This window comes from Brassica napus, chromosome A6, assembly GCF_020379485.1.
Source record: "Brassica napus cultivar Da-Ae chromosome A6, Da-Ae, whole genome shotgun sequence".
NCBI classification, from domain to species: Eukaryota; Viridiplantae; Streptophyta; class Magnoliopsida; order Brassicales; family Brassicaceae; genus Brassica; species Brassica napus.
In genome coordinates this window covers 21,175,559-21,229,046 of record NC_063439.1, presented here as the reverse complement: position 1 = coordinate 21,229,046, position 53,488 = coordinate 21,175,559, and the positions used below count along the sequence as shown (strand labels likewise).

The 53,488-nt window shown below is 35.6% G+C and overlaps 8 protein-coding genes and 1 pseudogene across 13 annotated transcripts; 4 read left to right on the top strand and 5 right to left on the bottom strand.

Annotated features, from left to right (window-relative positions):
- The first annotated feature begins 11,376 nt into the window (after nt 1–11,376).
- On the top strand, nt 11,377–14,739 carry LOC106348294 (BAHD acyltransferase DCR). The gene is made up of 2 exons (XM_048735064.1): nt 11,377–11,963; nt 13,570–14,739. Exons 1-2 carry the CDS (start codon nt 11,508–11,510, stop codon nt 14,500–14,502), a joined length of 1,389 nt encoding a protein of 462 aa, XP_048591021.1. The 5' UTR covers nt 11,377–11,507; the 3' UTR covers nt 14,503–14,739.
- A 3,912-nt stretch (nt 14,740–18,651) lies between these two features.
- On the top strand, nt 18,652–20,793 carry LOC125575883 (annotated as a pseudogene).
- Nucleotides 20,794–21,846: 1,053 nt separating this feature from the next.
- Nucleotides 21,847–23,445, top strand: LOC111198679. Its single transcript, XM_022687653.2, has one exon. It carries the CDS (start codon nt 21,953–21,955, stop codon nt 23,291–23,293), a length of 1,341 nt encoding a protein of 446 aa, XP_022543374.2. The 5' UTR covers nt 21,847–21,952; the 3' UTR covers nt 23,294–23,445.
- Nucleotides 23,446–23,574: 129 nt separating this feature from the next.
- On the bottom strand, nt 23,575–28,110 carry LOC111198680 (kinesin-like protein KIN-10C). 2 transcript variants are annotated; one of them, XM_022687654.2, is made up of 18 exons: nt 27,764–28,109; nt 27,152–27,317; nt 26,852–27,052; nt 26,586–26,763; nt 26,306–26,508; nt 25,951–26,207; nt 25,794–25,848; nt 25,687–25,719; nt 25,546–25,599; nt 25,412–25,465; nt 25,228–25,339; nt 25,089–25,154; nt 24,709–25,001; nt 24,544–24,590; nt 24,289–24,310; nt 24,131–24,199; nt 23,934–23,972; nt 23,575–23,649 (listed from the first exon to the last, which is right to left on the bottom strand). In XM_022687654.2, the coding sequence occupies exons 1-18, from the start codon at nt 27,958–27,960 to the stop codon at nt 23,605–23,607; spliced, it is 2,091 nt and encodes a 696-aa protein (XP_022543375.2). In that variant the 5' UTR covers nt 27,961–28,109; the 3' UTR covers nt 23,575–23,604. The 2 variants fall into 2 exon arrangements, with proteins under 2 accessions (XP_022543375.2, XP_048591020.1); XM_048735063.1 differs by lacking the exon at nt 25,687–25,719 and having other exon boundaries at nt 27,764–28,110.
- A 2,955-nt stretch (nt 28,111–31,065) lies between these two features.
- Nucleotides 31,066–31,920, bottom strand: LOC106350549 (glutathione S-transferase T3-like). Its single transcript, XM_013790422.1, has one exon. It carries the CDS (start codon nt 31,918–31,920, stop codon nt 31,066–31,068), a length of 855 nt encoding a protein of 284 aa, XP_013645876.1.
- Nucleotides 31,921–33,821: 1,901 nt separating this feature from the next.
- On the bottom strand, nt 33,822–35,490 carry LOC111197842. Its single transcript, XM_013791705.3, has 3 exons — nt 34,471–35,490; nt 34,113–34,388; nt 33,822–34,024 (listed from the first exon to the last, which is right to left on the bottom strand). The coding sequence occupies exons 1-3, from the start codon at nt 34,529–34,531 to the stop codon at nt 33,945–33,947; spliced, it is 417 nt and encodes a 138-aa protein (XP_013647159.1). The 5' UTR covers nt 34,532–35,490; the 3' UTR covers nt 33,822–33,944.
- Nucleotides 35,491–36,112: 622 nt separating this feature from the next.
- On the bottom strand, nt 36,113–40,493 carry LOC106348298. 2 transcript variants are annotated; one of them, XM_013788014.3, is made up of 10 exons: nt 40,005–40,493; nt 39,648–39,734; nt 38,614–39,548; nt 38,425–38,513; nt 38,216–38,319; nt 38,047–38,137; nt 37,681–37,756; nt 37,493–37,607; nt 36,883–37,414; nt 36,113–36,767 (listed from the first exon to the last, which is right to left on the bottom strand). In XM_013788014.3, the coding sequence occupies exons 1-10, from the start codon at nt 40,288–40,290 to the stop codon at nt 36,284–36,286; spliced, it is 2,799 nt and encodes a 932-aa protein (XP_013643468.2). In that variant the 5' UTR covers nt 40,291–40,493; the 3' UTR covers nt 36,113–36,283. The 2 variants fall into 2 exon arrangements, with proteins under 2 accessions (XP_013643468.2, XP_048591017.1); XM_048735060.1 differs by having other exon boundaries at nt 39,648–39,745; nt 40,005–40,238.
- Nucleotides 40,494–40,667: 174 nt separating this feature from the next.
- On the bottom strand, nt 40,668–45,767 carry LOC111198678 (cleavage and polyadenylation specificity factor subunit 2). Its single transcript, XM_022687652.2, has 17 exons — nt 45,510–45,767; nt 45,250–45,418; nt 45,078–45,174; nt 44,869–44,995; nt 44,643–44,761; nt 44,469–44,563; nt 44,228–44,379; nt 44,082–44,139; nt 43,833–43,940; nt 43,024–43,267; nt 42,494–42,678; nt 41,951–42,043; nt 41,711–41,809; nt 41,494–41,625; nt 41,363–41,407; nt 41,027–41,272; nt 40,668–40,925 (listed from the first exon to the last, which is right to left on the bottom strand). The coding sequence occupies exons 1-17, from the start codon at nt 45,656–45,658 to the stop codon at nt 40,824–40,826; spliced, it is 2,220 nt and encodes a 739-aa protein (XP_022543373.2). The 5' UTR covers nt 45,659–45,767; the 3' UTR covers nt 40,668–40,823.
- A 1,358-nt stretch (nt 45,768–47,125) lies between these two features.
- Nucleotides 47,126–52,785, top strand: LOC106348301 (pectin acetylesterase 9). Of its 4 annotated transcripts, none has more exons than XM_022687651.2 (14): nt 47,126–47,620; nt 47,977–48,059; nt 49,752–49,881; nt 50,534–50,613; nt 50,760–50,846; nt 50,930–51,054; nt 51,147–51,207; nt 51,306–51,365; nt 51,469–51,546; nt 51,680–51,785; nt 51,861–52,009; nt 52,093–52,218; nt 52,361–52,391; nt 52,496–52,785. In XM_022687651.2, exons 1-14 carry the CDS (start codon nt 47,479–47,481, stop codon nt 52,591–52,593), a joined length of 1,356 nt encoding a protein of 451 aa, XP_022543372.2. In that variant the 5' UTR covers nt 47,126–47,478; the 3' UTR covers nt 52,594–52,785. The 4 variants fall into 4 exon arrangements, with proteins under 4 accessions (XP_022543372.2, XP_048591019.1, XP_013643472.2 ...); XM_048735062.1 differs by having other exon boundaries at nt 47,128–47,620; nt 52,572–52,785; XM_013788018.3 differs by having other exon boundaries at nt 47,128–47,620; nt 52,566–52,785.
- Nucleotides 52,786–53,488: the final 703 nt, after the last annotated feature.

The window sequence follows — 53,488 nt, the reverse complement described above, 5'->3', positions numbered from 1 at the left end:
AAAAATGAATTTTCTATGTATTTGGCTAAATTAAGTGAAATAGAAAAAAAAATTAGTATAATAATTATACTGAGTGAAAAAATTGACAATAAATGTAATATATTTTTATTATTTTGATTTAAGTTGTTATTTGATTCACAAAAACATATCTTTGAATTATGTTTTTCGCTACGTAATTTTTCACCGACTGAAACTAAAATAAAATAAAAGTTTTAGTAAAATAAACTAAACCTAACATTTAACCATATGCAAAACCTAGTTATTTTACATTTTTTGTTTTATAATTGGCACAAAGTTAATGTTAAAAACTAATAAATAAAAATATGCACTTTTATTGTTATGGTAATGCAATTAATGATGTGATGTATTGTTAAGGTAATATAATTAATGAAATTGTCAAACTGATTAAAATAGGAAAAGCCAATTAATGTAATTATTTTAATGAAATTACTAAAAAGACTATACTTCTTTTTTATATTGCTATCTATATTTCCAAATAATTCTTATTTATATTCATGTTTCCAAAAAATTCCAAAAAATATTTCAACTTTAATAATATAGATTACTAGCGAGAGCGAGAAAATATACAATGTTTCTAAATTAAGAATACTTTTTGGTTACATTACATGTTTATAAATTAACACAGTTTTTGTGCATCAATTTATCAGATTAATGTTTGTTACTATGTTAGCGTGAAGAGTTTAGTAGTTCATAGGCCTGAGCGTTCGGGGGCCCATCGGTTTCAGTTCGATTGATTCAGATTTTTGAATTTTCGGTATTATGCTCATAAGTCTCATTCAAATTTTACTAACTACTGGGTCGTGTTCGGTTTGCTTCCTTCTGGGTTCGGATCGGATTATAACCAATGTCTTAAATCGCCAAAATGTGTTTTTTAATTTAAAAAATTGACTCAAAAAAATTCAAAATATATTAATTATTCACAAATCTAATTAAAAATTATTTAAACTATCTAAACTAACTAAAAATTATTCAAAACAACAAATAAAACAAACTACCAAAATCTTTAGAATATAATAAAAATATCTAAATTACCTTAATATATATAAAAACATTAACATATTTAACTAATTTGTGATATCTACGGATCCTAATTTGGATTTCGGTTCGGGTTATATCCAAACCCCAAAGTACTAAGCTCATAAGTCTCGTTTAGATATTTTTATACAACGCTTTGGATCCAAATTTGGTTTTTTCGGTTCGGGTTTAGGTAGGTACTTCGACTTGGGGTAAAAACGCTCGAGCCTAGTAGTTCATGTAATATTCGATTTGCTAAAAAAATCTGTGTATTTTTCTGGAAGTTATTATTTAGTTCAAGCAAATAGTATTTTCCAAAATTTTCTTGGTCACATATTTTTTAAAAAACTTCACATTCTGTTATTCAGCTTTTTTTTTGAAAATACTATTTGCTATTCAGCTTAACATTCATTTTAAACTCTTCGAAGAAAGGCCATAGAACACGAAAAGAATAATCAAAACACGGAGCCAACACGTCTATTTACTTGGCCCAAGTCACCTATCGTCTTAAGCGTTATATGGCCGGTCAATTACTATTCAAGAATCAGGCCATAAATTTTATAAGTTTTTTTAAAAGATCTTGAACCACGACTCTCTTGGAACTTTTTGATACACATGTACTGATAGAAGCAAAGAGCTTATTAAACATCATTTCAGAAATCAGAAGCATGTATTCAGCCAAACTATTGACTGTTCCAAGGTTTAACTACTTTAAACTACTCCTATTTACTGTTCAAAACGGTGACATAATTACTTTATTTAAAACCTTAGGCCATCTTTATTGGTGTCCTTAGACAGAGTCCTAAGCTATATTGGACTGAGAAATAAATGAAAAATGCAGAAATTACAAAGAAACGGAAGTCATTTATCCTTAATTAAGAAGTTTTTTGAGATGGTCCTTAGTGACAGCTGGCGAGCTTTTTTCTTCCTCCTCCTCTGATGATTGAACAATGGCGTTCTATCTACCCATTTCTCGAAACCCTTAAACTCTTCTAAAACCATTTAGTGAAACAGAAGTAAGAGAGAATCATCTCATTCCACGAAAAGATTCGATTCAGGTATTAAACTCTCTTACGGAACCAAGCCATAGGGTTGATGAATTGCATTCTGCTTTGCTTAAGAACAGTAGCTCACAGCTTCTAGTCAATGATTCATACGATGTTGGTGTTTGGAGTGCTCCAAAGGTTGAACAAGCATACATTTTAGATATGGATTCGGTGGAGAAGTTGGCTCAAAAGTCAGTGGGGGCTATTGATTTAGTTGCACACCAGCTGTTTGATCAAATGTGTTTAAGAGGAAGAAGATAGAATCAGCAGAAGATCGTGAGTAAAATGCTAAAGACATTAAGTTCAAAAGAAAGGAGTTGACTGCAACCAGGCCACAACTTGACCATAATAATCAAGGGTCACATGCGAACATTGGAGAATGCAAAAGGTGTTGATGGGAAAGGGACTCTCGGGTTTATCTCTTTGTGTTAGAGTGTGGGAACCGGGTGGTGTCTTCGTTAAGCTAGCTAAGTGCAATAGATTGGAGACTTGTCATGTATATGGTTGGCTGATGAGAGTGATAGGTGTTGGTGATGTCAAGTTTGTCAAGAACCAGAATGCAAGTTTGCTATCTGTTGTGGGTGTGATGAACCTTGCTGGCCACGAAGTGCTAGAAATGCAGGAATGTTTTTCTAAAACATGGAAAGATAAGTACAAGAAGATAGAGCACAAGGAATGTTCCAAGAGTTGGTTCGTTTTATTTTCAGAATCAAACGTAATACAAGTTCTGCTTCTTCACAAATTCCACCTTCTTCAACAAATGAATTTCACCTTCTTCAACAAATAAATTTACCCTAAAGACCAACATTAAGTCCCACCAATAATCCTAATTTTCATTAAAAGTCCTTAACATTGTCCTAAGCTAGAAATAATAATAAAAAACACTAAGGACCAAAAAAATAGGGACATGGATAATCATGCTCTTAGTTTTCAAACATCATTGATTCTCGTCCCAACATCAGCCAACCTGTAAAAGTTTTGAAACTAAAATTAACACGTAGGATTGATGTTGGAACGAGAGGAAATGATGTTTGAGAACCAGTGTGTTAACTTTGAAATTGTGTTTTGTTTAATTCATTAGTTCTCTAACACTGGTGCAATGAAAAAGCCTCTAAAACCATAACAAAAAAAAATTCATATTGGCTAAAAGCAAGCATTTAGATCAATGTGAATTGATCAAAAACCATTTCTCTCTCATTTCAATTTTTTTTTTCAATTAGGTGTGGCTTCTGTGATCTCCTACGAGCAGCGCTCGGCTCTTTTAGTGCCATCGCCGGTTCAGATCTCCTTATATCTTTTTCTATTGTACTTTGTGTAGTTAGTCTCGGAGGTCGCAGATCTGAACAAACAAAAAGTGTGAGAGCTCACTTGACGTCGTTCTCATAGCGATGGTCCTGAAGGTTTTAGTGGGGTCGGTCTCCATCACAACGTGGTGGATACTACTGGACCCGAGATTTCGGTACATTCTAGTTTGGGATGGTTTGGAAAATTTAGGGCCAGGTTCAGGTGTGGGATTTTTGATGGTCTAGAACTATTTGGTCGAGGTCAGTTACCAGTGATGAACGTGGTTCATGATCTCCTCGAGCGATCATGTTTGCGACCTTTTCCGAGTGGATTAATTAAAGTTGCTCCGGTGGAAGTCTATTTCTAGATCTCTATATTTGAGCTCGGTGTGGTGGTGGTTGTCGGTGTCAACTAGTTCAGAGTCTCTCCTGTAACTATTTTTAATTTCCTTTTCAAGCTCTGTCTTCTTCTCTTACGGTCTTAGCGTCTGCTTGTGTGGTTGTTTGCCTCTTGCGGTGGATTTTTCGTTTTCTGTAGGTTGTGCTTATCCTTATTATTTGTTGCGAAGGCTGAATTCAGTTTGGTTTGGTGAATTTTCCGGCTCTTGATTCAAGGATTTGAGGATACGTTCTTTTGGTGGAGGTTTGTAAGAGCATGTACATTGAAGGTTTATAAGCGGGTCGTGGGCTCAGTTTCATAGGGCTGGATTTCGAAAAGAAAAAGAAAAATTGGTAATTAACGTTGAACCGGGCCGCTGGAGTGATCCTGTATGAAACGGGTTCAAGCCACGTGGCGAGCAGGGAGTGGCTTCTTCGACTCGCGTTGACGACGCCGAAAGAAGGGCTTTCACGTTATTCTCCTCATTTCCTCTTCTCTCCAAAAAAGCTAGGGTTCCGCGTCGAGAGGCGATTTTTCGTGCGACGCCGATCCAGAGCTCTTTTCTCCATCAAATCGACGGCAGAGTGTCTTCTCATCGAGCACAGGTCCGTTTCCGAGTAGAGTCACGGTTCAATAGAGTTGTTTTTAGGGATTTAGGGTTTCGAGTCTGGGATCTGAAATCTATTTGGGAGTTTCTTTGTTAGGGGTCTAAATCGATAAGGGGGTTTCGATTTAGGGTTGTTTATCGTCATGGTGGTTTGATTTAGGGTTCGTTTATATGTGATTTCACATCGAGTTAATCGTTTTGGGTGTTTCGATATAGGGTACTAAATCGTCAATCTGGTTGGATTTAGGGTTCGTTTGTATGTGAATTGAATTAGACTTACTTGTTTCTCTTAGTTAGCTGTTTCTCTTAGTGGTTCGTTTAATCATATTGTTTAGTTAGTATGTTCTAATCATTTCCTTTTCTGGTGCAGATGGATCCCGCAGAAGAGAGAAGACATTCAAAGAAGCAAAAGGATTACTGCGACATGTTAGGGTTCGTCGCCGATTCACAATCATTAATTCCCAGAAGGTGTGCTTGCGGTGGAAGAATCATTGACGAGGTTCGGGGGAAGGAAGACTATGACACTCTTCCTGGAAAGTGCTTCTTCACCTGCGTAAACTATGAGTTAAGTCTCAAACGGTAATTATGTTCTTATAATTAATGTTACTCCAAGTCTTATAATTAATGTTTCTGTTGTCAACAAGGATGACGGGTTGCATTATCATCATCCTTGGGTGGTTGGTGTCCAGGAGGAGATCAAAAGTCTGATTAAGCGTGTGGAGGAGGCTGAGCAGGTGATCAAGGGGGTGTGGGATCTCAATAAACGGATTGAGACACTGGAGGTTAGTGTATTTCCTTGCTCTTTCATTGCTTTTACATTATACTTATGCACTTATTAAGTCACTAACACTGTATTATTGTTGTTTCATGTCCAGGAACAGGTTAGACACCTCTCTGGGTAGGTAGATTACCTCACTGTCGAGGTAGCTGACCTGGAGAAGGTCTGCTACGACTGAAAATCAGAGGTAAGTCTAAACTAAATTGTATCTGTGTAAAACTAGAACTAGTTCATTTTTTATATAAAAATAATTCGATTTTTTAAACTAAACTAAAGTAGTAGTAGTTCAGTTTGTTGGTTGGTTGCTCTGATTGTATTAATTAGCTAAACTAGACCTAGAACGAAAAGTACACTGGAATTAATTCTGTGTTGGTTGGTTGGTTGCTCTGATTGTATTAACTAGTTGATTGTATTAAGTAGTTGATTTGATGTGTAATGACTGCCCTCTGTTAAGTAGTTGTTCTGTAATGGCTTCTATAATGAATGTTTGGTAGGTAGAGTTTAATTGTTCTCTCTTATCAAAGCTAAAACTAGTTTAAAAACATACCAACCCCGCCTGTAAAACCCCATTAACTTAAAACATCAACCTAAATCAAAACGAAAACGGATCCTTTTTCAATACACTCTCCCGGGTTTATTGACATATTAGCTTCGCAGGTAACTCTCCCGGGTTAGTTAAACCGTTGCAAAAGAGAAAGTGGTCAACCAAAGAAGACCTTGTGCTCATCAGTGGTTGGTTGAACACCAGCAAGGATTCTATTGTTAGTAACGAGCAGAAGGGAGGATGCTTTTGGAAGAGAATAGAGGAGTACTTCAATTCAAGCCCTCAGCTCACTGGCTGCGTCCCTAGAGAGTGGAGTCAGTGTAAGCAGAGGTGGGGAAGGGTGAACGAGCAGGTGTGCAAGTTTGTGGGAAGCTATGAGGCGGCTTTGAAGGAGCAAGCTAGTAGCCAAAATGAGAATGATGTCATGAAGGCTGCCCATGACATCTTCTTCAATGATTACCAGGTCAAGTTCACCATGGAACACTGTTGGAGGGAACTGAGATATGATCAGAAATGGAAGTCAATTTCGAAGTCCAGAGATGGTGCGAAGGAGAAAAGGAAGGAAGCTCAAGAGGTGATGCATGAGGAGGAGGTTAGGCCGTCTGGTGTTAAGGCTTGCAAAGCAGCCAAACGCAAGAGGCATAGGAATGAAGCAGCTTTCGATCAAATAGAGAGCATTCTCGCTGCGAAACAGAAAATATCCCAACAGAAACTCCTTGATCGTCTTCTTGCCAAAAACGACAATGATCTATCTCCTAACGAAATCACTCTGAAAAACAAACTCATTTGTGAAATGCTTGATTGAATTGGTTAACTTGCTTGGCTGAATCTCTCTTCTTTTAATTATTTAGTTGCCTGAATCTGTTTAGTTATTTATTTTCTTGTCTGGTTTTTGTTTTGCAGGTCACGGGTTTGTCATGAAGGCTGGATCACGGGTTGCTATATGTCTGCTTCTTCACAGGTTGTTTTACGTCTGTTGTGCTTAGCTTTATATCTGTTGTTTCACGGATGCAGTGTAGTATTTTGTTAGTTTCTACACTGCTACTATGTACTTTGTTTCACGGGTAGTACTGAACTTTGTATCACGGGTTATGTAACAAGCATATATAAATATGCTCTCTTCATGTATGTTTTTAAATCAAAACTCAACTTCTTCTCTTTGTATCTCTGTTTTTATATTTCTCTTTATGTATGAATCTCATCTTATCTCATAATATTTCTCTTTAAACACAACTACAACCCAACAAGCCGAACACTACTACAAGCCAACAAGCCAAGTTTTGTTAAACACTTGATTAAATTTAGAAAAAAAAAGGTGAAGAATCGCAAAGGTCTTGAAGAATCACGTGAGCCATTGCCAAGGTTTTAAAAAAAAAATTTGAAAAATGTCAAGTTCCTCAAATGATGAAGTATATGAAGTTTTTGAAGAAATAGTCGACCAACAAAATGATGATTTCATCGACTCTGTTGTTGATGCTCAAGCCAACGAGCCGAAGAGACGAGTCTATATCGAAAGAGATCGGGAACAAAGACACAGTCAACTACGGCACGACTATTTCAGTGAAAATCCTACATACCCACCCGAAATGTTTAGGCGGTGTTTTCGAATGAACAAGCCTTTGTTCCTTCGCATTGTCGATCGCCTAAGTTATGAAGTTCCATACTTTCAGCAACGAAGAAATGGTCACGGAAGGTACGGGCTATCTGCACTTCAAAAATGTACTTCAGCTATACGAATGTTGGCATATGGTCAAGCGGGAGATTCGTATGATGAATATCTCCGACTTGCGGCAAGTACTGCACTTTTATGTTTTGATAATTTCACGGAAGCGATAATACAATTATTTGGAGATGAGTATCTAAGAAGACCTACACCGGATGATCTTCGACGATTACTCGACACTGGAGAGGCACGCGGGTTTCCGGGGATGATAGGCAGCATCGACTGTATGCATTGGGAGTGGAAAAACTGCTCAACCGCTTGGAGAGGGCAGTACACACGTGGTTCAGCAAAGCCGACAATTGTCTTAGAGGCTGTGGCATCACAAGATCTTTGGATATGGCACTCATTTTTCGGATTACCAGATACCCTCAATGATATTAATGTTCTTCATCGGTCACCAGTTTTTGATGACATTTTACAAGGTCGAGCTCCTAGAATTCATTTCAAGGTCAACAACCACAAATATCGTATGGCGTACTACCTTACCGACGGAATTTATCCGAATTGGTCAACATTTATCCAATCCATCCCACTTCCTCAAGGTCCTAAAGCAGAGTTATTTGCTCAACGTCAAGAATCGGTTAGAAAAGATGTCGAACGTGCTTTTGGAGTATTGCAATCGAGGTTTGCAATAGTTAAAAACCCAGCTCTATTATGGGATAAGGAAAAGATAGGAAGGATTATGAAAACTTGTGTCATACTCCATAATATGATATTAGAGAACGAACGCGACGGATACACTCAGTATGATACATCTGACTTCGAAGCAGGAGAGTCCAGCCGAAGTTCCAAGGTGAAAAGGAGAAAAAGTGTGAATGTCCCTATGCTTAACATTCGCAACCAAATTCGGGATCCACAGATACATAAGCGTTTGAAGACTGATTTAGTTGAAAATGTATGGAAAAAATATGGTAATCATGATGAATAATCTTTGTATGTTCATGATTCTCAATGTATTGAATAAAAATTTTTAAAAAATATTTTAAAAGTTGTTGTAAGTTTATGAATTCTCAATGTATTGAATAAAAACTTTTTTAAAACATATTACAAAATATTTTCTATCTTCATGAATTCTCAATTTATTGAATAATATTTAAAACAAAAATTTTATTCGAAAATTCTCATTATATTGAATAATAAGTTTTCAAAAAAATTAAAAATTACTTTCTTTTTCAAAAAAAAAATATTATTTTATTCCTATGAACTCCGACTTCAGATTCATTGATGGAGGACTACAATTGATCCGGATTCATCACTATTCATGGCCCCACCATAAAATTAATAAACAATACATATGAATCCCAAGAGGGGGTTCATTGATGTACATGCTCTAAGGTAAAATGTTTTTTTTTACCTTCCGGATTTGTTTTTTTTTTTGTTTTGTTACTCTTGGCTCGTCAGGGTGTGTGCGAGAGCAGTATATTGAGTTTTAGAGTTTTTCTTTATCAAGTTCATCTCAAAGTGTGCGCTTAGCTTCTTCCTCCTTATGCGATGGATCTGTTTGCTTTGGTTTTTGTTTGATATATGTAGGTTTTATCTGGTTATTCTCTTAAATCCTTGTTGTCTAAGGTTAATTTTTGTTCCAAAAAATTCATGTAATGCTGCTGGCTTCTTGTCTCTAGGGGAACTTATGTTCATGCTGGCTCTGGTATCAAACATGTGTACTTTTCTGAAGAATGCATTTCCAGTATTCAAAAAAGATCAATGTGAATTTAAACCATATATCTAGCTAGTGTTTATACGAGAGAAAAATGTGAATATTTACAAAATAAGAGCAAAAGTATCAAAAAGAGTAAAATGTACAATAGAGCTTGCAAATACGAGAGAACAATTTTAAAAATGTAAAATCCTTGTAAAAGGATAAAACGATGCAAATCTTCTTTTAATTTAGTAAATGGTCACTTTGTTAGAATGTGAAATACGTTTGTACAACCGGCCAGGTACATCTCTAACAATACATACTAGATTTTGACCCGCACGCCCGTGCGGGTGTATTTTTTTTTAAAATATGATATTATTTACTTTTTATGTTACTATTTAGGGTTGGGCAAAAAACTCGAATTCGAAGAATCGAACTGATCCTAATCCGAATAAGTAGTACTAAATCCGAACCAGAATTGATTAAATATCTGAATTATTCAAAAATTTTGTATTTGAAGAATTGAAACCTAATCCGATCCGAACCGAATTATTTTGGGTATCCAACATATATTTATATACTTATATATATTAATTATTTTTATATTTAATATATATAAAAAACATCCAGAATATATATGATACTTTTAAGTTCGCATAAATGCTTGAAAATATATACAAATAATTAAACGTAAATATCTTAAATAGTTAAAAAATACTCAAAACTCCAAAAATACTCAAATAATTATTAATTCTCTATCCAAATATTTAAACCAAACCTATTTAAATTGGTTATCCAAATCAGAACCAAATCCTCAAAGATCTGAACTCAACACAAAATCCCAAAAAGAACCGAAAACGAACCCGAACGCCCACCCATAATCACTATTATATATATATATATATATATATATCCATATATGTGTTATCATAGGTTACAAAATATGTGTGAACATATAATTAATCGTATTTTATACGTACCATCAAATAAGTTTTCTTATAATTAATAATATTTTATACGTACAATCATATAAATAATCACATATATTATATTTTAAAATTTAATATGAAATATAAAAACCATAATTTAAGTTGTTGTTTGAAATTGAGCTTTGTATTGTATTTTTATTATATATATTGAAAATATTTTTATAATAGTTATTGGAAAATATGTTAGTAAAAATCAAATTTTGAATATATGTATATTTTTGAATGAATTTTTGATATAAATCAAGTTTAAATTATTATTTTGATTTGAATATATATATCAAGTAAAATAGACTCATTACTTTTTAATATAATGTAATGGACTTTTAATTTTTTTTATTAGCATAAACCCATTATTTATTTTTCTAACTTACTACTATCCATGTTTCCAAACAATACTATTTTTTTAACTACTATTCATATTGCCAAACAATCTCATTTTGTACTTGAGTTTTAATAAGATAGATTCTTAACCAAACACATTCGGCTTCTAGATTCCTTAGTCCTTACACTAAACACAACACACCTAGTTCTAACAATACATATATGTTCATGCTTGTTTAAATTGCCAAACACAACACATCACACAATCAAGACCAGAACATATGGTTAGTGCATTATGCTAACGTTGTCATTCTGTCACCATCCAAATTTTAAATCATATATTAAAGTTGACTGAAAAAAAATTAAAACATCACGTTGCACCCTTTTTTGTTAAGCCTATCACTTTTTATTTATTAATCTTCTTTGTTTTATATTTTGTCGACTGTTTGTCTTCTTTAAAACTTTTTGTTTGGGTGTAAGTCTTCTTTAAAACTTGCATCCTTGATGTGGGTAATTTTTCTACAATAATGTCAAAACATAAGATTTTATTAGCCGGAGAAGTCGCCCTCCAACTTCCACAGTTCCACATACCTACTATTTCAATATGGGCAGTAGAGTCCTTTAAATCCAATAAAGTGATTGACATGTGTAATGTTTAGAGAAGGTAATTTATCCCATAATAAAGTTTAGAGGATAAAAGTAACTCAAACTATTAAAAGGCCATGCACCAATTTTGACAGCTTAGGATCTTTGTAAATCCAGGTACGACCCATAATAATACCGTTTGCATTGGTCCACTGCTTTTAAGCTTCTTTACCATCTTTCTCGGCGATAAAACACATCGCATCATTACACTAATTTAATTTGTGTATCTACTCTCTAACCTAAACCCTAACTCACCTTAACAATTCATGCAAATATATTTATCGAGAGCGAGTTTAATTGAGTCATTAGTTGAATCTCAACTACTTTCATGGAACCTTAAATGCCTACCCAACTACACACTGTACGTCTCTATAAATAACAGTCTTTAGTTCTTACTTCACCACCCCACACTACACTACAATCTCACACCAAAAAGAAAAGATTGATATATATATTCTTGTGATCATCACAGGTATATTACATTGATCCAAAAGGATATATAAAATCTCTTTTTCACCATGAAGATAAAGATAACAAGCAAAACACATGTGAAACCAAACAAGCCAATACTAGGGAAGCAACAATTCCAGCTCACCACATTTGATCTTCCTTACCTAGCTTTCTACTACAACCAGAAGTTTCTGCTCTACAAGTTCCAGAACCCTCTAGATCTCGAGGAACCCACTTTCCAAAACAATGTCGTGGAGAAGCTCAAGGACGGTTTGAGTTCGGTTCTTGAAGACTTTTATCAGCTTGCTGGTAAGCTGGCCAAGGACGACGAAGGGGTCTTCCGAGTTGAGTACGATGCTGACGACGAAGAGATCAACGGCGTGGAGTTCTCGGTTGCTGAAGCTCCTGACGTCAGCGTCGGTGATCTCACGGTTGAGGATGGGACAGCTAAGCTCGAGGAGTTGGTTCCGTACAGCAGGATCTCGAATTTGGAAGGACTTAGCAGGCCTCTCCTTGTTATCCAGGTAATTACTTAATACAGTACATACATATTATTCCATATAGAGAAAAAGACTAGGATAGCACCAAACCAAGTTTTTGTTCTCAAAGTAGCACTCAAGGCTCAAAGTCACAAAAATAGGTTTCATTAAAGAGGTAAATATACATTTATATCCTTTGGGTTAATTAATCCAAACCTTAAGGTTTAGAGTTAAGGGGTGGGGTTTTGGAATTAGGGTTTAAAATTTTATAAAAAATAAATATTAAAATAAAAAAAATAAAAATTTTAAAAACAGTTTCAAAAAGTATTTTTAAATTATAAAAAAAAAATTTGAAAAAAAAAAATCGAAAAAAAAAATTTCAAAAAAAAACAAATTATAAAAATTTCGAATCTGAAAACATATAATCTGAAACTATAAAAAAAATTCTTTTTTTTTCATTTTTTTATTTTTATTTTATTTATTTTTGCTTGTTTATTTAATTTTAAATCAAGGGTATTAGAGATATTTTACCCTTTAATAAATGTCATTTTTGTGACTTTCTCCTTCAAGTGTCATTTTTTAGACATAAACTTCAAAAGGTGGTATTATGGACAATTGCCCTTCCATATATGCTAGTATATTTGTCGTGTATATTGTCTATTCTCACTCGAAACAGAAAGGAATTATATATAAAAACCTTGGTGGCAGAAAAAATGCTAGTATTGATTTTAAGCGCGTTTGAATAATATGATTATGATATACCCACTTATTTGACATATCTGTGGCGATGTTTTATCTATGTCTATTGCTGACGAGGTTAAGTTGGTATATGTTCATCTCAATGAAGCTCTTACAAAAATGAGTCAAAATTTAGTCATGAATTAACATATTCAGCTTTCAAATGCTTTTGCAATTGGTTGAATATGCAGTTTTATGTAAAAGAAACATAAATTTAGCTAACACACTCATTAAGTACAACATTCAATGACTGACCAATAACATTTTTATGGATGGTAACTACGAATCGGTAAGTACCGGGACAACGTCATGTAGACATGCATATTTACTCTACCATGTACGACAAAACAAGTACTCAGAATTTAATTATAGGTTTTGCGAATCAAATCCTAAGTATCTTTAAATACAATTAGCACACAGAATCTGGTTGACGTTATCAATCAAAACCTACATTGATATGGGTGTCAGCTTTAGAATAAATAGAATTTGACCCAATGCATGTTAGTGACTTAACGCACTTAATTTATCTTAGGACTATATTGTTCGACTTGCAACGAATTATATCGTCGACCTTAAGGCAAACATATAAAATACAAACATGCATTGTATTCATACGTAGAAACTTACTTATGAAAAAAAAAAAAAAAAACTTGCTTATATATTAGTGTATAGGTAACGTACAATGCATACAATACTTTAAATCAGTGTCAGATGCTCATTTAAATTCTTTACGGCATTTAAAGTGAAATTAATATATAGGCTTTTGAAAACAGGTGTGGTAGTTGGAGTGGTCATTGTTTCTGTTGCTTTTCTGGTCTCATTGAGTACTAACTCCAAAGAAACGTCGATTGTATTATTGGATTCTTAGAAAAATATGTACTCAATCAAACCATTAACTTGTTTCTCAAAACAGGTGACCAAACTTAAAGATGGGCTTGCAATGGGCCTAGCTTTCAATCACGCAGTGCTAGACGGAACTGCCACATGGCACTTCATGAGCTCATGGGCCGAGATTTGCCGTGGGGCCAAAACCATCTCGACCCAGCCTTTCCTGGACCGAGCTAAGGCGCGTGACACACGTGTGAAGCTGGACCTAACTGCCCCAAAGGACCCCAACGCCGGGGATGGTGCGGCGGAACCGCCGCAGCTGGTAGAGAAAGTCTTCAGGTTCTCAGACTCCGCCATCCACACGATCAAGTCAAGAGCCAACTCAGTCATCCCATCCGACGGCTCAAAACCTTTCTCCACTTTCCAGTCCCTCACATCGCACATCTGGCGCCACGTCACCCTCGCGCGTGGGCTCAAACCCGAAGACATAACTGTCTTCACTGTCTTCGCCGACTGTCGCCGCCGCGTCGATCCTCCGATGCCGGAGGAGTATTTCGGGAACATGATCCAGGCGATCTTCACGGGGACCGCGGCGGGGCTTCTGGCGGCGCACGGGCCGGAGTTCGGAGCTTCGGTGGTGCAGAAAGCGATCGTGGCTCACGAGGCGCGTGTGGTGGACGCGCGGAACGAGGAGTGGGAGAAGTCGCCGAAGATATTCCAGTTCAAAGACGCGGGAGTGAACTGCGTGGCGGTGGGGAGCTCGCCGAGGTTCAAGGTGTACGAGGTTGATTTCGGGTGGGGAAAACCGGAAACGGTTAGGAGCGGGTCGAACAACCGGTTTAATGGGATGATGTACCTGTACCAAGGGAAAGCTGGAGGTATAAGTATAGATGTGGAGATCTCTCTGGAAGCTCATGTCATGGAGAAGTTAGAGAAGAGTAAAGAGTTTTTACTTGTCGAAGAGGAAGATGGAAAGAATCTCAGCAATGGCAATGCTAATGGTAACGGTTTGGTTTGAAGTTTATCAAAGCGAGTTAATTAATCAAAACTTCAAATCTGGTTTTCGGGTTAATGAGCTGATTATATGTCAGTGGTCGTATTAAAGTTTGCTCTTTGTGTTGATAATAATCAGCAGAGTGCTGGCGTGTGAGTTGTAAGTGTGTTGGTTTGTGACTTTGGTGTGTGTTCGGACAATGTTTTAATGTGGCTTATGTTGTTGTTTAGGGATTAAATAAAATGCACTTTGCTATCTAAATCTCGGAAAGTTGTCATTAGAATTTTTTGTTGTCGACCAAACAACTTTAGATTACGCATAAAAAGGCAAAAACATTATGTGGTCTTTGATGGATTTTTTTTTTTTTCTTTTTCTTTGATGGATATTAAGTTTTAAGCAGCTTTAGATCATGTTCCCATGTTTTATTACTGGTTAACTACATTTTCAAAACTCATTTCATACCTTATTGGTTTATATATTTTGATTGATTTAGAAATCCATATAGTATTTATAAATTCAAGTAAAATATATAAATGTGGAGGCTTTCCCTCGGATTTGAGTCTTTGTATTTTTAACAGAAAAATCCAAACAAATCCATTCAAATCTATACTAATAAAAGGGACCTTTTGAGGCTCCATAGAGCGTCCACATCAGCAAAAAAACTTCTCCCGAAAGATGACACGTGGCATAAAATATAGTTTTACATTTTAATATTACTAATTTTCGAAAATTATAAATAATATGTAAACATACAGCATAAAAAATGGAAAAACTACATTAAAGATATGTAAGATTACCATTTTTCACTTAAAAAAAAATGATTTATCTCCATAATGTAACATTACCGTTTTATAAAAAAGATACTAATAAAATTGACCTTTTAAGGCTCCATAGAGCGTCCACATCAGCAAAAAAAACTTCTCCCGAAAGATGACAAGTTGCATAAAATATAGTTTTACATTTTAATTTTACTAATTTTCAAAAATTATAAATAATATGTAAACATACAGCACAAAAAATGGAAAAACTACATTAAAAATATGTAAGATTATCATTTTTCACTTAAAAAAAAGACGGCTTATCTTCATAAAATATAGTTTTACATTTTAATTTTACTAATTTTCGAAAATTATAAATAATATGTAAACATGCAGCACAAAAAATGGAAAAACTACATTAAAAATATGTAAGATTATCATTTTTCACTTAAAAAAAAGACGGCTCCATAGAGCGTCCACAATCAGCAAAAAAAACTTCTCCCGAAAGATGACAAGTTGCATAAAATATAGTTTTACATTTTAATTTTACTAATTTTCGAAAATTATAAATAATATGTAAACAAACAGCACAAAAAATGGAAAAACTACATTAAAAATATGTAAGATTATCATTTTTTACTTAAAAAAAAAGATGGCTTATCTTCATAATGTAACATTACCGTTTTATAAAAAAAACAAAAAAACATTCTATATAATTTTGAAAATAATAAATATATGTAAAAATACAACATAAAAAATGGAAATACTACATTAAACATATGTAAGATTATCATTTTACATTTTTATTTTAAAAAAATAAAATGTAAACATACAACATAAAAATGGAAAAACTACATTAAACATATGTAAAATTACCATTTTTCACTAAAAAAAAGACGGTTTATCTCCATATATAATTTAGAAAATAATAAATAATATGTAAACATACAACATAAAAAATGAAAATAATACATTAAGCATATGTAAGATTACCATTTTACATTTAAAAATAACAATAATATGTAAACATACAACATAAAAAAAATAGAAAAACTACATTAAACATATCTAAGATTATCATTTTCACTAAAAAAAATGGTTTATCTTCATAATGTAACATTACCATTTTATATAAAAAAGAAAAAAAAACATAAATATAACTATTTGACTATTTGTCCAAGTTCTTGTATTAAACAATGCCGTTTTACATTAAAAATGGAAAAATACATTAAGATTTAAACATCTATCTTAAAATATAAAATATCGATATTAACTAAATATAAAGTATAAGAAAGAGAAATACTCAATATATATAAAAATAAATAATAAGTAAATATTATAAATATATAAATATACGAATAATATATACAATAATAAATAAATGCATAATTTTTAAAAAATGGAAAGAGTACATTAAATATTAAACATGTATCTTAAAATGTAAAATATGGATATTAAGTAAATATAAACTATAAGAAAAAGAAATACACAACTTAAAAACAATGGAAAAAGTATATTAAGATTTAAACATCTATCTTAAAATGTAAAATATAGATATTACCCAAATAGAAAGTGTAAGAAAAGGAAATACACAATTTAAAAAAATGGAAGAAGTACATTAGTATTTAAATATCTATCTTAAAATGTAAATCTATCTTAAAATATAAAATTATTAGTAAATAGAAAGTATAAGAAATAGAAATACACAATATAAAGAAAAATAAATCATAAGTAAATATATAATATAAGTAAATACCCAATTTAAAAAATGGAAAATTACATTAAGATTTAAAAATATATCTTAAAATTTAAAATATAGATATTACGTAAATAGAAAGTATAACAAATGGAAATATACAATTTAAAAAAAAAAGGAAAACGTACATTAAGATTTAAACATCTATCTTAAAATGTAAAATAGAGATATTAAGTAAATAAAAAGTCATGAAGTGGAAATAAACATTAAGCATTAAATATATAATATATGAATTATCAATAAATAATAAGTAAATAATGTAAATATATAATATATAATTATCTATATAATAATAAGTAAATACACAACTTTTTTAAAAAAATGGAAAAAGTTCATTAAGCATTAAACATCTATCTTAAAATGTAAAATATATAATATAAGTAAATACACAATTTGAAAAAATGGAAAAAGTAAATTAAGATTTAAATATCTATTTTAAAATATAAAATATAGATATTACGTAAAAAAAATAAAAGAAATGGAAATAAACATTTTAAAAAATATAAAAAGAACATTAAGATTTAAGCATCTATCTTAAAATGTACATCTATCTTAAAAAGGTAGTAAATTATATTAAAATGGAAATACCATATTAAACAAAAAAAATAAAAATGTATAGTTTTACATCAAGAAAGTCCCTATAAAACTCATTATAACATCAACATCAACCTCACACTATGATGGATTGGTGAGTCTAACGTGAAGACAAAAATATAAATATTTGATTTTCAAGATAAGAAATTCAGCTTTTATTTAGTTACTCAATATATAATATCTTAAATTATTTTTTAAAAAATATACATAATTTATATATATAGATTAATCTTCCAAACTTAAACTATTATATTATATATGAATAATGTTTTTAAATAAAAATAATTTCTGATTTTAAAAAAAATAAAAACAACAAATGGTTATTTTCAAATAATGGATGTAATTTACATTATACTATCATTTAACAAGTATTAGATACGTTTTGATATATCATTATTTTCTATTTCCAGAAAACAATAAATTGTTAAACATCAATATCATCTAGGTTAAGTATACGAACATCACAAATTCAAACATTACAAAAAATATTTACATAAACAATATTCAAAAGAATAGTTATATACTTAATATTTGAAAATCAAAGATATTTTTGCTAAAATTGTACTTACCTGGCCAAGGAGATCGACCATCTTTTTACGGATCAATCGATTATTGAGCATGTGGTCGATCCAAAAATATTCTACAGTTTAATTAAATATCTAAAACATTTATTCCAACACTCAACATATAGTTTTGCTAAATATGATAAATAGATAGCCAACAAAATTACAAAAACATATTTAAATAGTAAAAAATATGTTAATTTAACGTGTTAAAGTTTAAAAACAAATTTTAATTATGACATGTATCTTAACATTTATATAAATATATATCATAACCTAAATATAAATGATTTAACAATTTAAATTAGAAAGAAATAAAAAATCCCGGGCGTAGCCCGGGCTAATCCCTAGTCTAATACTATAAAGTAGAGCTACACTCTTTTTTGGTGTTGCCACGTCACTAAATAGTTTCACCAGAGGCTGACATCTGTCCTCCCTTTCAAAACTTCGCGTTTCATTAATATGACTTATTGTGGGCTTCTCTGTTTTTATTTACCGTAGAGGCCCATATCTTCTTCTTGAACTGGACGCTGATTCTAGGGTTTGGCATCATCGTCCGTCTCCGACACTGAACTCGTGTCTCTGCAAAAACACAGTCTCTTTCTCAACTCTTTACCTCCCAAATCTGTTCATATCCATCTATTTGTTTGGCTTCATCCAACGTATTCTTCTTTAAGTTGACAATAAATTATTTTTTTCATTAAAACGAGTAACAATATCTGAGCTCTTCGTCTCCTTTCACAGACAATCAAAACCGTAACATCGCCTCAAATTCTATAAATTGGAGATTGTCGAGAGTAGGATGAATCTTCATAGACCCTCTCAGTTAATCTTTTATCTTAAACATAGAAACCTGCCTCGAATTTGTCTTTGTCTGATGCTGTTGTTGTTGTTGTCGAAGCACCCATCTGCCACTCAATATTTGAGGTTCTCCTACTAGATAGATCTTCCCAATTCATTGTTTCTAGGCTAAGAAGCATCATATATTCAATCTCTATTTCATTTTACTTCTCATTGATTAGAAGGTATTATCTGTCATCTTACGCTAAGAAGCATCATATATTCAATCTCTATTTCATTTTTTGGAAAGCCTATTATTTAACCCTTATAACTTTTATGTTGGATTCGGTGGTAGGATTCGGTGATCAAAGGAATCAGTATCTTAACATCTGCTTCAGCTTAGGAGGTGCAGTTGGAAAGTATTTCCCCTGTATCGATTTCAAGTCAGGGATCAAAAAGAAAGAACTTGTCTCGAATTGGAGATCTCAACAAAATCATCTTCAACTCTAACAAGCAGGTTACATTTAGGCTTCCTACATAGTTTAAAATTTGTTTTTCTTCGAAATAGAATTATTAAATCTATTGTCTCGGTGAAGACACATGAAGCTGATTTTATTTGAAAGGCTCGGCTGAAACCGCAGCCGCTATGGCTGCAGCTTCTATGGTTTTCAGGGAAGTTGATTCTGAGTACCCGCTTTTGCTGCTGGCAACAGCTAAGAGTGTGATGCAGTTTACCATTCAGTACAGAGGAAATTGCAGTGATTCTCCTTCTTCATCTCTCTGTCCTTTATACTGCTCCTACTCTGGTTACAAGGTCTAAACTCACATGTCTCATCTCTTTCCCAAAGACAAATCATTGCAACTAAAACACTTTTAGTGCTACATCGGTTCCTCATTTGAATTTATGATGACAGGACGAGCTTATGTGGGGTGCGGCATGGCTGCTGAAAGCAACCAATGATCTGCATTACAAAAACTTCATAGAATCTCTAGGAGATGGAGATCAGCCTGACATCTTCAACTGGGACAACAAATATGCTGGCGCCTATGTTCTTCTTTCACAGGTGTGTTTAGTTTTGATTTTGACTAACTGTGGAAGTTTCGTTCTCTCACAGGCCCAAAGTCAACTTTTTAAAATTCTTTATCAAATGTGGTTTGAACCCGAGGCACCTTTGACTCACCAATTAATTACAAAAAAAATTCATGTTTTGGCAGCGAGCATTACTTAACAAAGACATCAACTTTGAACTATGCAAGATCCTCCCAGACGCAAGATCCTCCCAGTCGCTCCCTCTAGGTCTACCCATTACACTCAAGGTGAACATATGATCATGAATACAAATCGTTATAACTTTCTAATACGTGTTTTATTAAAATTTACAACAGGAGGCTTGATGTACAAGTTACCTCAGAGCAACCCCCAATATAACCGCCATAACATTCTTGCTCACAACCTACGCCAAGTACATGAAAGCCACACAACACATATTCGACTGCGGAAACTCCGCAACCATCATCCCCAACGCCTTGATAAGCGTATCGAAGAAACAAGTGGATTACATACTCGGCGCTAACTCAATAAATATGTCGTAAATGGTTGGGTTCAGACCGAGTTTCAACACCAGTGAAACTCCATTAGTTGAAGGGAAATTTGGCCAAGCATCCGCTACCACTTCTTCCAGCAACACGTCTGCAGCTGGTGGTGGAAAAGAAGGTGAAAGCAACGCCCCTGTGAGTGAGGTTTTAAGCAGTGCAGCCGGTCAACCCAATATACTTTCATCATTTTACAGTTTTCTAAATTGTTATGCTTTACCTATTTTGGACCTTGCAATCTATTTTCATGTTTTGTTTTTTTTTCAACCAATTACGGCATTACCTCCCATGACGAGAATAGTTTCTAAGATTTAATATAAAATAGTCAGGGTTGACTTAATCTTTCTATTCAGGTTAACAAAATGTATAACTGCATGTTTACATAGTAAAATATATATATAGCTCACGTATATTTTTCATTAACATTCGCTCTTTACACGTAAAGTGTTGGAAGTATATTTTCAATGAAACTATATATTACCCACTTGACGATTTTTAAAATTTATCTAAAGCTACAGATCATATACATCCAATTAATCACTCTAAACATACACTTCTACCATTTTTCACAAAATAAGAAAACAAAACTAAGTTGAGAGTCTTGGGACATACAATTACAAAACCTCGATTTGAAGTGGCGAGACATAGAAACCTATACTTAAGTAATTCACCCAAAAAACAATCTACTCTAACTATAGATATTAGATTCCTAATAATATAATTGGAGAAATGTCTATATAGATTAACATAAATGTCTCTCTTCTCTCTCAACAAGATTAAAACAATAAGAATTAAGAACTATCACCTCAGCAAAACACACTTATAATCCCTATTCATCTAAAACTTTTTAAAGACAACAATTATTATCGTACACATCTATTGTAAATGCAAACCAAAAACATAATTCATAAAGAATAATAATCTAAATCACAAGTAAAGTATATCCCGTCCGTAGGGCAGGCCGATCCTAGTCCATTATAAAATCAAATATATTAGTAAATCCATGCGATTGAATAACACTTGATTTGATATAGAATTTATGAATCATTAAACCAATAACACATGATTTTAATACAGATTTGAAAATCATAAAACTAATAAAACTAGATTTAGTTCGAATTTTCAAATCCATAAAAATACAACAACTAATAACCCCTACTAAGACATGATTGATCCTATCATAAGATGTGTTTCTTAAAAATCAAACTAGTCACTTGTGCGTAAGGTTTTATTTATATCAAGAATCGAAGAGCCCACCAGACATATTAAGCCCAACAGGCCCACACAATAGATTTTACGACAAAACTCCTCAAAACTAAACATTCGGTTTTGTAATAATAATAATAATCATAAACCCTAAACCGAACCGGCTTCTTCTTTCTCGCCGCCAATCTCTAGTCCCCCATCTTCTCATTTCTTCCTTCTTCTCAATGTTTTCATTCATACTCAACGCTCGAAGGTCGCGCGAGCTACATCAATGGAGAAACTTGACATCTCCACTATCGAATCTCCTCCTCCCACAAACCTCACCTCCTTTCGCTACTTCCTTCTCTTCAGATCCAACCCCAGAAGACGATAAAAAGAGAAAGACTTTCACAGTCCATTACCTCATCAACTCCTTGGGTCTAACTCCAAAACTCGCCGAATCAATCTCATCGAAAGCCAACTTCGACTCGAAACAAAACCCAGACTCGGTCCTCAAACTCCTCCGAAGCTACGGATTCGCCGACCCGCAAATCTCCACCATCATCGCCACCTACCCGCGCTTCCTCGTCGAAAACCCCGAGAAGACCCTCCGCGCGAAGCTCCACTTCCTCAAGCTCAACGGCGCTTCGAGCTCCGAGATCACGGATATCGTCTCGAAAGTCCCCAAGATCTTAGGAAAAAGAGGCCACGTGTCAATCACTGGTTACTTCGATTACGTCAAAGAGATTCTGCAAGATCAAGACAATGTGAAGCAGACGAACAGAACAAGGAACGTCTCTGTTCTGAGAGAGCTTGGAGTGCCTCACAAGCTATTGCTCAACTTGCTGATCTCCAAGGCCAAACCGGTCTGCGGTAAAGAGAGGTTCGAGGAGTCGGTGAAGAAGATCGTCGAGATGGGGTTTGATCCTACCTCCAAGAAGTTCGTCAACGCTCTTTACGTTTTCTACGAGCTGAGCGAGAAGACTATAGAGATGAAAGTGTGTATTTACAAAAAGCTAGGCTTCAGCGTTGACGAGGTCTGGTCAACGTTCAAGAAATGGCCTTACTTGCTGAAGTACTCGGAGAAGAAGATTACGCAGACGTTCGAGACGTTGAGAGGGTGCGGTCTAACGGAAGAGGAGGTGCGTGCGGTAGTTAAGAAGTATCCGGAGTGCGTAGGCACTTCGGAGGAGAAGATAGTGGGTTCGGTCGAGACTTTTGTCGAGCTGGGGTTCACTGGAGAGGAGGCGTTGATGATTATCAAAAGACATCCTCAGTGTATTGGATTGGCTTCGGATACGGTGAAGAGTAAGATAGAGTTTCTTGTGGGGAAGATGGGTTGGGGTTTGAAGGATGTGGCTTCGACACCTATTGTACTTGGTTTCAGCTTGGAGAAGTTCATTTTGCCGAGATGTAATGTGATTAGAGCTCTTATCTCGAAAAGGCTGATCGGTGAAATGCCTGCGATTTCGTCTGCGTTGACGAGTCCTAAGCTGAGGTTTTTGAAGAATTTTGTGAAGAAGCATGAGGAGGTGGCGCCTGAGTTGATCTCTATCTTCAATGGAGATTGTGTTTCATTAGCTTAGGTAATGAAGAACAACAACACAACGTCAAGGATTTGTTTGTTTTGATTTTCATTATTGAAGTGTATTATGTGACTTTTTGGTTGTAAAGAAAACACCTTGGGAGATTCACTTACAGCGAGATAATAAAGAAAGATTGATTTGAAATTTTGATTCTTGAACATTGCTACAAACACACACAAATCATCCGACAGTAGAAGGTCACGACACAGTTGTCATTAAAACGAAACTACACATAAAAACACCTTAACTTGGTATTCCACTGATCATATACAGAATCTTTCAAACCTTCTTCTTAAGTGACTGTTCTCCGGCTACTGGAAAATCTCTCCAATCTCTTTCCTTAGCATTCCCTTAATCTATCAATGCAAAAATCCATTACACATGTAGGTGCATTTACAATTTTTGAAGTGTACTTACATTCCTATGTGCTTGAAATTATGTATCATCATCATAACAATCTCAATTATCTCTACCACACTATCTATATAAACCTGATTTTGATACAACATTTCATATATCTAAATTTCAGAGTTGAGTTTAGTTCCAGATGTTGGATGATGTCCTCAAAATCATGAGTTGGTAAACCAACTTCTCACCCATAAAAAGAAAAGAACAGGACGAGGTGATATAACAAGCTTACCTGTTTTTCTGAGAGTCCAATATCTTTCAAGTCGTCCAGCTGCAATGGAAGATAAGAGAAAGCTTATAAATAACCCAAAATGAACCTTAAATTTCACATTTAAAAACACTAAATTTGGATAGAGGTTGGACATATTTATAGTGCTGTAGATGCTATTTCTCATTCATAAATCACGAAATAGCAGAGGTGAGCCTTACTTTCTTAAATGGTTCAGGAGATTCTTGGCGGAGCTCAACTATGTAAGTCGCTCTCTTTTCTCCAATGCCCTATATCATCATCAATGAAGGTCGTGCATACGTATTAGTTATTCTACCATAACTATTTAATATTTTTTTGATCAGACTAGTCATCTAACCTTTAGCTTCTTTAGATCTTCCCTGTAAACACCAAAAAGAGAATGAGAACAAAATATATTAGTTCACTTCCTTATCACACACCGAAGTAGACATGATTTCAAATTATGATCGAAACAACAATGTGGATCCAATGAGTTGTACCCAGATAATATCAGAATATAGAAAGTTTATGATACTCTAAAAAAAAAAACAATGCATGTCTCTCTTGTTTATCAATATAATTTTATTTTACTATAGAGATTAAGACAACTTACTTATCTGCAGTGTTTAGGAACTTGAGGTACTCACCAACCGCAGAGTTCTGCAGCATTTTCATACAAAGTTTTTTTATGTCAACCAACCACAATTAACATACAACATTTTTAATTTCTGTTCAACTAAAAAGAACAACTTTAACCATGACTATTAACTCTTCTTACCTTCAGTTTAGAGCTGTGCGCACTGAATGTCTTCCAAGGACTAAACCCAACATTTAAAGGCATACTTCTCTCTGGTGTTCTTAGCTCAGCTTCAGCAGTAACATCGCCATGCTCTGGTACTTGTTCAGGATATTTAGTCACTGCAGCTTGGTACTTCTCAGGTGTTGATGGTTGGTTTGAGGTATCGCATATCGACTTCAATTTGTTGGATAGCTCTTGAAGCCGCAAGCTGAGTGGTGGTGATGTAATTTCATTGGTTAGCAAATTAATGTTTTCTTTTTCCAAGTTTTCACCTACAAACAGGAGAAAGGCAAGAAACTTAAATAAGGTTTCACATATGATAGCTTCTAAGATTTATTATTATAAGACTCACTGCCTACCTTCACTAAACGGAGTGCGACCTTCTTCAGCGTCTGGACGGTTGTCATCCCTCTCTACAATTTGAGCTGCAATACAAAGAACAAATAAGTTAAATATTTCAGTAAACCAAACTCTTCACTGTCGACTTTACAGTTTCACCTTTGCATGCAACAGCGTCAACGCAGTTAGTGGCTTCTAAAAACCTTTCTTCATGTTTCCGAGGTGTCTCCTGAAGATTATTAGAACTTGAGACAGCCTGGACAGAACTTTCCTGCAAAGTAGTCACCGTTAGCCTGAACCACTGAATAAAAATATTGTCCTTAACAACACTACAAAATATTACCTTCACTAGCAAAGAAGATTGAGAATCTTTAACAATAAATGACGAGCAGACTTCCTACATTCAAAGAACAGAAGAGCTTGTTAAGTAATGATTTAGTAATATAGAACCATGCATTTCCATTTAAGTTCATTTACTTCTTCTGATGCGGAGGACTGAACGTTCAAGACAACTTTTGAAGTGAAAATTTCCTGCACCAATATAAACATAAGTGTCATTTGAAGTGCTAAAAGAAACTGAAGAGCATTATTCTAACAATCCAGAACAAGGATCTCAACCTTTTTCACTGCCATCATTTCTTTGCCTTCCATCTACAAAAATCCAAAACGAGTCTAGCTAAACTACTACTGAAATTTTATCTGAATAAGAACAAGTGATGATTTACCTTGTTAGAGTTATTTTTAGATTTCACCGAACCATTTGCTTCACCGAACAGTTTCCTTCAACCATTGGGGAATAAATAACCATCATTATTTAATGTTCTAAAACTGAATATAACATATGCAGGTATAGCAAGTAAATTAGAGCTGATAAAGTGTTACCTTCCTTTAATTGCAGAAGTGGAAGTGTTGAGTTTAATCTTTCTCTCACTCGCGTTTGCCCTTAGCTCAGTCCTTTGTTTAGAAGAAGCAGTCACATTCAAAGGTGTTTGCCTCCTTTGAGCGACAGAAGATGAAGAAATAGATCTTGCAGGACCTTTGCTCTTCTTAGTTGCATTAGCCATGGCTCGGTTACCGCCTAAGCAGATACGTGAAGCTAAGTTTAGCATGTAAAACGAGTCTTGGCTGAGTTCCCGAGGCTGAAACAAGATAATCAAATAAATTGTTAGCATCATCTGCAATTAATTTCAGTGAAGTGTAAGCCTAAAACAATTCAACAGACAGCAAAAATGTCTACCAAACAAGTGATCAGCAACGTTCTGTTGGATCCTTGTAAACAGTCTTTTAGCATGCGAGTGAGTTTGCTCTCCCTATACGGCACGTGAGATTCATTTGCGTTGAGAGCATACATGACGTTCTGCAACGCATATATCGACTTATTGATTCTGGTTATCTCTAGAGGAACCAGATCAGTTTTTTGTTTCCTGGAGTCCTCATATCCTGTCAGAGGCAAGACAAGACCCATCAGATGCTAAGGGAAGATTATCACACTAACAATGTGATAGAAAATATTCAACCTGCCAAATCAAGAAAGTTCATCCTCCCAATGGATCCTGAACTGACGTTGCTACCAGTAGCAGTTACATGTATCATCACACCTCTATGGCTCCGAAGAGGAGAGTCACCCTTCAGCTTCTGAGTTTTCTTGAGACCGAAATATAATTCTTTGAACTCTGAGAGTGACTTCACATGTACCTGAAAGCACAAACTTTAAAACATTAATAACATTAACCAGCAAAATATGAATGATACACTGTTTAAGACTTAATGCTAATGACTTTGCCTTGGAAAGTCCCTTTAGTTGGATTCTCCCTTGTGCACTTTCTAGTACAGACACCACTCTCTTTTCTTGGTCTGAGATGTCATACACTGCTTCATTACAGACCTCGTAAACCGATACTAAAATCGAGTATCCCCTTTCCCCAGCCATGGATAACATCTCAGCCATTGTAAGGACAGCTAATCCAGGTTCCTTCTCAGACCCCTACAAAAAAAATCATAACATAATAACTCCACTATAGCATTTTTTTTATCATCAGTAATAACTTAAAATGATTTAGAGTACCATTCAAGGAATCAATACCTGAATAAGATGTGTTTTTCCACTACCTCTGGCTCCGTGTGCAATTACGTTAGCATCTTTACCTTCAAAGACAGTAGAGATAAGAGGCTTAATCTCCTTGGTGAGAATTAAACTCGTGGTTTCATCTTCTTCATAGCAGTAGTCCAACTTATATGAATCCTTCGAACTGCCACAACATATACAAAGAAAAAAGGTATTTTGTTAGTTAGGCTTGGGGACGCTTATGAATTAAAAAACTTTGTCACTGGACTGGTAGATTTCTTTTTCATATTAATCCTACTCAGCACTGCACATCATTTCTCAAAACGTTAGTTTTTACACAACAGATAACTCACAAACTGAGACCAAAGTACAATTAAGCTTAGTAGCTTTTCGTGTAATATGTAAAAATATTAGAGACATAGTGTCCCACTTTGAAAGTTGGAATCCTGAATAATATATAAGATAGATGAGTCAATCCAATTATCGAGTTTTAAAACAACTAATATTAATCAATAATATAAAATAAATGGTCAATCACTTATCATTGGTTTTAAGACATTTAACTTAACAAGACATATTGATAAATAATATAATCAGATTGAATTGAGTGAAAAAAGAAAACGGAATTACCCAGGGAATTGAGCTCCGAACGAAATGGAAACAGTCTCGGATTCATCACCGTTGGGTTTGTGAACTGATACAGCTGATGATGATGATGATGATGATGATGATTTTACATTCGGATATGCTACTGATGGCTTGAACCTAGCCACCACCCGAACCGCTTTATTTCGTCCATGACTAGTCATCGGCAACTTGGTCTCCATAATCACAAAATCTGAAACTCTTCAGTGTTTTTGACCCAGAGAGATTTTTTTCAATCGAGATGGAATCAAGAAATCTGTAGATAAGGGAAGGACTTTAAATTTTGACGTTTGTTTCCTTTCAGTTCATTTGTTTATTCTGCTCTCTTTATACTTTGAATTGATTTATTTCAGATTCGAGTGAGTAAAGCGGGTTAAGTAGAAATTTGAAATTCGCGTCGTCTAGCTCTGGGGGGAGCTCCTTCGATGACTAAGAATGGTCCCACACTTATTGTGCGTGTGAAGAAAGCTTGCGTTCCGTTTCGAGTGTATACATCTCCCTTTTTGAATGATAAACATCTACTCCCTCCGTTCCTAAGGGCATCATTATGGGAGGGACTTGATTAAGGCCCTTAACATTTTTTATTATTATTTTTGTGTTAAGGAACTAAGTTAAGGACTTTTGTATAAGTAGCTGATTATTGGTGGGACTTAACTTGTCCCTTACTTAGTTAAATTGATTATTTTCATTAATAAGTAATAACATATATAAAAGCATAGTTTTTAAAAAAACATGTAAAAGAAAAGTCTAACATTCAAATTGAAAACATGAGGAATTTTTTAAAAATAAAAATTACAAACATCTTAATATATAAAAGCAAACAAACATTTTATTCGAGTAATAAAAACTTATAAATCAGAAGTTATTTGGAAGATGTCCAAATTTAGCCCATATATTATCGATCAAATCATTTTTTAATTGGTGATGGGCTTGTGTATTCCGAACGCTCGTTCGACGATCAATCATATTACCGAGATTTGAAGGCATATTGACAGAAAATGTATCCTCCTCTTCACTTTCTTGAAATTCTTCAAGGTCATACTGAGTAGATGCTGATCGTTCATCTTCGACAATCATATTATGGAGAATGATAGATGCTCTCATAATAGTTGCAATCTTCTCTTTATCCCATAACTGAGATGGGTTTCGGACCACGGCAAATCTAGCTTGCAGGACTCCAAAGGCACGCTCGACATCTTTTCTCACAGCTTCTTGGGTTTGAGCGAATAATGAATTCTTCTGACCTTGGGGAAGTCGGATAGATTGAATAAAAGTCGCCCATTTCGGATAAATACCGTCCGTGAGATAATATGCCAAATGATACTGATTCCCATTCACATTGAAATTTACTTCTGGGGCTATTCCGTTAATAATGTCGTCAAAAACGGGTGATCGATCAAGAATATTAAGGTCGTTCATAGTACCTGGAGCTCCAAAAAACGCGTGCCATATCCAGAGGTCATATGAAGCTACGGCCTCCAATACAATAGTTGGTTTATTGGTTCCACGCAAATACATTCCTTTCCAAGCGGTTGGACAATTCTTCCACTCCCAATGCATACAGTCGATGCTTCCAACCATTCCGGGAAACCCACGTTGTTCTCCAATATATAATAGTCTTTGCAGATCCTCCGGTGTGGGACGTCTTAGATATTCCTCGCCAAACAATTGGACTATTCCCGCGGTAAAATGGTGCAAACATTTTCGAGCTGTTGTTTCACCAAGCCGGACATATTCGTCAACGGTATCAGAGCCACCACCATACGCCAATTGTCTAATTGCTGCGGTACATTTTTGGAGCGGAGAAAGACTAGCCCGTCCGGTGGCATCTTGTCTTGGTTGAAAGTATTCTATTTCATTAGACATACGATGCATAATACGCAAGAACAAAGTCTTGTTCATTCGAAACCGTCTTCGGAATATGTTGTGCGGGTATGTTGGAGATTCAGAAAAGTAATCGTTCCAGAGCTTCGTGTGGCCTTCTTCCCGGTTTCTCTCGATATGTATACGCGGTTTTCTCTTTTTTGGTTCGGGAATGAAATTAGGATTTTCAAATATATCTTCAAACATAGAATCAAATTCATCATCATCATCTTTGTGATAATGATAATGTGAAGAAGAAGCCATTCAAAATTTATAAAAGAGATTGAAATTTCTAAAAGATAATTGAAAGAGAGAATGTGTTATGAGGAGGAGAAGTAATGCATTGTATGTGAGAAGTATGATCTATATATGCTACATTGTCGGGTATGAACGCATGACACTTTGATCACGAGCATTACTATGTGCTCACGAGCAGTTCAGTGTGCTCACGGGACAGACTCAAGACAGACAAGTGACAGACTCATCATGTCGCCTTTGTTCTTTTGTGTAAGAAAAGTCACGGGAATTTTTATAATAAAACTTCAGTTACATGAGATGCATGAGATTACTTATAATAAAAGTTGAGTTACATTAGATGACTTATAATAAAACTTAATGTTCCACAGGAAGCAAATACAAATGACAAACAAATAAGCATCTCTAAACTACCACAAGAACCATTGCACCACGCCAACTAAAACTACCACAACAACCATTACCCCGAGAAAGAACTCAAACCTATAGCTAACCTTAGATTTTTCCTTAGCTAAATCATAGACCATCTTCTCTAGAATGGCTACCTTCTGCTCAGTCTCGTTGTCAGACAAAAGGGCAAGACTGTCGACCTTTTCAGACAGTAGAAGAACTTGTCTATCTCTGTCTCGCAGCTCCTCCATAAACGCATCATCCCACCATTTCCATACGTGACACTCCCCATCATCTACATTCGGACAAGTGTAGTATCGCCTACCTATTTCGCGAGAAGATGTTGCAAGTAGTGGCTGAGCGCCACAGTAGCATCTCTGCGGGATGCCGAACTCTACCTCGGGTTCCGGAGGGTACTGCACCGGTGAACCTCTTTGTAAGCGTATCTCCTCTTGGTCACGTCGAATTAAGTCATCCGTCTCGTTGTAGCCACTGTCCACAGAGTTGCAAAATAAATCCTCCGAGTCCGAAGGTTGACTATAGCTGTAGTCAAGTCCCATGTTCCTCTTATCCTGCAGAAAACGTCAACTGCATATTAGAATCAAGTTTTAGCAAAAACATTTGTTTAAAAAGAGACAAAGCAAGCATATTAAAAGAGACGTACTCATTTCATTAAACAACCATATTAAAAAGACATACATTAAAACAGAGAATTAAAAGGACAAAGAAAAAACTATTAAAAAGACAAATATAAAATATAGAACATGACATCTAATTCTTCAGAAGTACGCAGCTAAGAGCTTATTCTTCACGACTTCTTCTGCCTCAGTTAAGGGCTCCGACTTTTGGAGGAGAGTATCCAGTATAGCCAACTTAGTCAGTCTCTCCTTCATGGCCAAATCCTCCTTCTTCATTTCCCATAGGGTGGTGTACTCAGCAACAGACTTCCCTTGACCAGTGTTCCTTTTCGATTTAGCAGCCTTGATACCTTCAGGCCGGGTCTCATGATCAGCATTCTCGGTGGGTGGCGTTTCAGGTGGGGTTTCACCATTTTTCCTCTTTGAGCTCGCTTTTGGAGTGTTGAGGCTGAGCCATTTCTGCTCATACCTCAACACACACCACGCATACTCGAGGTTGAACTTGGTTCTCTGATCAGCGTAGAAGATGTCGTGAGCCCTCTTGAGAACATCAGTGTCACTCTCACCACTGCTAATTTGCCTCTCTGCAGTGGCATAAGCGCCGCAGAACTTGTTAACTTGATCGTTTATCCTAGCCCACCTCTTCTTACAATGAAGATGCTCTCTCTTTTCAACTTCCTCTGCTCCGTGAGGACTTGCTGTGTAATAGTCAGCAACACGTTGCCAGAAGGTGAGTGACTTCTGCTGATTTCCAACTACGGCATCCTTGGAAGTGTTGAGCCACGCACTGATTAGGACCTCGTCATCAGCCGGGGTCCATTTGCGTCGAGCAACACGGTCCACGGGTGTGCCTACTGGTGTGCCTAATGGTGTGCCTACCGGTGTGTCTTCAGATTGGTGAGAACTGAAAGGAGGGTTCTCGGATTCTCCTAAGTGAACATTGGAATTGAAAGGGAAGTAGCTAGAGGACTCCGTATAATGATTTCTTGGATCCATACCGATAAGAAGCGAGAAGAGATTAAGAGGAGGTGGTAGAAGAGATCAACTAGCTACGTATATTTAAGGGGGGCATCAGAAGGGGGTTGATTGGAGGAAGTGAAGAGTAAGTTAGCATTAACTTACCCACTTAATAACTAACCGGCAACAAGATATGTCTTATCTAAAGTTATTACACAAACAAAAAGCTATCAACTATCCTAACAAGATCATTAATATATTGTTGGATTTAGTTTCACACAAACTACCCTTTACAGCCAAACCTATCTAATCAATACGAAGTAACCACGACAATGGCTTTAATAAACAGCGAAACATTTACAAAACAAGTGTACCTTCACTAGAATTTTATGGTGTGGTTCATTAAAAATACACAGATTTCAAACTAAAAATACACATTCAAAAATTGCAAATGCAAATCATCTCTAGGAACCGCTTATCAAATCCTATATACGAATATCAAATCATCTATACCAATCGCTTATCAAATCCTCCATACGAATATTAGCTAACCTATACGAATCTATCAATTCATCTCTACGAAACCCTTATCAAATTTTCAATCAAATAATCAATACAAGTTTTCCAATTTACATCTAAACGAAACCCTAATCCAATTTTCCATCAAATAATAATCTCGAGAAAGAACGGAGGTGAAGGACATACCTTTGTATGGTTGGGTCGATTCTCACACGATTGGGGATGCTTGGGAAACTAACCGAACCGACGATTTAGGTCTTCGTCATCGGAGATTTCAGAGTCGCTCTCGCCGTTGGATGTAGATCGCGCTTTCGGTTTCCGAAACAAGTTTTGGGCCACCGGAGTCTGATAAATCACCTTCGCCGTCGCCTTTTGGAGTCGACTAGAAGAGAAACACGAAGAGAGAAAATGAAAAAGGCGATACGGCTTCGATATCATCTCCCAATCCGGTGCTGCCACGTACACACGAGGGACGACACCGGGAAGCCCTTAATCAAGGCCCGTTCGTCTCGTCCTTTGCCTTTTTAATTTTTTTTTTAACCCAAAATTGGTTAAGGGCCGGCCCAAGTCCCTCCGATAATGATGCCCTAAATGATCTATGTTTTAGAAAAATATTTTGTTTCTAAAAGATCCATATTTTACATTTTCAATGTATGGAATAATGGCCAATTGTAAACTTCAAAAACATTAATTGTGTTTACTGAATTTTGATTGGTTAAAAGTCATAGGAAATAGCTAAACACAGAAAATAATACATTTATTATCAAAATTTTAAGTGTTTTCTTAATAAGTGTGAAAATTTTAAAACATAGATCATTTAGGAACAGAGGGAGTACTATTTTTTTAAGAGAAATTCCCTAGGATAAAGATAATTCTTTTTAATTTTTTATTATAAAAATAGCTCTGAGTAAAAAAATAACTAAAATAAGTTTTATTAAAAAGTAAAAATAGAATTAACTAATCTAGATTTAAAGTTTAAAATTAAGAGGTGAGATTTTAAGATAGGGTAAAAATAAAAAAATAAAAAATTTCAAAAAAAAAAAAATTATTTTGGTTATTTTTTAAAATTATTTTTATGACAAAAACTTAAAAAGTTTGTTTGAGAGAATTACCACCTTTTTTTATCTTAAGTGTTGGGTATGGATCCTTCTTTGCATCTTTTCCTTCGACATTTAGCTTAACACTTCAATAAACGAAATCGTTGGCCTTCTAAACACTATTTATTGTTTGGTTAGGATCCTTAAACTTGATTACGGGTTTTAGGATTCAACACTAAGAACAGAAATTTTTGTAAACCAAAGATGTTCCGGCCAAGTGAATTTTCTAAATGTTTGTTTAGCCGGACATGTTGGAGTTTTTGAGCCCAAACTAATATATTCCATCTAGATCAAAAACTTTGAACATATGATGACCAATTAAAGAGAAGATGAAAATGTTTGTTCAGCCTTAAAATAAGCTGAAGCGTTGAGTTTAGCCAAACCAACAGAGTGCGTAGCATGATGAGTAAAAGACATAACCAATAAGATAAAATGAACAAGTGCGAATCAAACTTTATAACCAGCATCTCCCTTTTGAACTGTCTTGAGATCAGTTTCATGAGCCACCTGAGCTCCTACCACTTGACCTATAATTATATTTACTTCCAAACCGTTACCAACACTATATAACACCAACACAAATTCGTTAGGTGTTGTAATATTCATATTACTAACCTGGAAAGTTATTGATGTTGGCTGCGTTTATAGTCTTTTGCCTCTGGACACACACGCACCAGATCCCCGCGGCGACACCAAATATCATGAAAAGCAAGAGGAAGAGTCCGAAGACAGCACTGGCAGCAGAGACAGAACCCGAACCCGAACCACCTGTGTACCCTTCGGTGTTGCACTCCAAACCCATCCTTCCCAATTCACGTTGTGATTCCTCGGTGGATTCCATCTGATTCTTCCAATTAGGAGCTGTGGGAGTTGATCCACACGGCGTTAGTCCTGAAAATTCCATGGTTATATTTGGTCAATTATATACTGAGTTTGAATGGTAAATGTATTTGATGTAGTATAAGGTAGTTACCATTAATTGATCCAACCAAAGCCACCAACGAAACGATGAGGAAAAGTAGGACACGAGACATGGCTCTATTGGAGCAACCTGATAGTTTGGTGTATGTTTTCTTGATTTGGTTAATGTATGTGTTGCCAAATTAATGGTATTTATACTAACAAGCATTTTCTCTCAACAATTTAATCTAATGTTTTATGCAAATGTCATGCCCACAGGGGTGTATACTAAAATGGGCGATCCTGTTAAGAATGATTCTCATTTGCCGATTCTTATTTGGGGAAAAAAACATATTATAGTCCATTTGATAAACAAACTAACTCACCCTAATTTTCATCTATATTATCATATACTTATTTGCTAAATAAATTCGGACTATGGTTAACTTTCGAATATTATTTCACTCTTTATCTTTAGTAAAGTACACAAAAATTAAAATAATTATGTCTTCCTGTAATTAGTTGAAATACACTAACTACAAAACTGGCTGATCTTTTTTATTATCTATGGAAAAAAGCAGTAGATATTAAAAGGGAAAGATGTTCTTTGTTTTATATACTTTGGGTATTCCTCTATATATAGTCTATAATCCCACTAGTACTAATTAGTTTGTCTTGATTCCTGATTTAGAGCATGGCACGTAGGTCGTGCTCGTTTACTTTTTGGTATGGAAACTATAGATAAGTCAAGAGTCAACCAATAACAATTACATTTTCCTTTTCTCCCATTACTAGGGCCTGGCAAAAAATCTGAATCCAAAGAACCGAACCAAATCCGACCCGAAAAAATAGTATTAAATCCGAACCGAAATTGATTAAATATCCGAATGGGTTCAAAATTTTAGTATTTAAAGAACCGGAACCGAATCCGACCCAAACCGAAGTATTCCGAGTATCCGAATATATCCGAAATTGATATATACCCCTTTATATAAAAATATTTTAGATTTATTGTCTATTAAAAACATTCAAAATATATAAGATATTTTTAAAATATCCAAAATACTTGAAAATATATACAAATAGTCAAAAGTAAATGTTTAAAATAGCTAAAATATACTCAACACACAAAAAAAATTTGAAATGTCTATTGATTATCTATCCAAATATTCAAACCAAATCAAATTATATGTTAAGTTCAGGTATTTTGACATATGTTATTCAATTTTTTATGTAATATAATATTTTGTTTATAGATTTTGAGAAAATTAAAGTATATAATAAATTTTAAAATTTTTAAAATAATTTTAATTGGTTATCCAGACCTGAACCGAACCCGCAAAGATCTGAACCGAACCCGAACCGAAACTTAGAAATATCCGAATGTGACTGAAATCTTTGACCCCGAAAACTCGAAAACCCGAAACCCAAATAGACCCGAACCGAACCTAAATAAGTACCCAAACGTCCACCCCTACCCATTACATCCACCCCTACCCATTACAGTTAAGCTTAAATAATTACAACTTTGTTACATTTCACATTATTCCGAGTACTTCATTTTTGAAGATGTTTTTAATATATATGGGCAATTCAGATGCGAGTTATGGCTACCTGTTATGTGCATGCAGTAGCCGCACTATTTGGACTTGTTTCAGTGACTACTAGCAGATCATGGAGTGTTTATTTGCCTATGTATACCATATCAAGGCAACTAGTAAACACACTAGAGTGTAAGTAAGCACATAACAAAGATTACAAAATGTTACAGTTTTTAACTCTCTGATCATCACTGACCGATACTGTATATAGTGTAATGGCCACATCCCATTATTCTCTTTTATTTTATTCCAAGAAAACAAAAAAAGCAAGTTGAAGAAACTCACTTAGGTCTTGAACCTCTGAGTGATCTTCCCAACTCCATCTCTACACTCCTCGGCCATTCTCTTCACCTTATCACCAACCTGAACCGTCCCTTTCTCAACCTCCTTTGCTGCTCCTTTTGCTTTAACAACGGCTGCCTCTCTCATTTCTCCTGCTCGCTTCCCCAAGTTCTCAGCGTATTCCTTCAACACCATAATCCATGAACGTATCTTCTCCATCACCATTGAGATCACTTCACGGGATTTTCCACCGACGGATTTTGCCATCTCCTTCAGCTTATCCATAAGGGTTTGGGCTCTCTCCTCGGTTCCTTCAATGGAAGATCGCTCTACGGTGTTTAGCAAAACGCTTTGCTCTGTCTCTACATTCTCTTGAAGGTCTTTGTCAACAATAACTCTTAGTCCGTTTGTTTCCCATCGCTTTCTAGCCTCTTCTAAAGCTCTAGCTTGCTCCCTAGCTCTCTTTCCTTCCTCCTCAGCCCATGATCTGAACAAATAACATATGAGGATTCAGATGCCACAGTTATGGACAGATTGAAACTCATTGGCTAGCTTCACTGACCTTATTAACAAAAACATAGCTGTAATTGTAGAAGAAGTACCTGGCCATGGACAGGGCTTTACGCTCTACTTCCAATTCATATTGCAACTTAGAAATCCGCTGGCTCTCTTCTTCTGCTTCTTTTCGAAGACTGGAAACCTTTTCCTTCTCGAATGATATCTCTGCCTTGTTGCTCATCAAGTCCTCCAGCTTCTCTTCAGCTTCACGTCTTAACCTTGATAGTACCTCCATTTCTGACTCAACTGCAGCTCGTTCTTTCACCAACACCAGATTCTCTTCCTCTCTCTTCTCCCTCAGCTGCTCCAACTCCAGTTTCACCTGTTCTGCCATTTTCTCAACTGCTTCAATCTTTTCTCGTTCCAGGGAAAGCTCTTTCTCGAAGCTGGCATTGACATCCTTTTCGACCTCGGCAACCAGGGCGTTATGTGCAGACACGGCCTTTTCAGCCATTGATTCTGCTTCGATGCGTGCCAGTTCTTCAATGACTATGTCAGAAGCCTCACCATTTGAGAGAGCAATGGCAGCTTGAGCTTTAGTGACGGGTTTATGAGGCTGAAACAACCTTGTACAACCTACAAAACGGGTGTGCACAATACAATAAGGCCATGATGGTGCTAGAAGACATATCTAGAGCTGGAATATGCGCGTACCAAATGCAAGGGCAGCGATTCCTTGTTCTCCGGTAGATAAATCTGCGATGATGGCAGGCCATGCATCTGGGTTTATCTTTTCGATATCAATGAAACCCGAAAGGTCATACAGCATCTGCATGGTGGATTGAATTGATGATTATATGCAATATTATGAGAAGTATATAAAACCAAGCTTGATATGCAACCTTTTTATCAGCTACTGGAAGCTGTCGTTTCTCCAAGGCCATTTTCCAGCTTATAAGATCCTGGCGTGAAAGAAGGCTGCATCGACAAGAAACAAGCTTAACTAGTAGAAATAAGCAAGTACATCAATGCAAATGTAATGTGAAAGTACAAAGTACCATACTATTCTAAAAACAGAAATAACAATGATTTTATGCCGTTCTGTTTAACGAGAATACTGAAGACATAGCACTGACATCTTGAAGAAAAATTAAGAGTGCCGTGTCAGTTAAAGATTATCTATCTTTTATTGTCCATGCGATATACAAAAATGCAGAATTTTTTTATAACAAGCTGGACGAGTTCCCATTTTGCAGTGACATAAATACCTTTCAGGGGAAAACAAGAATGTGCCTTCAACATCGTTAAGCAAATCGCGGTTAGAAAGCTTGCTTGTGATAAGTCCTGCTTCTGCCAAACCTGAAAAGAGTATACAGAAGTTAGCTTTACAGGTTATCTTCGTTTTGGGAAGAGTTAAAATTCAGAGTCCACTTTCACCTTGAATGGATGAAAAATCAGGGTCTTCAGGAGTAATATCATCGAAAGCAAGCTCCGTAACATTCTCTATATACATAGCAGGATACACTTTTGAGGTCGTGTTCCTGCAGAGAGTTGAAGAACACACACAAACGTATGAAATTCACTTTCCAATACCAAAGATGAACAATCTAACCCATCAGATCCACTAACACTATCATTAGATATACCTAGATAATGCGCTGCTGGCAGAAACCAACCACCTGGCATATTCTCTGCGAGTACATAGATCGCTAGGTTTGATGTCAGTTTCAATGACCTGGAAAAAGGAAAAATGATTCATAAGCTGAAAATTTTACAAGTGCCAGAACGAAGCAAACAACATACCGAGAGGCTGTACAACAACAAAATAATATTACCTTCAGAACTTGCAGAGCAGCAAATGCTTGACACTGGACCTGATCTGCAGCTGCAGGGACGAGAATCTTTCCAGGATTCACTTGAAAAGATATTGAAGGTGCAGGAATCCCTGCAGAAGAAAATGCACTTCCACCACTCGGTGTTTCCAGAAGTCCGTTGTCGGTAAGCTCGACTTCACTATCCACGGTAAGTTCATTTTTTGACAAATATGATGATTCTTCTGACACAGGAGTTTCTGAAGATTCAACTTCTTTCGCTGTATCTATGTCCGAGATTGATGACAGACTTCCCGCAGCCAAGTCCTCAGGTGTTCCGTTTACCTCAGGAAGATCCTCAGTCACAGTCGAGAATGCTGACCCCGCGGCATTTAGTTGCACAGTGTGAGGATCCGAAGTCGAATCTGACTGTGAGGCAACCAAAACGCCAACAGCTACAGTCTCAGTGGCTACATAAGCATCGCTGTCAGATAAAGAAGACATGGAATCTTCTTTCTGACTGTCGACTTGATTTTCTAAATCAGACACATTGGTCGGTTCAGTGTCAGGAAGCCTATCAGCTCCTTCTGGATTTTGCGCTCCAGTAACATCACTCTTTTGTGAATCAATTGACTCAGATTCAGAAATTATTTTCTCACTCTCTGGCATGTCAGGATCAGACTGAACATGGAGCTTCAACTCTGCCTCAGGCGTAGTTTCGGAAGTGATATTTTCAGTGGCATCCGATCCATCAGATACGATACCATCAAGTGACGAATCCTCAGTACCCAGTATTTTATCTTCATCACCTTGCTGACCTATATCATTGTTCTCTATACTCTCAACCTCCTCCTTAAGAATGTTTTCCTCACTGTTAGCTACTTTGGCTTCATCACTAGGTGTTTCATCAGATGAAATAAGCACGCTTTCCTGCTGGGAAGTCAATTCCGGTTTGAGTCCTGCGCCCAAAATTAAATTGCCATATACATCAATCAATACAGCAAATTCTGAAAGAGAATGTATGTTTAAGCAAAAGAGAAGGAATGAACTGAACTTACTGGCATGATTACGCTTGTTAAAAGACGAAACGGCGTAGGTTAGACCAGCAAACAAAACGATAGCAGCAACTCCAGCCCCAACTACACCTGAAAGCAAACTAATTACAGATTATTAGTCCACCAGAAAACAGTTTCAAGCAGACTACTCAAAATGCTGAATTATAATCTCAACATACAATCAATGTACCGTTAGACAACAACCTCTTAATGATTATGTGTACACACCTCAGTGTTGAAGTGTAAGGTTAATAATCTACATACATACTCATTGGAGAAGCATTTTTCAATTTTGTAATCAGATACTCACTAACTGAATTAAACCCCTAGGAGACTAGTAAACAATCAGCGTATGTATACCTTCAATCAAACTCTTCTTCTTAGCTCTGGAAGACTTGTTGCCGTTACCGTTACCGGAATCGGCCCACCCGGCCAAACCATCGGCTGGCGGATTTGACGAATCCGATCCAGTCCACGCCTCCACTTCCGGCTTCTGCGAAACGCAACAGACAACTCCACAACTAGATTTTCTACCAATCCGCGAGGCGCGTAGGAAGACGGCGTTGGATTTACGGCGAACGCCGGAGCTCAAAGCGAGACGGAGCTGGAGGGAGGTAGGAGTCCACGTGGCGGTCGCAGAAGCCATGGTTGATGGTAAGAGAGGATAAGAAAAATCACGAGGGAATCGGTAACAAGTAGTAGAAGAAGAGATTGAAATAAAGGCGAATGAGGATTATTATTATTTAGGGTTTTAGAAATTAGAAGAATAAATATGTTTGGTGGTGCTTTGTCTTCGTCACTGAAAAAATAAAATGAGAGAGAGAGAGAGAGCGTTGTCGTTGGAGTGATCGCCCTCACACAAAACACACACACACCAACACCACCTAACCAGCTAATTAAATTAAATTTTAACTTTTTTATCTCTCATGTTTACCGCGTTAGCAAAATTTTTAAATAATGCATGCCATGTCAGCACACACTTAGGCCATGTAAGCAGAGCGCTTTTAGTTTCAGTATCTCTGATAAGATGTCAAAGGACAAGGCCGATATAATATGGCTCATCGACTATGTAAAGATTACACTTAAAAGTTATTCAAAACAAAGAAGATTACACTCAAGTAGTTGAAAAGTGTTGGAAACAACAGAAGAAGAAGAAGCTGCATCTTCTCTCTTATACCATCAGAGGAGGTAAAACTGAGAATATAGATAATCCCTGATCTTATAATAATCTTCACACAACGGTCCTTCTATCAGAATTTGCTGTGGCCCTGATGCTCCCCCCTGAAGACCAACCCACCGGTTATAATTATTAACTTTACATAAGCCATTGACTGGTTATAAATAATATATTGGCTTTGAATACATTAGCATAAAGTTATTACCTTCTGACCAGTTGGACCGACCTTCCTTAGAGTGACATACTCACCGCATCGTAAAGCTCCTCCACCTGCAAACTCTACCTGAACTCCTTTGCTTGCCAGAAACTGCTTGAAGTCTTGCATTTTCAGATCTCCCACTAGCACGGGTTTGTGAGGAGCTGCTGCACTTGCCATTGGTTGCAGACACCGCTTCTCGCTCTCTGTCTTCCCTACCTCTGAATCCACCCATGCTACTTCTGAATCTCCCAGCTTATATCAATATTTCAAAAATTAAGGTTTCACAATCGGATGAGAGAATCGGATACCATTAGTGGTGTGTAGAGGAAAGTTATAAGGTACCTTCTTGAAGATCACATTGCTCATCAGCTTCTCAGAGAGTTGGACCTGATGTTATACGGAGGAGGAACCATACAGGTTAAGTTTTTATGACAACTCAAAACCCATGTGTTAAGAGGATCTTCCTAGTTTACCTTATAGGCACATAGATCAGAAGTCACATCAATGGTCTCCTCTATTTTCGGAGCGTACACGTGCGGACAGATGCTGTTCAAGCAGTGTTGCTTCAAATGCTCCGTAGCCTCTGCTGTTGCGTGCACCAGAACCTTCACATGATATTTGATTACATCAGCTGAAGTGATTGACTACTATACATAATAAAGACAAGGGAAAAAGGAATCGCTAACGTACAAGTTTCAGAGGAGAAACATGTGCAATCGTTGACTTGATTGAGCGGCCATCCGAACGACCTTCGTAGTCTATTTTAACCAGTGAACAACTAACAGTCACCTGTGCAAAAAAAGAAAAAAAGGATAGAACAAACCAAAATCATTTATCGAGGAAACTTGACAGCAGTAAAATCTCTATCAATGTCTTGCTTTTTAGATGGATAAGGGAGCTCTTATGAAGTTTGTATTGGAGTCTACTTACAATGAGCTCATTGGATATGACTTTCGAAGGTCTAGTATCTAGCATGAGACTAGCAGTTGCCTCATCAAGCCTTCCATCCACATCACCTCCTGCCTGAAATGGGATTTTATGTCATAAATCTATATAGCAACACAAGAGTTTACATAGCTAATTCTGAAACGGTGATATAAAGATTAACATTTTGGATACATTTACACAATCAAAACCACGTACAGCATAGAAATCCTTGCTCGCAAACAATCAAATGTCAAAAAGAAAACAAAGAGCCAATTGTAGAACCAATGCACTGAATTGAAGAACTGTAATCAACCCAAATCAAGAGCCTAAGCAACTTTTGGAAAAAAAGTAAGGGTTTCCTATTTATATCTCAAATCCTCAGTGCCTATCGTCGAGATTTCGTATATATATATGAATAAACAGAAAGTCCTGTTAAAGAACTAGTATGCAAACAACATGATGGGTTAAGAGAAGAGGACTAGTTGGTCGCTGATAAAAAAGAGCTAAACGAAAACCAAACAGAGACCAGATGTTAAGGAAACGTACATGCATTGCTCCTCGGTCCATGTCCTCATCCTTGATCACGTAGTCATCTGGATTAATGACCTCCCCATACTCGTCCCAGTCAGCAGTGTTATCATAGAATGGGAACATTGGGGCAATGCTGCTGGATGGGGGAACAAATCCATCTATCAATATATCTTTATATGCAGGTCCGTGAGACCCAACAACTGCATGTGTGGTCAGAAATATGAAAGGTCAGCTGCACTGCAGACAACTACGTAATGGCAAGATGGCCCATCAAAAAGACAACAGGAAGTCTAACCGAAAAAGAAACACACTGTGGGACTGAAAACTAACACGGAATTTACATAAATATAACATGAGACTTCTAAATATAGATTCTACGTCACTACATAATGACCATAAAATTGCCTCCTAAGGGCAGCTAACCAATTCATATACAAGGAGTACCATATGGACTTTTCAATCAAAGTTGAAGTTTACATGAAAAGGAAGAAGTTATAAATAATCAAGGTTGCTGGAATTTTTTAACAGTTTAAGACAAACATTACCATCGTGAGTAGTCTTGGTATCTATGACCATTGGTTCACTTGAGTTATCATCAGGTCCGTGGGAAGCTTTTGTTTCCTCCTCTTTGACGAGGCTAGCTCGCAAGGCTTCCTCTCTCTTAAGTCTGTTTTGCTCCTCTTCATATGCAATCAACTCTTCCCCGGCCAAAGGAACCCTCTTAGACATGGTGACTTTAACAAATTTGGGAGGTGGGGCTGCCTGAAGCATACGAGCTAAAGTGCCAAACTGCGAATAAAAACACATGACAACAAAAATTAAACAATTAACCATTCCAGTGAACACGGCGATATCTCGCTTGAGAAAAAAAAAAGCAAAATGAAGTACGCTAGTTCAAACTCCTCTTCTGTTCAGTTGAAATGAATGATAGGGTTCATTAAACAGTTTGTGCACCGTGATATCAATTTCAAGAATATGAGGTCTACCAACAACCGCTTTATTTTTTATAATTTTTAATGAGTGTGCAAGACTGAAATCCCAGGAGATTAACCTAAAGGTGCAAGCCAGTCCGATTGGTGGCTATTTATGCTTTAACTTGTGACTAAAAATGTGAGTAACTCAATCTCTGACTATTGTACACACATTGGTGGTGAAATATTCACACTCAATAAGTAGGACAATATCTGGGTAAATTCTCATTCAAGTCAGGTGACACACAAAATAAAAGATTCTAATTTATCATGATTCCACACCCACTTAACTAGCTGGCCAGCACTGGGGAGAAATTACCATCAGCTCTTTACAACAACCCGTACATTGAGTTCTTCAACAAATAACGGGTCTAAAAACTTACCTGGCCTGTTTCAGTAAAGAGGACTAAATTTCTGGGATCATTGGCCCATTCCACAAATATATCTCGAGCAAAACCAGCTTCAAGACTAGCCATGGACGCAAGAACAACCTATATAAGCAGGTTAAGTTACTAAAAATATTAATAAGAACAATATAGTTCTACTATCACCTGAGGAGAAAGAACACAAAATATCTAATCCACCAAAGTTCTATATACGACCAAACATGCGTGAGTTACTTATAAACCAACCTTTGGACCAGGTGGAGCATTATCCAGATCAGTCTTGTTTATCAAGAGAGTGACATGCCTGAAAGTGTTTGAATTACATTTAAAGTCTTCCGTTACTGTATGGGAACGTCGGCACAGATAAGATACTTTTAAAAGAAATTTCTTACCTCAATAGAAAGGCATTATCACGTGAAGTCTCAAAGGACTTTGAAATGGAGTCACTCATCCACTCGAGGAAGCTCTTAACATAGTCAATTGTGCTAGATGACACATATGTGAGAAAGTAAATGGGAAAGCTAAAAGCTCTCTGTGACCAATGCTGCAAGTTCGATCAATATTCAGTATCTACATACAAATAGCTGAAAGGATTAACCGAAAACAAAATACATTTAAAACTGAACCTCCCACCTGTTCAAGTATCAAGAGAAGTTCCAGAACTCGACCCGCAGTATCTACTGGCAATAAAACATTGCCCCCAACTTCCAGATGCTTTGAAATGGTATCTGAATTATAAATGTGGGACATGAGCACTCCTTAGTAACATAGAAGAGATATATAACAGATATTGAGCTAAAAGCCAACCAAGAAATTCTGTGTCCCTGTGATGGCTTTGGGTTTGATTGGTATAAAGAGCATTGTACGCATCGGTAATCAGAACAGCAGGTCGAACAAAAGACTGTAAAACAGTTCCGTTTAAATGCCTGAATAAAGATGTACAGCTCAGTATCAAGATCCTGCTTCTTTACTATTAGTTATGAACAAAAAAAAAATCGAACTCCACAATCAGATGAAAGCTGAACATGCGTACCTTTCTTTCCGATGATTGTAGTCAACAGCATACACAACCTCCTCCCCATCCTTTGTTATCTTCCAGATACTACCTCCCAGCATATGTCCAGCAACATGAGGAGCAATTACAATACCCTCTCCCTTCCCTAATAGGACAAAGATAAAACTTTTGAGGCCTCCTAATAAACTCATTCCGATAAAGACTGCGGATTACTGAAACTGCATTACCAGAAAGATGGAAGTTCTGAGAGTAAGTCAATCTGATGACATTCTGGAAAGCTGAATCAATGTCATCCAGCGTGAACAGATCAAAGTCGGAGACTTGCTGCAAACAGTAAGATCATCGTATTAGCACAACGTTGAAAATGACATAAATAAACAATACTGCAAAAGATTTCACCTTTCTGGATAGATACTGATCGTACATAGTGAGGAGACCTAGTCTGTGAACAGGCTCAGTGGCGTAAACAGGAGCAGAGAGTCCAAGCTGCTTCATGGCATAAGGAAGAGCACCGAGGTGAAGCGTATCTGGATGAGAAAGCAAAACCGCATCTACGGTAGAAGCAACCCTGATTTAAAAAAAAAGAAAAACAGAAGAATCGAAACTGAGATTGAATCTTTCGATTTCAAAAACAAAGAGGGAGTAATAAGGAGAGGAACCTGGAGAGAGGTTCGAGGAGGGAAGGGTCGAAGAGGTCGTTCCAACCACAGTCGAGGAGGAAGTTGAAGCCATCGATGGAGACCAAGTATGCGAGTGGATTCTCGTTGTACACTCCGCACAGTGGAGAAACCTGCACCGAAGTACCCATTCTTCGCCGGAAGTAAACCCACGCCGATGGTAAACCCTAATTTCTCGGATAAACCAAGAGCCACCGTGGTCGTCTGAGAGTGTGGGGTTTGTTCTTTTCAATCCGATTCAAATCGATCTGATGATCGACACAATTTCGGTTCGGTTCGGTTCGGTTAATATTTTGCAGGTCCTGTGATCTGATCTGGTTGAGAAAATTTCAAAAGGCCCAAAATATGAATGGTAAAGCAAGCCCACGATCCATATGTGGCCTTCATGATTTGGAAACAAAACTACTCACTCTCGTAGAGAGAGCTTTAAGCTTCTTTTGTTTTAAAGCTTGCACTGACGTACAAGACTAAGACTTTGTTTGCTGAGTGAGTCATCATTTAACCATCCTTGTTCAATCAATCGAAGAGGTCTCTATTTTTTTCAATGTTGGTTTATATATAATTGAAAGGCTCTGTTAAATTCATTCTTACGGAGAAAATGTCTAGACACTCAAAGAAAAATTGATTTTTATTTAATTAGATACATTTTGGTAGCTTCACTTCAAAGGGAGAGAAAACAATCATCTGCGGTTGGACAACAAGGAGGACCGTTAGGACCAAACCCAACTCATCATAATGCCAAACAACCATAACTATTGAACATCTCTTTCTTGATGACGAAACCAAAACTTTACATTCAAAAATAATACACATGCCTTTTTATAATAAAATAAATTAATTAATAATTTTGGTGGACAGAAAAACATATTTGATTAGTTAATCAATGTAAGTTAGTGTTTATAAATATAATTATATCATATATCCCCGTTTAACATCTGTAAACAAATTTCAATGATCTTTCGTATGTATTTTTTTTTGTCTGAGATATTATAGAAGTTTCGGTGAACCTAAACCAGAAGACACCTATCAAGGTTGATTTTCGAGTCTAATCCATCGGGTGGTGACCCACTTCATGAGTCCATGACCCATCACCATACTTGGAATTATTTCTAAAGAAATATAAGATAAGTATTATCATCTATAATTTGTTTGTCCCTATCTACACACTTTGATGTCTAGTCTACTGTCTAAACATAACTAAACTCATCTCTCCTGTGGAAGTAAGATTTTTTTTCAACGCAAGTATATAGATATCAGTTTTACATAAACCAGAAAGAAAAAAAATACTAAATATCGAAATAATAGATTTTGGATGGTGACCAACACTTGAATTACATGAAAAGGTATGTAAATGTTGACTTGTAAAAAAAAGGTTAGGAAATGTTGACTAGTGAAAGAACAAAATTAAGAAATGCTGACTTCGAATAAATCTTTAGCTGAGTAGAGTCAGAAAGTCTATTAAAAAAAATCATCCCATAAGAAAATATTCTTTATTGTTTTTCTTTTAAATGAAAATAAAATAAAATAAAATGTGGACTTTATCTTTAAATAGTAACCCAAAAATGTAAAATAATTTATTTTTTGTCAGATGTTTCTCTGTACACACATACATATGAAAAATATGTTCTCTCTCCATGTGATAAAATGTGAATGCATATGAATCTATGTATAATTTTGTATATATGAGATTTACAACAATCCATCTTTCTCCAAGATGAGGAAAGTTTCTTTGTGCCTATCAGAATCATAAGCTCTCTCTTTCTCTTGCCTCTTGCCCACTTGGTCTCTCCTTTCCCTTTCTTCTTCTCCAAATAACTTTCCATATATTTGTGTAAAATCTCTATTACCTTATCTTATAAATATAACAAAAAGGCAGGCATAATTTTCACGACACCGTTTTCTTCGCCCTTTCGCCTTCACTCACCATTGAAGCGTCAAAACAGGTGAAACTATGAAGACTACGCGGCTTCTCGATCTAACGGCGGCGATGGTTCTTCTCGTCTGCGTGGCCCTATCTCCACCGCTTGTTTCCGGCGACCCAGGGCAGCGTGTTAGCATGACACTAGTTCGAGGGGCCGCTGCTCTTGGTGCTTGTATGTCTTCCTCCTTTCTCCGTTTGTCGTCTTTTCTTTTTCTTTAACGTACTTAATCATTTGTCTTCTATATAACACATTTATATATATTTTTATTGGTAAATTATCAATAATACTGCTATTGCTCTATTGATATATGGTTTTTACTTTTTAGTCGATGAGTTCACTATACGTTTTAACCGCTTTATTTGTACAATATGACGCAACTCACGCAACATCATCTAAAAGCATAAACCACTCTACTTGCTGCGCTACTACTCACTATTGTTTTGGTCATTAATTTGATTTTCCTAACGTCAGTTTTTATTTTCTTACATTTGGATTTATATGTTTTGCTTTTATACTTTATTTTGTAGTTTGCTTGGACGGTAGCTTACCAGCGTATCACTTGGACAGAGGCTTCGGTGCTGGATCAGACAATTGGCTTTTGCAGTTTGAGGTAATTTAATTATTTACTTTAGTTAATTCAAAAAGATTCAAACACAGAACAGTTTTTTTATTCTTACAATGGTGTGTGATTAATAAATACTACTAGTACTAGGTTAAGATCTGTGCCTTGCGTGGAATGAATGTTATATATATAAATTATTTTATGTAATTTAATAGTTTAAGTAATTTATAATATTTTTAAAAATTAAGTTGTCAATATTTTTCAAATTTTTTATCAAATAAAAATTGTTCAAAGTACTTTCAAAATTAAAATATTTATGTATTTTCTTATATGACATATACTTTAATTTAAAATGATATATATATATATATATATATATGTATTTATTTATTTATTTATTTATTTTTAATACTTATTAAATGAGACTTTCAATTTATATAATTTTTTAATTATTTGTATCATGTCATAACAAAAATTTTAAACCATAGATCACAAAATTTGAATGTGAAATTTTTAAAGGTTTTAGTAATTTATACTCGTTTTAAAAAATTCAAAATATAACATATAAAGAAAACTTTTAATTTTTATTAAATGGTTACTATGGTTGTTTAATTTATTTTAATAGTTTAAAATTAAACAAATATAATATAAGACACACTTATTTTTATCAAATCTTTATTATTCAAAATCATTAATTGTCATATATAATTTAGTCATATTAGGTAATTCCGTAATTTTATTTATGGAAATAATGAAGGACATTAATAATGTATTTATGGTTAGTTTAATAAAAAGTTTATTATATATTTAGATGGACCAACCTATTTCTCTAAAGATTCTAAGAATCATTCTAGTAATGATATGTGGCTACAAAAAAATGTTGTAATGTTTCTCAAATAATATATAGGGGATTTAAACAAATAATCAATCTATCTTAGATGCCAAGCGAATAAATTCATCAGCCATCCATTTGGTCGTTGAAATTGTATTTTCTTTTATTGATCATTGCTTGATTTAGTTCATACCTAAAGTGTTGTTGTTGTAACCAACCCCATGAGTAGGCAAATTAATTGAATCCAGCTAGCTAGTATCTGGAATAAACTCAGATGTTTACAGAGTTTTTGTTAGTGTTTGTCAGCTATCGATAAACCATTAACCAATTCTTAAATAAATCGTAATAATTACGATTTAGCCATAACAATCTTCATCATAAATATGGGTTATAGTGCAAACTATCTCGACAGCAAACCCAATCAAAAGATTATAATGTAACCAAATGGCTCTGTATTAGTATACTATATATACGTCGATATATGCTAGTAATTGATTTCTACTACTACATCTACATGCTTGTAAAGAACAGGTAAAGAGAGCAGAGACATATTCATGAACAGAAAATACTATTACGCCGCTGTCTTAGAATTTTAGAGCATCATAGTGTCTTGAGCTAGTTGGATCATGTCTCACGCCTTTCACTTTATGACGCGCATTTATAATATTCTCTACTTCTTTCCATGGTTCTTTTTTTTTCCGAAACAGAATAATGAAAGAGAACCACATTTATTTATTTGTTTTATTAGTATTTATTTCATTCAATCGACAATTCATCTGTCCGCAAGTATTTACTATATTTGTAAAAAAAATCCCAAAATTATTGGATTTTTCATTTTGCACGCATTTTTTCTTCTTTTTGCAAGTATTATATATTAATAAAAAGAAGTGGTGAAAAACTGGTGATAGGGAGGAGGATGGTGCAATGATATAGCATCATGCAAGGATAGATCAAAGACCCATCGAGGCTCGACACGTTTTATGACCAAAACCGCCGTCTTCACCGGAATCTTGAGCAATAACGCCTCTTTAAATCCAGGTCATTTCTTAACTTTTTGTTAGAACGGAGTTCTTTTTAATTTAATTTCTTGATTGCAAAGAGTATATTTTAATATAAATGACAACATTAATCAATTAAATAATTTATTACGTGAACATGTTTGCTTGTTGTTTAGGTCTCTCTTTCACGTGACAGTTCAAATGTTTCTGTTTAAATTCGGCTTTTCTTATAAAATATACACATAGAAACAATAGTTTTGGCTTTTTCCTTTTCTATTAATTAAGTTATGGCTTTGTAGTTTACAAAAAAAAAAAAATAGTTTACAAAAAAGTTATGGCTTTGTACACCTTATTAGCTTTTGTCTTTGTCCCCTTCCTTACGAGCACGAGTCGATCAAAACCTCGTCGACCTAGGTCAAATTACATACTCACCCTACCTTCCTCAGGTTAAATATACTTGTAAGAGGGTAAAACTGTCAACTTCACATATAGACATGTGAAGTCCAGTTCGTTCCTGTCTCGAGTCAAAATTCGCTGTTGCTTTACTGGAACATCATTCACATGCACTAACACATACTGAACACATACTGAACACATACTATTATCATTCACTCATATTTTTGTATTAGTAGTATAGATGCACACTTGCTGGACTACACATTGTTTTATAACATAATTTTTATAAAAATCAGATTTTTATAACTGGAACAAAGTCAGGCTGAGATATTGCGATGGAGCTTCGTTTGCGGGAGATAGACAAGTTGGCAACGGGGTAAGAATAAATAAACAACTCGTTTATCAGTCTAAAGCAAATCTTACTTTATTAAACCGCTTTCAATAACCGGTTACATGTACCAAACAACCTGGTTTATGAGTGTTTATTTACTGATACATTTTAACCAATTGAATGAATGACAGACATCAATGCTTTATTTCAGAGGACAACGTATTTGGAATGCCATCATTCTTGACCTTCTACCCAAAGGTTTAGCCAAAGCTGAAAAGGTAAAAACAAACTGGTTCCGGTTTGGTTTGGTAGACTCTGCATTATTAATCTATTGGTACTAAACCGGTCAACTGGTGCGCAGGCTCTTCTTACTGGCTGTTCAGCTGGTGGCTTGTCCACATTTTTGCATTGTGACAACTTCACGAGCTATCTGCCAAAAACTGCATACGTTAAGTGTATGAGCGACGCTGGATTCTTTTTAGACGCGTAAGTTTTCTTGATCAAATATATGTTTTGATCTCTTCTATATACGGAACGGATGGTTTACCAACATATATGGCCTATATTGGTTTTAACAGAATCGATGTAGCATCAAACCGGACAATGAGATCGCTCTACACTCAGCTTGTCTCTCTACAGGTATATATTGGAGATCTAACTCTTGCTATCAAGTTTTCAAATATCTCTATTGTTCCCCACAATTTCTGATTTTCTTGCACTTGGAACAAAATTTTCAGGGTGTACAAAAGAACCTCGATCCAAATTGCACACATGCGTTCTATCCCGAACCATCTTTGGTACAATCTCAAATCTTAACTATATGTCTATATATCAACTCTTCTTATGAAGTTAACTATACAAATCTCTAAGTTAATGTTACACAATATTTGAATTTTGCAGTGCTTTTTCCCGCAATATGCATTGCGTTTTATTAAAACGCCAATGTTCATCTTAAACTCAGCCTACGATGTATTCCAGGTTTCTTTCTCTATTCTTAGCTAACCATAACGATTTTATATGTTAACAGTATTAAACTTGTCTAAGCCGGTTTAGTTTTTTTTTTGGTTTGATTGCTAAGCCGGTTTGTTATTATGTTACACTTGTTAAACAGTTCCATCATGGGCTGGTACCACCTTCTGCTGACCTCACTGGCCGTTGGAACCGCTGCAAGCTTAATGTGACAGCATGTAATCCACACCAGCTCGATGCACTTCAAGGTTCAATTCCAACTGGCTTGTTTAAATAAGATAACCGGTAAAAATAAGAGCTAAACCAAAACCTTTTTTTTGCAGGCTTTAGGACAGACATGTTGGAAGCATTAATGAATTTCTTCAGAAATTCTACTAGAGGAGGAATGTTTATAAACTCGTGTTTTGATCATTGTCAGAGTGCTTTACAGGAAACTTGGCTCTCTCCTACTTCACCCAGGATCCACAACAAGGTATATACTAAACCGAGAAATTTGTTCTTAGTTTTCGATTCCGGTTTACAATAATTTTAAACCGTGTTCGGTTTTGGTTTCAGACAATTTCTAAAACGGTGGGAGATTGGTATTTCGGGAGAGGAGAAGATGTGAAACAAATAGATTGCCCATATCCGTGTGATAAAACGTGCCATAATCTCATTCCAGCTTCTACTACAGATTCTTTGGTAAATCTTGACATTTAATTGTTCTTACAATTAATTATAGGCATTACAGTTTTTCTATAGCAATTAATTACTGTAAAGATTCGATTAATCCTAAATTGGATTGTGTAATTATATGTTTTTTCTTCTTCTTTTGTTATACAAGGCTCCCAATGCTCCAGATCATAAATCTCTCGGTACACAATTGTTTCCTTTTTTCCCTGGCGTTTTTTTACTTTATATTTTATGTTTAACATGAACATTCAGCTTCTTTTTGTTTTTTAATGATTTGATTATGTAGCAATCAATCTGGAACGAAAAAGACAACTCTTCTCTCTTTTATATATTTTGGTTTATGTCTTTCTGATCAGGTACAGTAAGCCAAGTTCTTCTAAATGATCTTATATCGTGATAGTAGACTAGTCAAGATTGCAGTTATTCCAGTTACCAACATCAAAAACTATAAAAAGAAAAAATATCATGTCTTTCGTTATTTCAAATAGAATTCCCACTTTATATTTGAATGCTTTATAATTTTCAAATATAATTCTCACTTTTCAAACATCAAAAACTTTATTCCAGTTACCACAATTCTCACTTTATATTTGAATGTTTTGCTAATTGGTGGTCAAACTGATACAAGGAGAACTTAAGAGATTAGGGGAAGTAAACTAGAAATTTCACCCACTTTAACAAGCAGTCATGAGTCTTCTAGACGAACTAAAAGAACACTATACGGTCGAAATTAGATAGTTTTTACCTCAAGATTTTGAGTTCAAGATTTTGGAATGAGTATTCCTAAGTCTCAACGGGTGAAACTGGAATGCATTTTTTTAGAATAGAAACTTTCTGAATGCTTTATTCCTTCTCATTCCATAAAATATTCACCAGTTGCAATGAAAAAAAAGAATGGCTATTCCATCTCATTCCATATTATTTATTTCCATTCCAAAAAAAATATCAACATTCTTTTGAAAAACCATTCCACGTCAAAATAGTTCTGGAACAAATGGAATACTAATTTCATTCCATTGAATTCCACTAATTATCATTCCTGTAATTCCACTTATTCCTTTTATTAACATCCAGTTACAGCCAACATCTACACCAACAAGGCAACAATTCACTAATATACTCTTGAGAGAAACTACACATGATGATAGCTCTGTCGTCATTTCATAACCCAACAGACCTTAACATAGCAGAGACCAGGGGCGAGTCTATGTGGTCAGTGGGTGGGGCACTTGCCCACCATGGATTTTTTTAGCTAATGTAATTTTTTACTAATCCCTTA

What these genes read in the sequence shown, in the direction of transcription:
- LOC106348298 (XM_013788014.3), bottom strand. Translation starts at nt 40,290, where the DNA reads ATGGCTTCTGCGACCGCCACGTGGACTCCTACCTCCCTCCAGCTCCGT. An exon ending in TTCTTGTTTTCCCCTGAAAG is followed by an intron (nt 37,757 to 38,046) that starts GTATTTATGTCA and finishes TTGTCGATGCAG; the next exon opens with CCTTCTTTCACGCCAGGATC. An exon ending in AAAGCCCTGTCCATGGCCAG is followed by an intron (nt 36,768 to 36,882) that starts GTACTTCTTCTA and finishes TTATTTGTTCAG; the next exon opens with ATCATGGGCTGAGGAGGAAG.
- LOC106348294 (XM_048735064.1), top strand. Translation starts at nt 11,508, where the DNA reads ATGAAGATAAAGATAACAAGCAAAACACATGTGAAACCAAACAAGCCA. An exon ending in GGCCTCTCCTTGTTATCCAG is followed by an intron (nt 11,964 to 13,569) that starts GTAATTACTTAA and finishes TTCTCAAAACAG; the next exon opens with GTGACCAAACTTAAAGATGG.
- LOC111198678 (XM_022687652.2), bottom strand. Translation starts at nt 45,658, where the DNA reads ATGGGTACTTCGGTGCAGGTTTCTCCACTGTGCGGAGTGTACAACGAG. An exon ending in TGGACCGAGGAGCAATGCAT is followed by an intron (nt 42,044 to 42,493) that starts GTACGTTTCCTT and finishes ATCCCATTTCAG; the next exon opens with GCAGGAGGTGATGTGGATGG. An exon ending in ATGTTTCTCCTCTGAAACTT is followed by an intron (nt 41,626 to 41,710) that starts GTACGTTAGCGA and finishes TATCATGTGAAG; the next exon opens with GTTCTGGTGCACGCAACAGC.
- LOC111197842 (XM_013791705.3), bottom strand. Translation starts at nt 34,531, where the DNA reads ATGTCTCGTGTCCTACTTTTCCTCATCGTTTCGTTGGTGGCTTTGGTT. An exon ending in TTTGGTTGGATCAATTAATG is followed by an intron (nt 34,389 to 34,470) that starts GTAACTACCTTA and finishes TGGAATTTTCAG; the next exon opens with GACTAACGCCGTGTGGATCA. An exon ending in CAACATCAATAACTTTCCAG is followed by an intron (nt 34,025 to 34,112) that starts GTTAGTAATATG and finishes ATATAATTATAG; the next exon opens with GTCAAGTGGTAGGAGCTCAG.
- LOC111198679 (XM_022687653.2), top strand. Translation starts at nt 21,953, where the DNA reads ATGTTTTCATTCATACTCAACGCTCGAAGGTCGCGCGAGCTACATCAA.
- LOC111198680 (XM_022687654.2), bottom strand. Translation starts at nt 27,960, where the DNA reads ATGGAGACCAAGTTGCCGATGACTAGTCATGGACGAAATAAAGCGGTT. An exon ending in GAACTTTCTTGATTTGGCAG is followed by an intron (nt 26,509 to 26,585) that starts GTTGAATATTTT and finishes TGCCTCTGACAG; the next exon opens with GATATGAGGACTCCAGGAAA. An exon ending in CGCACAGCTCTAAACTGAAG is followed by an intron (nt 24,591 to 24,708) that starts GTAAGAAGAGTT and finishes AAAATGCTGCAG; the next exon opens with AACTCTGCGGTTGGTGAGTA.
- LOC106350549 (XM_013790422.1), bottom strand. Translation starts at nt 31,920, where the DNA reads ATGGATCCAAGAAATCATTATACGGAGTCCTCTAGCTACTTCCCTTTC.
- LOC106348301 (XM_022687651.2), top strand. Translation starts at nt 47,479, where the DNA reads ATGAAGACTACGCGGCTTCTCGATCTAACGGCGGCGATGGTTCTTCTC. An exon ending in GGCCGCTGCTCTTGGTGCTT is followed by an intron (nt 47,621 to 47,976) that starts GTATGTCTTCCT and finishes TTTATTTTGTAG; the next exon opens with TTTGCTTGGACGGTAGCTTA. An exon ending in CAGCCTACGATGTATTCCAG is followed by an intron (nt 51,547 to 51,679) that starts GTTTCTTTCTCT and finishes CTTGTTAAACAG; the next exon opens with TTCCATCATGGGCTGGTACC.